This window comes from Dermacentor variabilis, chromosome 7 (genome assembly GCF_050947875.1).
Source record: "Dermacentor variabilis isolate Ectoservices chromosome 7, ASM5094787v1, whole genome shotgun sequence".
Classification (NCBI taxonomy): Eukaryota; Metazoa; Arthropoda; class Arachnida; order Ixodida; family Ixodidae; genus Dermacentor; species Dermacentor variabilis.
Window position 1 is genome coordinate 16,669,472 of NC_134574.1, and position 72,089 is coordinate 16,741,560.

Here is a 72,089-nt window from a genome sequence, read left to right on the forward strand (position 1 = left end):
ATCTAACTGCGATATTTTCAGCGACGTACTTATTGCGTACTAATTTTTATGATAGATAAATAAACCCTGCGAAATATGGAGAATACCACGTGACTGTGCTCCCACCCGCATCATAAAGCAGCGCCCTCGAACATGCTCCCTCTGAGTTATCCAGGACGAAATAAAGGAAATAAAGAGAAACATTGTGATCGACCTAATGCCTTATCTGCCGCACCCCTGCCGAAGTAACACGTCTTGTTTGGTGTTACCTGGAAAAAAGTTGTGATGGCTGTTGTCTTAGCGTAGATAAAGTGCACGGATGGTTTTTCTTTTGCTACAGAACCTGTCATCACAAAAGTGAATTGACGTCAGTGCAAAGATATAAAGGTTCGTTTTGTTCCATCCCACTTGCCATGTGTTTCTCTAATGAGCACCCGGTAGAAATGATCCTTGCCTTGGCATCTGCAAATGGCAACAAGAGCAAGACCGCAAATATGTATATCATTCGTGGAAGTGTGGCGGTAGACCAAATACATCGACTATCATCAGAAATTGTGAAAACCTGAGACAAACCGGCGGAGGACTCCATCTTTGAATCCTAGCCTACGCAGGGATGTTCTAGCATTTATGGCCTCAAACCCTCATGCTAGCATGCGGGACGTGGCCGCCCAGGTACCAATTTCCAAGTTTGGAGAATTCTAAATGACAGCCTTTCACCCGTCCCACCTTAACCAACAACAATGCTTGGAAGATAGGGACCCGTAGAATCGTTTAGATTTCTCACAAAAGCCCATGAGCCACCATACTTTTTGAGCAACATCATGTGCACAGATGAAGCCAATTTTCGCCGAAACGCCTAGTTACATTTGCATAATGCACACTAGTGGAGGGACTCCAATCCACGCTGTGTGAAGTGCAATAGGCACCAGTACCAGTAGTTGCCCAAATTGTGATTCAGAATTTATGCTGGTGCTATAATCGGTCCCATCTTCGATTACATACTCACTGGACAGTGTTACATCAACAAAAACCTTGAAGGAGTGGTGGATGAGTTTCTCTGTGAAGTCCCGCTGTCACCTCTTCCGCTTCTGTGGTGTCAGCAAGATAGGGCACCCGTACACAGCAGCAGCCAAGCACGAAACTGGCTGGATGCGACTTTCAGTGCGTAATAGATTGGAGGGCACCGGCCTGTGAATTGGCCTCCTAGGTCATCTGACCTCTCTCCACTCGATTTCTTTCTTTGGGGTTATTTATGTGAATGATCTTGCTTACGTAATTGAGATAGAGTCAGATTAGTTCAAGGCAGAGATAACGGATGTCTGCCGTAGAACTCCAGTGTCGGTCATCAAGAAAGCCACTGAAGATGTTTCATATTTAAAACAGCACCAAAAAACGCGGACAAGGAAGGACACAGAACGAGCGCTGACTGTCGACAACACCTTTATTGATGCGTGCACAAATATATACAATTCGCAATGGGCATAAAGAGAGTAAAAGAAGAAAGGGAAGGCGAGTCATCGTCGTTCAACTCCTGCTGCGCATGCGTCAATAACATTAAACTTGAGCAATGTTGGTGACATGTTAGTCGCACATTCAGCCACACAAACTATAAACAAAAATACTAGTGACCTATTTCACTAAGTGTCCCCTAATTCATTAAATAACGGTTCTCTCTTCTTTAACATGTCCAGCTTGCTCGATTGTTAGCGGCGGTGTGGTGTACAATCTTTACAACGAAGTGACCAATATTACGAACGATTTTTGGAGGTCCCAGGCACTTTCTTATGTCTTTGACTGTACATGTCCATGCCCATCTATCTGTCAACCTGAAGGTCCAAGCCAAGCAGGTACTCTTGCTAGTTTCTGTTACTGAGTAAGATGCATGCCAATCCCATTTTTTCTAAGACTTGCATGCCAAAGAACCAGCAATAAGTGCAACATTTTTTCTCAAAGTATAGATCAGAAGACACTTCTTGAAGCAAGCCAGCTTGGTGCCTTTATACAAATGCTGCTTAGTCACTAAAAGTTGTAGCATAACATGTTTGAGGAAAATCGATTAGAACATTGATGCTTTAATGCAGTGCTGCTGTCGTGCTTAACACTGCACTGTAAGTCAATTAGAACGCAGTATTTTCTCATTCCAGTTACAGTGGAATCTTGTTAATCCCAGTGGTTCTGAGGCACCACAATGCATTATTGCTGTAAGAATTTTGCAAAGCCTTTGCCAGTAGGCAGTGAGCTGTCATGCTCATTTCAAAATGCCTTTGTCTTCTTCACAACCTTGTGTTATACTGTGAGATGTGGATCCTTCAAATATTACAGGAACTTGCATAGCTTGTGTACAGGATACAACATTTCCTGGGAGTGTTCTCAGCCTAGGTTGTGAAAGACTGCTTTAAACTCATGGGGAAACTGAGAGTGACAAGAGGCATTATTTTGTTGAGGTAAGCAATCCTTAAGCTAAAACAAGAGGCAGTATGCATGATTGGAACTGAACTTTCATATTGAGTGGGTAATCCTCGAGCAGCACTAGCGCGATGCTTAGATCTCTGTGCTTCGTGCAGTTCCTTTTCTTTGCCTTGTTGTTGCCACATTGTTTCACTTCCCTGCATTCGTGTCATTGACTCCTGCTAAGCTTGTGCAATTTTTCCTCCATGCAAGCATGGACTGATTTATCATCTGTTTGGGAAACAGTCATAGTTTGTCCAGTGACCCACTGGGCTATGTGAATAATGTACACTATGATGCCATTTCAGACTTTTCAGTCATCATGATGTCGATGGCACTGTCTACAAAACTATCACCACTGGATTGCCCTTCTTCAGCGGGCAAGGCAGCAGCAGCACCAATAGGTGTGGTACCATGATAATGCTTACTGCATATGTTCTGACCGTCCCTTCATTGCTTCACAGCTTCATTGCCCACATAGTCGGTGCCTTAATTTTATTCCTACATATGCCCAGGTGGTGTCCCAATCCTGTAGCCCTCTGGTGAGTTGGGATATTGAGATGAACCATCGCCCTATTAGACCAACTAAAAGTCCACAGGATAAAAATTGTAATCTTGGTCCCCCACTTGATTAATGGCTAGCGTCATGACTATTGTAGTGTTGATAGCTCAGATATGTTGAAATAATTTTTGCTCTTCAAAATGAGAAAGCACATGGCATTGCTGAACTGTGGCTGTTCGTCAACTCTTGATATTAAACAATAGAAAATCTTCTTACCGCCCTCAAATAGTTTGTGCGCGGTTTACAAGCTGGAACATACATTCAACAAACTTTCTCCTCAAAACTTAATAACCGCTTCTCAGAATTACAATATTGAAAATTGTTCATGGCAGAACAGCTTTTTTTGCATCATTTTGTGGAGTCTTGATAATAGCAATCCCTTGCTATTGAAAGTTGTAACATTCTTTTCATTAACATTGAAGTTCGAATGCTTTCAAGTCCTCTTAAATAAAAAAAATAGGAGGCTTGGGACATTGTGATGTAGGGCCTATCCAGACATATTTAAACTGCTGGAATAAGAAGTTAACATTCACGAATGTTGGTACTGAGAAAAAGGTACCGAGTTCGATTTATTTAAGCAGTGGTTCATACACACCTCTAACACCACCCCAGGAGGAGCCAGACACTGCCAAATTTTTTCCAATATACCCCCCCCCCTCCTTACTTTCTCCCGCACGCAAGAGGTATTCGCCAAATGCCGTTAGGTCGGAAGAGACAAAATAGAAAGGTGTCTTTTTGCGCCTCTTGTTCATCGAGCAATGTTTAAGAAAAAATGAGGACATACAAGGCACTGTTTCCAACAAAATTTTTTATCCAAGAAAACCAATATACAGTAAACTACCACTTGAATGTCACTTAAACAAATTATTCAGCAGTACGAACTTTTTTATATCCCCCATCGAAAGCCCATTCAACCCAATGCAAAGGCCTTTCAGTTTAACAAAATTCAGTGCAGCGGCATTTCAGTTCTGTGACCATATTCTGCTACATCATCATCATCATCATCATCATGATTTTTATTTTCACCACTGGATACAAGGTGAAAAAGGGAGAGCCGGGAAAAAAGCCGAAATCTCTTCGGCTTTACAAAGTTCCGGTCTCCCAGAAAGGCACGGAAGCGGCTGGTGTAGCAATACAATTACGCATAAAGTGTGGATATAAGAGTTTTTTAAACGCAAATACATATAGAAATTTTCATGTTATTACATGGAAACTAGTTGTAATACAGTTGTGTCAAATGACTCCCAGTATACAATTATAATCTGTTATCTTGCATATTATTATTTAACACAGACTCAGTTGCATATATCATAGTGGACTTGGAAGCACCGAACGAGCACGGATGCTGATCAAATATTTTCTGATCGCACAGATCGTGCTGTCGAGGACCAGATTCGTCGACGCAGGGTCTGAGCATGCGCTGCATCAGGCCTATCTACTGCTACCTCCGGCTGTCTGACCTGCTGGCTTCATCGGACGAAACAAGTCGCAGGAAGCTGTACCACGTGCACTGCACTGGGACCACCTGACCAGCACGGGTACGTCGACGGAGACATCGTGGCACCCAGATAAAAGCAGCAGCCTTTTCGACGTTCCCTTCAGTGGACTTGGAAGCACCGAACGAGCACGGATGCTGATCAAATTTTTTCTGATCGCAGAGGTTAGTGACCAGCATTTAGTCTCTTCAATTACAGACAACGACGTAACGTCAACGGTGCTCCCAAGTCCACAATGCTGTGTTGCTATTTTGCGGGATTGTTTTAATGTTGTCCGCTTAATGTTACTAACATCCGGAGACGAACAAAATCCAGGCTCTGACTCTGATTCAGATGAATGTTCGCAGCGGGAACTAATGAAACGCATTCTAAGAGAACAAAAAGAAACGAACAAAACACCGAAACAACTGTCTTCAAATATCAAGCACGTGGAGAGAATAGTTGCAGATTTGCAAGAAAGAATGACAGTTATTGAGAATGAAAGGGGATTATGGAAAGAATGCGAAGACAAGATAGTACACTGCGAAGAATCTTGTAAATCTACCATGACGCAAGTAAAATTTCTGGCATCAAAGGTCAATGATTTAGAAAATAGGAGTAGACGGAATAACCTAGTAATTTATGGATTAAGAGAGAGCTCTGATGAAGATGTTAAAACACTTGAAGAAGTGCGAGACGGTATAATTAAGAAGATCCTAGGAATAGAAATTACCTCAATAGAACGAGTTCACAGAATCGGTACAAAGCAAAGCCAAAGGACACGCCCCGTTATTATCAGGCTATTCAACTTCGCTGAGAAAAACAAAATATTATCAAGCTGCTTCAAGCAGAAAAACACCCAGATTTCAATATTCGAAGATTTCTCAAAGAAAGTATGCGACACACGTGCTAAATTATGGTGTTCTGCAGTAAGTGACAAGGCGAAAGGGGCAAAGGTATCTCTGTCATTTGATAAACTAAAAATAAATGGCAAAACCTTTATATGGAATGAGTGTGAGGACAGAAGAATTGAACTATCTAAACCGATAACTTCTGCACACGCTGGCCCAGTAGCTTGAGATGGCACGTGACAACAACGTACGAAATGTATCAGAGTGTTATCACTGAATGCGCGCAGCGTAGTCAATAAGTTCAGCCTATTTGAAAGCATAGTTGCAGCCCATCAACCGCATGTTATAGTCATCACGGAAACCTGGCTTCACGAAAGCGTCCAGGATTCTAAAGTGTTTCCACCTTCTTATCGGCTCATACGGAAAGACAGAGAATCGCGGGGGGGGGGGGGTAGGTGTAGCTGTCGCAATTAAATCTAACATAAAATTCACAGTTTTAAACAGCATACCTGACCATGAAAGCCTATGGTGTAAACTTACATTTAATGGAAAAAGCATATTTCTGGGTGGCGTATACCGACCTCCGAATGCGCCCCCTGAATACCTAGACGTTATGCACGATTACATTGCACAACACACTAATTCACTTTCCAATATTATCATCACAGATGATTTCAATTTACCAGGAATCAATTGGTCTAATCTTTCGCACAACAGCTCTGATGCAAAAAGTGCTGAATCACTATTGTTCATGTCATCTACCTTCTCTCTAGACCAGCTAGTTTCCGAACCGACTAGAATAGCTGGTCCATCATGTTCTGTGCTTGATCTGATGTTCGTAAGCAGTCTATTTCAAAATAAGACGTTAAACGTTGAAAATAGCATTTCGGACCATAAAATGATTGTATTCTCCTGTCTGATTTTAGGAAACCGTGAACGCGTTAGGCCATCGATTGCTGTTATCAGGGATTACTCAAGAGCGGATGACAATGCTATCTCAGAATATTTAAACGCCTGCTTTCTGCAGTTTTCATTACTTCATGACGTAAATGACTTATGGTTACATTTTAAGCATATTGTACACTTTTGTGAAGAAAACTACATTCCCTCCAGAAAGAAAAGAGCGAACAGAGAACATCCTTGGGTATCGCACGAAATAATACATCTAAAACGAAAAATTAAAAGGAAGCGCAGAAAGAAAACCACACATGACCTTGAAGATCTCGTACGCTTATTACGAGATGAGATCCATATGGCCAAGGAGCGTTTTTTCACTGTTACTCTGCCTTCTTACATGACGAATAAACCACAAAAATTCTGGCGCTACCTATCGAGGGAGCGGCACACCGTATCGCAGATTACTGTTTCGAACGAGACGGTTGTTCAGCCTGACATCATAGCAAGCAAATTTAATGAATTTTTTTCAATGTGTATTTAACAGAACTACATTTAACGGCCCCTCTCAACAGTATCAGTTCGAGAATCCAATGCCTGAAATATATATCGACCAACAAGGAATTTTTCGACTCTTACAAAAACTGGATGTAAGGAAACCCTGTGGCCCTGATCTTATATCAGATGCATTTTTGCAAAAACATGCCGTTTGGACGTCAAAATACTTATACGTAATTTACAAGCGATCTTTGAAAACTTCAGTGATACCTGACGACTGGCGAAGGGCCAAAGTAATACCTGTGCACAAATCTGGCTCTAAACTCGACGTAAGCAACTATAGACCTGTTTCATTAACATGTGCATCCAGTAAATTATTCGAACATATTATTTATAAGGCCATAATATTGCACTTAGAGAATAATAACCTACTATACAGCCGGCAACATGGATTCCGTTCAGGTCTAAGTACTATTACTCGGTTAGCTGAGTTAACCCATGATGTAGCTATCGCAATAAATAACAGAAGCCAAATAGATGCCATTTTCTTTGATGTTGTTCCTCATCCATATCTTATTACTAAACTAATTGCCATTGGTGTACACGAGAAAACAGTATCATGGATCAAAAACTATCTCGAAAACAGAAAGCAATGCGTAGCTGTGAATGATATTACGTCTGATTACATCAACGTTTTTTCTCGTGTTCCACAAGGCTCGGTTCTTGCGCCCCTCCTATTTCTGATCTACATCAATGATATTCGTTCATCCGTTCAGCCGCCTATTCAAATGCGCTTATTCGCCGATGATTGCGTAGTGTACGCAACAGTGAATACCAGAGAGGATCAGGTAAAACTAGATGATTCATTAGCTGCTGTACAAAATTGGTGCAACATTTGGGGGATGAAACTTAATGCATCAAAAACTACCAGTATCTCCTTCACTTACAAGAAAAATTCGCTTCAGTTTACATACACAATGAACAATATATCACTAAGAAAATACGAGGAGGTCACATATCTCGGGGTCACTCCTACAACGAAATTAAATTGGGAAACTCATATAGATAACATATATGACAAGGCCCTAGGTAAACTACAATTCTTGAGAAGAAAACTTAGAAACACACCTCCTAGTGTTAAATTAAATGCATACAGAACCATCATTAGAGTATGCTGACATTATTTGGGCCCCGCACCAGAAGTATTTAACCGAGAAACTAGAATGCATACAGAACTTAGCATTGAGGTTTATATATTCACAATATTCATGTCAAACGAGCATTACGAACCTGCGCGTCAAGGCTAACGTTCAATCACTGGCTCCCCCCCCCCAACGTAGAATGATTTCTAGCTTAAAATTTCTATACTTACCATCGGCTCCTATGGAATACCACAAGCAACATACATTCAAGCGCCATTCCGACTTTCTGCCCGAACCAACCATAATAAATCGATACGACACCATCCCAGCCATAATAACACTCACAAGTACTCTTTATTCCCACACGCCATTTCCCATTGGAACATACTACCCTCTAGAGCCGTAAATTGCCCATCTGCCAACGCAATTATTGACAGTATTGAGAATCTGGAATTCGAATGGTGATATTACCTGTATTTCATATGCAGCCTCTGTAGATGCACTCTTATGGTAAACGCTGTTTCTCCTGCTTCCCGGACGGCTCATTTAAACACTGTATATATTTATTGAGTATGTTCTTTTTTGTGTGTGCTAATGCTCTTTGTTTTGGATACACTAGTTTCACTTTATTCTTTTTTTGTACGGTATTCCATGTTGTAACCACTCCTGCATGGGACCGACGATGGGCTGCAGTATTGTAAAATAAATCGATAAGAATGCAAAAACAATATATCTATACATATATATACATATATACATACACACACGTACATATATAAATATAACAAATTTCACAGAAGTTTACAATAAACACAAGTTACCATCAGGAAACGTTCTTTCATTTAGAAATTATTTTACATACTTGCAAATATATATGTGCATATATGTTAAAGAACATAAAAATAGAACATCTGCATATAGGCTGCTGCTTTCGCGACAGACATCTCGGCAACGTAGCCCAGGGCGTCGTCACATCCTTGAATTTTAACAAACGCGAAGACGCCCTTTGCAGCATCCAGTTTACAACACGAAACCCTGCCACGTGGTTCGGGCACAATCACTGCAGCGGAAACCCGGATTCTAGGAATAGTAGTTAGAAGTGCAAACATATAAACAAAATGAGAATATATGATAAGTTCTGCGGAACTGTTGGAGCAGTTAACAATACACATCTATAAGAACAAATCCAATATTTTAGTTTTGTTTAGAGATAACACATCAACATGTTGTTGGTTAAAATAGTCAAGTAGGGAAGGTAGTGTATCTTTAAGGCATTGGCAGCCATAAATAGTACGTGAGAAAGGGATCTGCCTTGGTGCCTGGTGACGATATGAATACGCACTTCTATTTTGTTGTAGAGTTGGCGGGGCTAGGAATGAATTGAGTTTTCCCAGTATAGCATTTCTATAGCTTAGTAATGTTTTCAATTTATATATGTCACGGGCTTTTATTATTCTGTTTTGTTGGAAAAGCTCTTGCGTATGCTCGAAAAAAGAAACGTTCGCTATCGCCCTAATTGCTTTCTTTTGAAGTGTTTCCAGCATTTGAATATTTTGCGCTGTAGTGTTACCCCATATAAGCGAACAGCAACTGAGGTGTGAATGGAGAAGAGCATGATAAATGAGACGCTTAACTTGAAAAGGCAATGTACTTCAACTGCAATTTAACACACCAACAACTTTTCGTACCTTTGAGCAAACATGACTAACGTGTTTACTCCAGGACATATGCTCTGTGAGTATTAAGCCTAGGGTTTTTATGGATGACGTAATGTTAATTTTATACAGACCCCACACAATATTATCTGGCAATGTAGTAGAACTTCCCAGAGCACGAAAAATAACACACTTTGTTTTGGTTTCATTGAGGATGAGGCCGTTTGCCTTAGACCATGCTCGAAGTCCATAACAAACGGAGCTTGCTATAGGTGTTATTTCTTTTAAATCTTTACCTGTAAAGAAAACAGAGCAATCATCTGCATACGTGACAAATTTACACATATCGCTCACTTCTACAATATCATTAATGTAATAAGGAAAAGTATCCGGCCAAGAATACTACCTTGGGGCACACCCGCTATCAAAGATTTTATCTGCGATCTGTTCTCATTAATTTCAGCAAACTGATATCGGCTTTCCAAATAAGATCAGATAATTTCAAGTTTTATTCCTCGAAAGCCATATTTTTCCAGCTTTGTCAGCAGCACTTTCTGGTTTACCCTATCAAATGCTTTGCTGAAGTCTAAGTATAACCCTAAGTCAGAAATTTGTTGTCAGTGTTCTCTAGAATAAGCTCCTTCTGTATACTTAAAGCAGTTTCCGTAGACCGCTTTTTCTTAAACCCGTGTTGACAGTCGGTTAGCAGGCTATGTTTTTGCGAAAAATCAATACGAAAGTTACCAATTTTTTCGAGTCCCTTTGATAGCACAGGAAGTATAGATACTGGCCGATAATTGCCCATATTATTTTTGTCACCTCCTTTGTGAACTATTACTCTCGCTACCTGCATATTACGCGGGAAAACTCCGGTTGACAGGAAAATATTAAAAATGTGCATTACTGCAGGTGCAAGTAAGTCTATGACGTACTTAATTGGCCTAATTTCTAAATCATCTACGCCTCGACTATGGCTATTTTTCAAGGATGAAAATGTTGTAATCACCTCAGGGATACTAGTAGGCTTTAGGAATAAAGATTCTCTTAATGAAGCGGCACGCATTGTATCTTGAATGTCGTGATCTATGCATCCTACTTTAACAAAAAAAATTGTTAAGACGGTCTGCAAGTTCTGTACCACCTAAAAAAGGGCAATCAATGTTCAACGTATCTGTTTGTGTATCGACTGACTTCCGATTTAGTGCTTCGTCTATTTTTTTACCATACTTTGTCACTTCTGCTATTACCTCCATGGAATTGTTAGTTGAGTTTTCTTCTCTATTAGTTGCAGGTGTGCCTAATACAGTGTTTTCATTTTAACCTACTTATTTGCCTTTCTTCACTCTTATTTCCACTTGAGAGTTTTGAACTTTGAGTGCCTATAACCTATATTAGGAAGTAGCCGCTAGCAACACTTGGGAAGCAGTGTTCTTTATTATTTGAAGCATGAATGACATTGTCATTCACTGAATTTTGTGTGTAGTGCAAAAAGCATCACATGGCAATAATTTCTTTGTTAAACGAACTATAAAAGACAGACTGGCAGAAATTACTGCATATTTCATTTGGGATAAGTAAGTTGAAAACCCTGTATTGTTTTTAGGATGCTTTTCTTCCCAATTAGATGTTTTACTGGAAAATATTTTGCAGCAGAAATTATGTTCCTGTGTCGTTCTTCCAAAAGACAGAGTGAAACTTGTGAGCCCTCTTAGTGTCTGCAAAACTGAATGAATTGGTTTTATGTGTAAGATTAAATTGCCCAAATTATACAGAATTTTTAATGTTAATTATTAAGCTCAAGGATGTAATTACTGCTTTGAAACATTTGTTCTATTCTTCCATATATGTATATGTAAGCTTTCACACAGTGAACACACTAAATTAGAAATATGCCTGCTATCCATGCTTTTTGAGCGTTAAAGGAACTTGCATGCTTTTGCATGTTTAGGAAATTGCCTTTCATTCTGTTTATACGGCATAATTTTCTCACCTATACGAGTAGCTACAGTGTACTGAGGTTGAGTGCCAAGGCAAGGAACCCGGAAGTTTTACGGGAATAACTACCCAAAATTACTGTGGATGGATCTGGCAGTGGGAGCGGTTCAGAAAGTGCACTGAAACTTGGAAATTAACGTTCAGTGTGACCTGCAGCATTCTGGAGTGAGGGTCTGCGGTGGAAGGAAACTATGAAATATGTTAGCAACTAGTCAAACATTGTTTTAACCCCAGTGAGTGCTTTTACTGTTGCATAATGGGAAAGGACAACCAGTGACATCGATGCGAGCCTTCTGACTCTAAAGTTTGCTCTATGCATTCTTCTGTGTCATTTCATCAATGGCAACAGAGCAGGCGCGTACGCAGTAATTTTTTTCGGGGGGGGGCAACCATAGATCTCCTTCCTATGCAAATTAGAGGAAGGGTACCTTTATTATACAAATATGAATAATGCCCACCATTCACCATAAAGACACATAAACCCGAAAAGAGAAATGAAATAAGGTGCATCTCACAGTAAGGCCTGTGAGATGCACCTCTCCTTTACATGGCAAACAAGGAACCACATCAAATGGACTCACGCTGGAAAGAACCGCAGGAAGAACACTGCCAAGAACAAGTAAACAAGTGAAAATGTAAATTAAGGATTTCTCTAGTAGAATACATAGCAACCATGGCACATGAACCGCGCGGGGTTGTGTTACTTAGCCAGTCAATCACAAAAGCAAATAAAATCATCGTCATGTGGCCTTTTCAACAATGCATCGTACTTGATAGATCCGGAGAGTCTGCTGTTCTTGAAGAGCCTTTTCATCGGCGGAAGCAATGAGGTGCGCAACAGACATGGACAAAGTGTATGGAGTCTGAGCATTTCACTCTTCAAAAGTCTGCGGTACAGTTCATTGCACTGCTGAACCCGTTTTACTCATGAAACTTCGCTGCCAACTGCACTGAAACTTGAAAACAAATAGTTGCAGCAAAGCAAGAATTTTATAATTTTCAGTTAAATAAGGAATTAGACTTTCGCCATTATACGTTAATAGGCGAGGGAAAATGTATAAAATTATGCACTAATAATTTTATTTTTGTAGTTACCGCCTTATTTGCCTAAAAGGAAAAGTTTGAAGTATGCATTATTTGTAGCCTCGCAGAGGAACAGTGGCTGGCGGTTATGAGGCCGTGGTCGGGGCTTCGCTGCATACTTAAGTTGCATCCGACTATAGTTTCGTTTTTTAAATTACCTCTAGAAGAATTATGGAGAAATATATAGTTGCGGAACAATCAAATTTCTTTTGGATCCCTCGTTTACTGCTCTACCAAATGCCAAAACTGACTCTTATTGTTATTTGGGAAGTTGTGTAACGATGCGTGGCCACCAGTCCCGTGCAACCGCATAGAGCGCAGGACGCTGCGGTTCTAGACATGCTGCACCCGCCGTGAAAGGTTAGAAAAAAGCCCACATAAGCACAGCAGAGAAGTGGCAACATTAGGCGGTTTGACTGATAACTGTACAAGCGTCATTGAAGACACACGGAATTGTTCTCCACTTCTGGCGGCGTTTACTCTACTTCCTTTTTAAATAAAAAGATGTTTATCCATAATTATTTTCATAAACAATGGTTAAATTTGTTAATGTTCGTTTATTTTCCTCTTTGGCTGTTGTCTTGGCTCTCTCCCTCAGTAGATTGTTTAATTTCTGAGCTCGTTGTGACTCTTGTTTCCAGTTGCCAATTTTGCACGAAAAGTGCTGTACAATTAGCGAAAAACCAGATGGCGTAACGCATGACAGTCACATTACTTATGGGTTTAAGGGTTATTGCAGGGTTTCATGATTGACGCTGTTTCGCATTATTTTATTTGCCACTTTATCTAACCCATATCGCGGGTGTATTGTTCCAGCTCGCCAGCGTTGCGGCGAGTCGCCATGCGAGGAAATAGTGAAGCGAAGGGAAAAGTTAAATGCAATTGGTGTTTTCTCTGACTGCATCTCGTTCCACGAGCATACAGACCAGCTGACTAAGAAATGAATCCCTTTCCTGGTCCATGTATCAGTCTAAACAAAGAAGGTTGAACTAACGAAGCAACAGCGATGCACGTGACTGTTGAATAGATGGTGAAAACTAAAGGTATCTCGAATTCATCGCGCCGGCACCGAGTCTATAAGAAAACTGGCCTTCACACCCCAAGAGATGCCGATAATTACCATCATCCAAAAGGAGTGAAAAAGGCAGCAAAATGACAGCTCAATAGCTGTCAAATCTCAAAATTCATTTGGCGGTGCTTTAGGACTGTGTGAGGAGTGGTGGCGGGGAGGGGGCGGGAAGGGCCCCCACAACCTGGGTTTGTGCCTGCAAGAGAGGAATACTTAATGTGCTGGAACAAGCTTAAATGGAACCTGGCCTTTACACAAGCAAAATAGTCTTGCAAATCACCAGATGGTAATTGCAAAGGCCTGCAGTTACCATGCTGATGGTGCAAAACAAGCTGACAAGAATTAAAATCAGAAGGAGACAAGGTAGCTATGAATCTTGAGAAGCTCTGCTTCCCTCTGTCATCTTTCTAACCCCTATCCCCCATCCCCAGTGTAGGGTAGCAAACCGGAGACTCATATCTGGTTAACCTCACTGCCTTTCCTCTTCATTCTCTCTCTCTCTAGCTCTGCTTATGTTTTTTGTAAGCACTGCAGGTATTTAAATTTTTTTCTCTGGACCTGTGTTATTGCATTTCCTTTATATACCAACAAGCATATGAGCAAATCTTCTTGCAATATTTTCGCTTAAACTTTCTACAATTATTCTTAACATAGTTGCAGTTGGTTATTCAATGAACTGCCAAGATTGTATGACTTTTTATAAGACTCCATTTTATAGAAAGGCATACCTATCGGAAGAGCACATCTTTATGATGGTGGATGGTGACATGCTTAACGGATGCAGGAGAACAGTTCATTACAAATGCGGTGGAGTATGGAATAGTTTTGACAGTCAAGCACTGTTATTGTACATGTCTATAAACTACATTTTACTATATTTCTTTTTCTTTCTTTTTTGCACAAAATGCCTAATGACAATTCACTATTTCAGTAGACTCTGTTTCTATACTGGAGCGCATGGAACTGCTACACTCTTAGATAAGTTTACACCCTTTGGGTTGTATTTTTACCCCAAACAATAATCATCTGTGTCGCCCGTATTTCCTTTCTTTAACACTGCGAGCCCGGTACTTCCTAGTCACGAACGACTTGCGCTTTATAAGCTTGACAAAGCATTCTCGACAGGAAACCGCAGAGTTTTCAAGGGAGTAAATGCAAGCAAGGCAGACGACGATTATCGTTATGGGACAAGATAAGCCGCAAAGGATGTAAACCTTTTTAAGAGAGTAGACCTGTGTCACACGGCCACTTTCGATCTCGATCAAGTCCAATCCGCATCGAAATTCACTACCCCGATGGCTTCGTTCCCGCAAATACCGCAAAGGAGTCATTCACAACCGAGAAATTCTATCCCAATCGAAAGTGTGTCGTACACTCTAAAGGGTGTAACTTTGCCTGAGAGTTTACACTCTAAGAACAGTTTACACCCTTTGGAGTGTATATTTGCCACACAACAGTAATCGTCATCTGTCTTGCCCGCATTTCCTTGAAAACGCTGCGCTCGTTACTTTCCTGTTGGGAATGCTATGTCATGCTGATAACGTGCATGCCGTTCGTTAATGGAAAGTACCGGACTCGCCGCGTTAAAGAAAGGAAATGCGTACAAGACAGATGACGATTATCGTTGTGTGGCAAATATACACCCCAAAGGGTGCAACTGTTTTTAGAGTGTAAGAGTGACGATTATTCACTCTAAGAAAAGTTTACACCCTTTGGAGTGCCCCTACTGCCACACAAAGATAACAGGGTGTCTACCAACCGGGAAAACCGTGAATTCTCAGGGGTTTTGAGTAGTCTTGAAAAAGTCAGGCAAAACTCAGGAAATTTGGGCCTCTATCAGGGAAAATTAGCGCCAATCTTATTTAAAGGGTCGAAAGTCGCGGTAATGCTGGCTCGAGCAACAGACAGGAATCGTAATGAATCGTCTTTGATGCGCTGTCGTCGGCTGGAGGAGTTGCCAGTGTGCAGTCAACGACCGACTTTCCGGATTCCCGATAATTCGGACGGCTTCGCGGCACCGCCACATAACCCATAGAGTCAACGTATCAGAACGTGTGAAATTTCGGACGCAAGAACTCTTCGCCGTCCGATTTTTCGGACGTTTTCCGATGACCGCGGGTCCGAAACGGCAATAATCAAAGGTACCACCGCTGCCATTTTGATTACTTCGCCACCTCGAACCGGCACCCTTGCACATAGATCCGCTGGCAGCCGTTGCCACCACTGCGGCAACGCTAGGCCTAGCTTCTTCGACGTTCGCTATGAAGCTTCTTGCCGTCGGATGCCGAGTTTTTTATTGAAATAATTAGCTGCTGTCAGCAATGGCACTGACTCCGAATTTGTGGTCCTCGTGATTGGCTTAGGAACTTAGAAAATACGGTGCGTTGCATAATGCCGGTTCCAGAAAGTCAGCTTCGCCTCTGTACAGAAATGTTACATGCTGAAGCATACGCAGAAGTATTGCAGTGAAGCATAACAAGCGTGGGAAGGGGCTATTGGCACGGAACACAGTATGCATTCCATAATTATACACGCGTGCACCCTGTATTTCCTGTCACAGTACGAGCGCCGATATGCCTAATATGTGTAGCGACAGGCCTTCAGAGCGTTTTCGAACGTGCCTGTCGCGGTTTGTGCCCCTAAGGACAGTAAATGACACGCATTTATTTTTTTCCAACTGGCCGATTTTTCGAACGTTTTCCCAACCCCTAGGGAGTTCTAAAAATCGGTCGTGTACTGTGCAACTGGCCAAGATGCTTCAAATGGCCCTTGGGGGGAACGAGTGGCAAGAACAGAAATGATGTATGCATTAAGGAATAAACGGGAAAGGAAGCTTGCTGCCGCCGTTTTGAAGAAGTTTGAGCTCAAAAAACAAAATTTTGGCTGATGCCGAGATGCAGGTGTCCCTCATCCAAACCGAAATAAACTCTTTAAAGCAGTGAAACACAACACTCAGGTGTCGTGCGCGGGCTGAGAGTATGTCAGGACAGTTGAGGTTGACTTACGTGCGGTTGAGACAGAATCTCAATTCTGACAGAGTTCGGGCCTCATACCACTGCATGAGCTTGCTATCAGTTGATAGAAATAGCTCATATTCGAATATATTTGCTTCTATGTGCATCTCCTTTTTATTCGTATTTGTGAATGTCCGACTTCGTTTGCAATTTTTTTCGAAGACACTTTATTTGCTGTGCATTTTACTAACCCCTGCCTTCTATTCTCTTTTTGAATAACATAAACACTACTCCTTAGTATTCAAATTGGATTAAGCCGTTTTTTTTTTCATGTGCTTACTAGAGAGTGAATGCATCAAGCGATATGGTTTCAGCCCGTCTTGACATAAAACATAGTTCTGCATCACTCAGGGAAGTGTGCAACGGCACTCAGGGAAAACCTGGAAAACTCAGGGAATTTAGAAATGTCAACTTGGTAGACACCTTGAATAATCATCATCTGCCTTGATGCGCTTTTTTTTCTTTAACGCTGCGAGCCCGGTAACGAACGGCACGCGCGTTATCAGCATGATAGCATTGCCTGTTACTTTCCTGTCGGGAATGCTATGCCATTCTGATAACGCGCATGCCGTTCGTTACTGGAAAGTACCGGGCTCGCCGCGTTAAAGAAAGGAAATGCGGACAAGCAGATGACGATTATCGTTGTGTGGCAAAAGGGTGTAATTATGCTTAAGAGTGTATGCTAGCCACCATACCATTAGTATAAACATATCTTCTCTATAAAAAAAAGTTTAACACAGCGATTTTCGTCTGGCGACAACAACAACAAAAAAAGTCGCTTCCAAAGATTGTGCGCATGTATAGCCAAGCCGATCCATGCCTAAAGCTTCCCAAAATGGCCGACTGCATCGTCGACATCGTTAATACACTCTAATCGTTCACTTGATTTTTCGCTGCATTGGAAATGCAAGCGGTTAATTTCGCCGAATGAAATGTCTCGACGCTTTTCAGCGCCCGTCTCGTGCTTCTGAATAGAGCTTGCGGTATTGGCGTGAACAGACAGGCAATTGGACGTATTTATTCTACAGGTATTGAACATTTACTTATCGATACATCTTGAAGTTAGCCTACAAGCTGTCGTTAAAAGTTCCGTCTTTCAGTAGACCTTGTGCAGCGTACTCTCAGCTCAATGCGAAATTCTTGACTGCGTTCTCGAGTTTTGTTTAACGATAATGAGGAGTTAGATAATGCACAGAGGCAAGGTTTTGTCTCGTCTTGCAGGAGTCCCAGGTGATTCTTCCGCCGCGTACAGTGTCGCAATCGTTACACATCTGAGGAACCAGACTGACGGCGCATAGGTAAAGCCGGCTGCCAGTGCAAGCCACAGTCCCCTACCTTGTCGCTATAAAGAGGAAATTTGTACGTGTACAAAGTGTACGCAACGTTTCTTTGTTTAGTATAATTTGGCAGTGCCTCCAGCAGACAAAATGTGGATCCCGGACTGCTCTTTCGGTTTCGGCTCGGCAATGCCTCCGCGTGGCCGGCGCGTTTAAGAGGAAGCTTTAGCTCGGATGTTCCAATCTAAATACATGTAAACGGAGTCTTCGTTTTTCTCGGCAACCACTGCACCAAATTTGACGAGGTTCGTTACATTTAAAACAAAAGCTTAGAATCTAGAATTTCTGCTGCGTACACAAAAGATTTACGCGAAACAAGCAAAGCGGGGCATGGTGCTTTCAGTGCCCAATTTTTTATTCAACATGTAGTTTTCCATTATAAAGGGGACTGTAATGCGATGTCTTTAAGTAGGGGTTGTCTTCTATTCAGAGTCGACTTATGTTTCAATATGAACGGGAATGAAGTGTTACGCAATTCTTTTAAAGAAATTTACCTCTGCTGTTTAGTTTCCATATTGTGCGTAGAAGCAACAGTGCGTGCACTTTCAGCTGCTCAGTTTATCTTCAATGCTGCTCTCATTTTGTAGAGTTCATCACATGTGCATGAGCAACACATCGGCGGAGGCAATACGAACTGCATTTCTCGCTAGCTGGACAAGTCGGAATGGCAATGCACCTTGGAGAACAAGACTCGAATTGTGAAAGTCTGGTGGTAAGTCTGAAGTAATATATTTTCATTTATATTTCGTGTTAACTTTCCAGCGCAATCTTTCTATCCTATTGAAGAAACATTTAGCCGCCTGTTTGGCCTGCTTTTTGAGGGCCTTACATCAGGCCCCCTAGCAAGTTTTAGTTTACACTGCAATTTAAAGCTTCTTGAGACCCGAATACAGCCATGGGACATAATTACTTTTCAAGCTGGTTATTATTGCCTCCAGGCATGTTACGAACATGAAAGATGTTTTTTAATAACATAATTTTAAATAACTGGCATCTTTTTTAAATATCACAGTCATACGTAGACAGGCTAAGAGCTGCATCTCCAACAAGTGAACATCTTATGTTCGCTATGGTGAAAACTTCATTTCATTGCCTGAACGCAGAGGTGAAGATGGAGTTATGTATAGTAGATTGTTACTTGGCTGCTGCATCCTGGATTTTCATGCATTAACGAGGAATTCAAAACAGACTTCAAGGTTGCTTCCTGCTGTTTGTGCCAATGCAGAGGTCTAGATCAATTTAGTGTGAAATTTCTTGAAAGTAGATGAGAAGAATATGAGTGAACCGCTTTCGACAGTTCCACATGCATTGGACTTCATATCCACCATGAATGTTTGGAGTAATGACTTCGGACTTCTGGCATTGCTTTACCGAAATAATCTTTTAAACTGCCTCATTATTAGAGGAGACAGAAGAAATTGAATGCCCTCTTACCACACCACCATGAGGTGAGTGTGACTGCCAACAGAGACACACTCTCCCTCTGCCTCGAGTAGCATCCGCAAGCAACCGCATCCGCAAGCTTTTTTTTCCTCGCCTTGTCACATACTTGAGCCGAAGAACCACGTCGGGTTCACGTGACTAGCACCACCCGCTTTTTTTTCTTATTCAGTTTTGTTGCGTGGCACATTTTCCACCGTGGCATTGCGCATTTTGAATTGGGCGATTTACCGAAGTAATGCATCATGGCGAGCGACACTTTTAAGACTGTGTTTTGCGTCGCACTGTTTGTTTGTGTACACCCGCCGTGGTTGCTCAGTGGCTATGGTGTTGGGCTGCTGAGCACGAGGTCGCGGGATTGAATCCCGGCCACGGCGGCCGCATTTCGATGGGGGCGAAATGCGAAAACACCCGTGTGCTTAGATTTAGGTGCACGTTAAAGAACCCCAGGTGGTCAAAATTTCCGGAGTCCTCCACTACGACGTGCCTCATAATCAGGAAGTGGTTTTGGCACGTAAAACCCCAAATATTATTATTATTTGTTTGTGTTGCCTTGACTCTGGCTGGGTGTGGCGCTTTCTCGAGAGGGAGGAAAGTGGTGTTTCATTTGAAATTTCAGCTGTCTGTATGACATGCACAGATTTGTCATGAATACCTGTGTCATGTGCTGTAATGCTGTAAACTTAAGAACAGCATTAAATACATTCTCTTAGTGGTGAATGCAATGCATACTTATCTTTCGCGCACAAAGAAAATGTCAACAGTGTACAGTGCTCCCACTTCTGCGTCAGTCTGATAAAAAGGCCACAAAGAGTGATACTGCACTAAATCAACTATCTTGAAATTTGGAGACATACTAGGGATGCTTCTGCAGCAGACATGATTGACCAGAGAGGTTAACAATGTACAGCTGCTTGCGTTGACCAAATGCAGAGCACCATCAGTTTTGTGCCATGCTGTAATTCTATCAAAACCGCCTAAAATTATTGCAGCTCTTTAGGAAAGGATTAGTGGCACATAACAGTGTGCCTTTCTTTCTTGCTTTTTGAATGTATATTTTGCTCCCACGTAGCTGATGTGACTCAAAGGTTTATAGTCCTGAAAGCTTGTTTGCTTTGTTATGAATTTTACCAAAACCTTACGTGTGCAAGCTTACCCCTGCCCACACTGAACGCAGACCCAGTGAGTTTATTTAGTATGGAAAGCTAAAACAATGTAGTGGCTGCACTGTTGTTATGAATCTGTCGTAATGATAGATGTTGCCGATTTGATGTAGTGCTTCTTTTCATCACTCAGGATATCACCCAAAATGCTAAGAGGCAAAAAAAGATGGATATAATGTTCACAAGATATGGTTATGTGATGAGCAGAGACTGGGTGGTGGCAGCCGATTGAGGGAACGAGCTCGCCTGCGGATCTTGCAACCAGAAGAGGTTCAAGTAGATTTTATCGCATTAAAGTGCAACAAGTGACTAGAAAAAAAAAAGCCTGGGCATGTCATCAAAATATACCGTCGGGAACAAAAGTCTATGGATCTACACGCACCATGAAATACCCAAATTTTTTTTCAGACTTGCCATGTTGGCATACACTGGTCCACAGTAAAGTTGCAGAATGGGGCAGGCCCTCCATTTCATTCCTACTTGACAAAGTTGAGATCTCTTAATTCCACTCTTTTTAACTCCCCAGAATGCGAAGAGTTGTACCATTCCTCCAACTTTAAATGAAATTCTTACTATAGTTGTTTACTAGTTGTGACTTTCAACAAAAAACTTATTTTTGAAGTTCTAACAACATTGCAGATAATGTTATGCTTCTTTAACGAGAACAAATTCGCTTTGTGACCTTTTATTTTTGCAGTGCGTTGCTAGCTGTATAATCTTTCTCAAATCTACTCTTTTCGACAGTACATACATGTTACCTGCGCAAGTTTATTTCATGAATAAATAATGTGATTGCAGAATATATTCAGTAATGTTAATCTATAATGGCATCAGTTGGGCAGATGTAGTTGGAATGGAACTGGCACACACTCCTGTAGCGCTAAACCTTCACTTAGAATAAGACTGCAAAAACAGGTATCTTTTCCAATTACTCTAAACTAGACTAGGCCAATTTTTTTTACATTTATAAGTTTTTACTGAATACTGGCTCTTTCAGTATCTACCTATAGGTCACTATCTCTGCCGTGGTATCTGCCAACAAAATGGTATTCTACTTATTGTGAAACTCTGAAGTACTGGAGACTGTTCCAATGACGAGCTTTAATTGCACTTAAACACTAACCTTTAGTTGCCAAGAATGATTATATTTAGCAAGAGCATGCTTGGACTATGACACAAGGATGGAGACCGAAAAAGTTATTGCCCTTCCACTGCTGTGAAGCGGGGTGCAAGCGAAGCTTGGGATCTTCGAGTCTTTGTAACGCCTCACGGTGAGGGCGGCACGTCAACGTCGACCCCTTTCTCGAACGAGTTCCTGGTGGCATCAAACACTGCCTGTTCTTTGGCCAAAGGCACAACACGTGGTCTGCTCCCACTGCCATTCCTTCAACGCAGCCTGCTCTTCGGCAGAACAGACCAAACGCGGCCTCCCCATCTGACTGCTGGGCCTGAACTGGTGTGGGAAACTGCGGGTGTCAGGCGAGCGAACACGCGAACACACCCTTTCCCTTCTCTGGAGCAAGGGGACGCCCGTGATTGGCTCATGCCTTGCGCTGCTTCTACTTACCCACCTTAAAGGCAGCGTTCGATGGACTGACAGTGGCTGAATCGGTTAGCGTGGTGGTCTCGCAACCCAGAGGTCGGTGGTTCGAATCCGCAGCCTGATAAGCAATTTCTATTTTTGCGCAGCTTGGGTTTTTTCGCGCGGTAACACCGACACCAGTGAGGCAATACAAGCTTCTTTTAAAACGATCTCAAATGGTTGCATCTTATGCCAGTTCCTGTTGATGTGGACATTCACAGTGTTATTTTTCACTGTCAGAAGTATCCTTGAAGAAAAAAGGGGAGGGGGGTCAACAAAGTATCAACACTAAAGAAGCAATGTCGACACGTACATGGTAGTTGAAATAAATCGTTGATTAAATGTTTATTATGCTGTCATGTACGACGCACAAATTGTGAGATGGATCTGGCGAGCTTCAAGCTCACGTGTCAGCACTCTCGTTGGCCTGTTGAGCATGTGCAGCGTCGGTAAGATTAGCATTTCCTCTCTTCAGCGTTGACTGCTGCATTGTGGCGTGGTGGAGCCCTGCCATTACGAATCCCCTCACAAACTATGAGCTACCAAGCTGCACTAAGACCAGTGCACCAATTTCACGTCTGTGCGCACTCAAGGATGACAGCACGCATGCATGCGCACTCAGATGTGCATACATACAAATTCTTGATTACGTCTCTCATTGTACTGTTACACTAAGGTACGTTTTAATACTGCATAAGATTACTGCTTAATTTGCACATCACATAGCATTAATTATAAAAAATCAGCATGTGCATATTATAGCCGGCTATAATGAAAAGAAAGTTACAGGGCTCCTTCCAACACATCATGCTATGTTTCGCAAGCTGTTCCAACAATGAAATAGATGATTACACAATGGTGGCCGCTTTTCATAAGTTAGCTTCGCTGGAATACATCCGTGTTAGTGACAAAGCATACGAATTTGGTTTCGTGTCTTGGTGAACTGTGCAAGCTATTTCCGGCCCAAATTTCTTTTTAAAGAGTTGCACGCATTCATCATCATCATCATCATCATCATCATCATCATCATCATCATCATCATCATCATCATATCTTAATGTTCAATGCAGAACGAAGGCGCCTGCCTGCAATCTCCAATTATCATTGTCTTGCACTAGCTGATACGAACTTGTGCTTTCAAATTTCATCATCCCACCTAGTTTTCTGTCATCCTTGACGGAACTTCCCTTCCATTGGCACCCATTCTGCAACTCTAATGGTCCACTGGTTATCTACCCTATGCATTACATGGCCTGCCCAGCTTCATTTTTTCCTCTTAATGTCAACTAGAACATCGACCATCCACACCGCTCTCTTCCTGTCTCTTAACATTCCTCATTGCATTGCTCTTTGTACTGTCCTTAACGTGTTCTCGAGATTCTTCATTAACCTCCAGGCTCATGTGCCATACATGCTTAGAAGAACGTGTCTACCAAGTTGACATTTTCAAATTCCCTGTTTTTTTTCAGGTTTTCACCAAGTATCACAGAACTTTGTTTTATGTCAAGATGGGCTGACACCATGTCACCTGATGCTGTCACTCTCTGGTAAGCATGCTAAAGAAAATAAAAACAATCCAGCTTGAACAGTAAGGAGTAGTGTTTATTTTATTGAAAATAGAAAATTGAAAAGAGGGGTTTGTAAAATGCACAGCTACTAAAATATATTCGAAAGAAACTCGGTGCCCTTTTACTCTGTGAAGGATGACCAGCGAAGCTGCGTATGTGGGCCCCTTAATGGTGAACTGCACCTCTACCGCGGGTCGGCCTGGTATTGCACTACCCATGGGATTGGTCCATGTGTGGGGAGTGCTTAAAGCCGGCTTCATCTCCGCCGCAGCTAGGACTGGCATTTCACGACCTTCAGGATCAGCCCACATATGGGGAGCGCTTAATGCTTGCTTCACTTCTGCCTCGGGTTGGCCTGGTATTTCACTTTCTTCGGGATCGGCCCACCGTATAAAAAATTGTTGGTCTATGCGCGGATTCGATCCGCCAGATCCTAGCCATAGACAGCTTCACTGTAAAAAAGTGGTTTAGCTCACGGCAAATAGAGTCGAACATTTTAAAATGCGAATAAAAAGAGATGCATACAAAAGCAAATAGAGCTATTTATATGAAGTGATAGCAAGCTCATTGGTATTATGCCCGAACTTTGTCACATATGAGATTCTCCAAGCAACTGGAAAGTCAACCTCAACTGTACTGACATACTCTCAGCCTGCGCATAATGCCTCAGTGTTGCATTTCACTGCTTTAAGAGATTTATTTTGGTTTGAATGTGGGTAACCTGCATCTTAGCGTCAGCCAACACTTTGCTTTTTGAGCTCAAGCTCCTTCAAAGAGGCGGCGGCACAGTTCCTTTCCTGATCATTCCTCAATGCAATAGTCCTTCCTGTTCTTGTCCTCGTTCCGCTGCGTGTTCGCCCCATGGACCATTTGAAGCATCCTTTTTGGTCAATTGTACAGTCCGATTTTTCAGACTCCCTAAGGGCCGCTACAATGTCCGAAAAAAATGAATGCATGTCTTTTACTGCTCTTAAGGGCCCAAATCGCCACAGGCACGTCTGAAAAAGCTCTGAAGGTCTGCCAGTACACCTATTAGGCGTATAGGTGCTTGCACTGTGACAGGAGACGGCAAGTGCACATGCGTATAACAATATATGTGCTGCGCCCCATACACTTCACAGCGTAGTATCACTGTGCTGAGGCAAAGCTGCCTTTCGAGGACTAACAATATGCAACGCGCCGTGCTTTACGAGGATTGCAGAGGCAGAGTGGGTACCATTGCTGACAGCGGTGAATTCTTTCAATGAAAAAGACAGCACCGAATGTCAAGAACCGTAACAGCTTACCTAGGCCTAGCGTTCACGCCATAGTGATTACAGTGACCAGTGGATCTGCGTGTGAGAGTGTCCGTTCAAGGTGGTGAGATAACACGGCGGTGTTGGCTTTGATTAATTCCATTTCAAATCTGCAGTTGCAGCACATTCGGAGTGCGGATCAATGGTGAATATCTCGGCAACAGTGGGGACAAATTACTAGTGATTGAGGACCTTAACCAAAAAGTGTTAGAGTGGGTTTGAAGATTAATATGCAGAAGACAATGTTCAAGAATTTACATCGCCAGTCAGCCTCTAGAGTCCGTACAGGAATAATTTTACCTAGGTCAGTTGCTCGCAAGGGACCCTGATCATAAAAAGGCATTTTACTTAAAAATAAAAATGGGTTGGAATACACATGTCAGGCATTACCAAATCATGGCTGGGAGCTTACCACTGTCATTGAAAGAAAAAAAAATTAAATTATGGGGTTTTACGTGCCAAAACCACTTTCTGATTATGAGGCACACCGTAGTGAAGGACTCTGGAAATTTCAACTACCTGGGGTTCTTTAACGTGCACCTAAATCTAAGTACACGGGTGTTTTCGCATTTCGCCCCCGTCGAAATGCGGCCGCCGTGGCCGGGATTCGATCCCCATCCTCGTGCTTAGCAGCCCAACACCATAGTCACTGAGCAACCACGGCGGGTGTCATTGGAAAGAAAAGTGTACAACTATTGCATTCTACTAGTGCTAACATATGAGGCACACATTAGAATCGGGTAAATACCGTAATTAAACTAGTGATATATGGTTCTTGCTTGAAAAGTTTCCTAGGGCAAGCATAAATGGGAGTTGTCGACACGCGATCACACGTGTTGAATGCATACATTGTTTCCTAAGCATCGCTGAGGTAGACGTGCTGCCACTAAAGGGGTCGCTATTGGGTTCACCATAGGGGTCAACAGCGAGTCACTGTTCCAAGTTCAAATTATCCTGGGAAGGCCAATTTTACAATCAAAATAAGAGATTCGGGACTGTAGAAATGTATGACTGCCGGCCAAGACCCTTGGCCAGGATTGAATTACCCGGAGTCGAATTAACAGAAGTCGACTGTAATATATGGCAGTGGACTTTGCAGCAAGAATGTATCTCCTACTACACACAGCAGAATATTGGCATGCTACAGTGCTCAGTGGCTGCAGAACAGTAGACTCCTATAAATTTGATCCCGGCTGAAAGTCCCAGCCGACACACGTTCATTTCTATAGGTCCAAACTTTAGTTATTTTGATACTAAAATATGCCTTCACCCAATAATTCCAACTTGAGCAGTCAGCATGCATGCTGACCCCTACAGTGAACCCAATAAGCGACCCCTTTGGCGACATACCTTAGAGGACAGTAGATGTGTTAAACAGACTTTATCTCCTGCAGGAAATGCCTATTTTCTGACTGCCCAGGAGGAGCTCCAAGCAATAATCACAGATCAAAATGTCTGATTGTGGTATTTACCCATTTCTAATGTGCCATCTTTAACAAAACTTCCTTGGCGATTTTTGTATGCTTTACCGCATAACACGGGTGTATTGCGGCAAAGCTCACTTTGGAAAATTGGTTGCAATGTGCAACACATTGGACCCTTTTCCACTTTTTTAAAAATAAAAATTGTGTGCGCATTTGATTTCTCTTTCATTTTAGGGGCTTTTGTCCTTTCTATGCTAGTTTACACTTTGGACACACAGACAGCGGGCGTGTGTTTCACTCTGGGGCATGTTAGAATCTGTACGTAAACCATGGCAAATGAATCAGTCATGTGTGTTGGCATTTCTTCTGCATCTTCTTAAATTTGACCCACCAGATGATTCAATCTGTTTCGTCAGTCCCGTCAGAGTCGAATCAACGGAATGAAGTCAACTGCATTTTGCTTGCTGCTCAGAAGTATGAGCTTGAATAAAAAAACATAACATTACAACACATAGGACTTAAAGGAGACAAATGAAGTGCTGCAACATGTGCCAACTTGCCTAAGTTAGCACTATATAAGCTTGAACCCAGATGTTTCAGCTGCATTAAGATTGTGACAAAAAGTAAAATCGCATGTGTTGGAGACTCATTAGGTTGGCTTTCCTTCTTGAAAAAGTGTTGCAGAGTGCCTGTTAAGGATTTACTGATTGATGCTGTCAAACTGTCAACAAGGCTGCAAAGAAATTATTCTTAGTACAACCCTTTCATGGACACAACAAGGTAACAAATTGTTTTGTGTGTGAAGCATTAAGAGTATATTCGTGATCAAATATTGTTCTTAAAAAGTGACCTCAACGAGACAGCACACGAGACCGCACAAGATCTAACTCACCGTGTGAGCCCGGGCTCACTCTCGGCAGGATGGGCGAGCGAGCGCGATCCCCTCGTCACTTACAACGATCTCACCCAGCATTACAAGTTAGTCAAGAGAACCATGCCGCTACCGCACAAAGCACCCTATAAAGCACAAGAAGTCACGTACAGGTGGCTTCAGACGGGCACCTACCCATGCCCGGCCTTCCTGCACAAGATCTTTACGGACACGCACCCTCACAATGCGTGTCACTACTGTAAGGATATAGCTAGCCTTGATCACATGCTCTGGGCTTGCCCCCTGGTGCCGGGACCACCAAGGGAGAGTGGGACCGAGCTCCACACAGCTCGGACCTTGAAGCACAGCTCTGGGCTGTCCATCGGGCCCGCGACGCGGCGGAGGGGCATGGCCTCTCTGTCCCGACGTGGGAGTGGCCCGCTGCGCACTAATCGCATGTACCGACGGACCTCAAGAAATTTATTCATCCATCCATCCATCCATCCATCCATCATCAAAGCAGTTGTCAGAAAACATTCTGCAGGGAACAGCTAAAACACTATGCATTTCTCATTATAGTGATATTATGTATGCGTGAGTTTAATAAATAGGTAATTTGCAGGCATGTGTATGGCAAATTCAGATGCTAACTTCACCAAAGTCATAAAAGCACACAGCACTCTACTTAAAAGGAATCTGAGCATTTGGCCACTGTTGTGTCACTAATGTGCACTGTCGTAGCCGTCTTCATTACCAAGCAGAAATACACCCAACAAACTATTTTTCGGACATGCATGAGAATTCGGGTATCTTTGCAACACCGCCACGTACCTCATAGAGGCAATTAATTATAAGGACAGCTGAAATTTCGAATGCTGAAATGCTTTGCCTTCAAAGTGCGGAAGGCACAACCATTGTCGAAAGTGTTGTATAATGCCGGTTTTCAAGCGTCAACTTTGCTGCAATATAGCTTGCTACGGGAAGAGGCTTATCCAATGTATCGTGGTGAAGCATACCAGCAGTGAAAAGGGGCCATTGTAAGATGGCATGATTTACATTTATTTACACACATACATACTCTCTTCTGTTACAGCACAAGCACCAAGAAGCCTAATAAGTGTTGTGGTTGGTTTACAAAATTAAGAAAAATTCAATTATAGGTTCTTACATGCCAAAACCACTTTCTTATTATGGGGCATGCCATAGTGTGGGACTCCGGAAATTTCTACCAACGGGGGTGCTTTAACGTGCACCTACAGTAAATCTACGTGCACGGGTGTTTTCGCCTTTTGCCCCCATTGAAATGCGGCGGATCTGGCCGAGATTGGATCCTGCGAGCTCGTGCTTAGCAGCCCAACACCACAGCCACTAAGCTACTAGGGCGGGTACAAAATTAAGTTCCTTGCCTACCCAAACAAAAATGTTTCAACATGATGTGCGTGGTATACCGTCCTTGGGAAGGCGAGCTTAATTGGTTGCTGTTGGCTTTGTGTCTTGCTTCACTCTTGAGCAGCACTTACTGACTGCACAGTAATAAAAAGCTCCACCAAATGGCTAGATTACTTCTGTACTACTCCAAGTGTTCCAAAAAGACTTTTGGAACACGAAGTAGAAAAAGAAATTTCTGCTCCTAAACTGCTCCAGAATGACAACTTCGTGCTTGAAATCCTAAACTGTCTTGACCACCACTGAGGAGTTGATCTTCAACATCACTTATATACTTAAGATAAAATCTTGAGTAACACTTACTGGTTGTCTAAACATCTTGAAATGGTTTCACAGGTTCTAATTTAACTCTTCTTATATGCACTTTTTAAAACATAACAGTGAATAACGATTTCGGTATCAATTTTGGTAACATATTTCAGTATTCTACGGTTGGTTTGGAGGATTATGCGCCATCACTGGTCTGCAATTATGAAAGTTTAGAGATAAAAAATTGCGGGCAAGAATGCCTACGTTTTACACATTGTCGTTGTACAGAACACAACCTATGCAACTTGCTATAAAACTGATTTATATAATATTTGAAATTACCATAAGAGAGTATGTAAACAGCTGGGGTTTCATAGTTCTAGGTTCTTATGTTTTCGACTAGCCTCTCCCTTTAAATGGCAGTAAATGGCACGCAATAATTTTTGGACTGCCTGATTTTCTAAATGTTTTGTTTTCGCAGTCCTCAGGGAACCACCCCCCACCGCCAAGAAAAAGCACCTTTGACTGTAACAGTAATCAGTGATTCGCCTAATTGGCAAACAGTTCAGGATGCCAAACAGCCTCGAGACAGCTGTACCTCTGACAGAAGGCACTAATACACAGTGCAATGCGCTGTTTCTGCACTCTAGACTGTGGGATTCTCATCCCGTACTCTTGGGTCAAAGGAACGACAGTACAGTAGTGCAAACAATCACAAGGGTATTTATTGCACCTTTCATAGATCAATGCCTGCTAACCGAGTTGCTATCCACAAAACATGCCGATGGGCGCGAGACAAATCGCGGAAGTCCGACTCACCGCGACCGGATAGCGAGCGAATATGTTCGCCCCTTGCTGGATAACAACGCCTGGTCGTTCACGCGTACGGTCACGCGAACGGTGGCTCTTTCGTACAAGGCCTCACGAGACGGTCTCGCAGAAGCATGGATCGGCGCACGCGCGGCACGTCCGCGCTGCTTGCCGTCCCGAACCAAAGAGGAAGTATGTTCTCCTTTGCGCCCCCAAGTAACCCTGCCATGAGGCGGAGTTAGCAGCGCAACACTCGTGCCATCTCTCGCCTGGCCTGGGGCCCGCGGCGAAGCCGCAATGCAGGAGACGAAAGCTATGCGGGAAAAACAACTTATCAGGGGACCTGCGACAGTCGCGCATCCCCACAAGACAAATGTGATAAGAGCTGTATTATGTGAGCTATTATAAACCCGTGGTGACAATACAGACAGGATATACAGGACATGTAGCGATGAGGACAGTAGCAATGGAATGATATCACCAGTGTACAGAGCGCTGAATTCATTCTTGCTCTGTTACTGATAATCGAGAACTGCATCAAATAAAAAATGCGAGAAAAATTAAGAGAAAAATCATGTGTGAAGAAATACTACTCATCATATCTATTGCAATTATTCTCAGACAGCATTCCCTCTTTTTTGCTTTTATTATTAATGCATTTATATAGTACTGCTCACCTGCTGTTCCATGTGTTCCATCGACACATACACGATCAGTTCCAAGCCTCTTGCAAAGCTCCTGTTGTGGTGTGGTCATGATGACTAGCATAAAATCTCTGTCATCCAAAAGGTCCTCATTTTTTCTCTAAAAGAATGTCACTTTTTGTCAGGTTGTCCTTGGTGTTTAAAGAAGAGCAATGGGTTCTCCTTTTCACTATGCATCCTCTCAACCCGGAGTTGCACGCTCACATAGTCATCATCATGCAGCCGCTCGGTCTTTGAGACTCTGGCATCCCTCATTATGTTGCGGAGATCCTGCTTGCTTAACAGGTTAATGCAGTGGAATGTCTCATCCACGTTGGACCGCACATTATCCAGTACTGCATCCATGGACACGCCTTCTCGCAGCTTGTCTTGAGAGAGTAGAGAAAAAGTGTATATTAGTTAAGCATAAGTAAAAATTACCCAGCACGCAAGGAAGTGAAATGGGCACTGATGAACATTTTTAATATCATTATTTAGAATTCCTTTAATTGAATAATGAGTTACATTGACTTACAAAAACCTTTTGCAATGGTGTGTGTTAAATAGTTCAAGCTGTCGCAACTTTTGTTCTTTTCAGGTCAGCTCTTTGCAAGGACATGGTTCTATGCAGCCTTCAGCTGCTGAAGAGGCAAGATTACATTTCTGAATTACACTACACGATTACATTACATTTGAAGAGGCAAGATTACATATTTAAGTGTTTAAATGTTTGGTGTAATTGACAAACCGTCATAGGGATTATCTGCACCAGTGTTATCAGGTACGTAAGTGAAGAAATTTATTGTGTGTACCAAGTTTACAGCTAGGCTGCCAATTTCATCCTTCACTGTTGGTAACCTTGTTCGCACAAAAGACATTACTGAACCATTGTGAAAGCATTGCACTGGACTGGACAAGTGAAGATTGTGGTTCAGATCCTACCCAGGGCAAAAATGTCTTCTACTTTTAGTTACTTTACTAAATATTGACATTGTTTACAATTTTTATCCTTCAGTTAGAACTTCATTTTCCAATTACATTCCATAGCATAAGTTATTGCCACTTCCATAGTGGCATGCCACCATAGAAGGGCAAAACAGAGTCGGCAATCGAAAACATGTGCAGCATTTCCAGATTAACTTAAATATAAACATCACTGTTACTGACTGCATTGATGCACATAATTTGATTAATGTCAATATAAAAATTGACAATTAAAGCTTTCAGCAATTATTTATATAGTTGATTTTTCAGTCATTCATCTATATTTACGGAGCAGACACACCTGTGAATGTATGCTTTGAAGGCTATGCAGTCATGTGGGTTTTTGAGTTGAAGGTATTTCAGTCAAGTAGAGTACTGACTGGACACTTGAAGCTGTTTTACGAGTTTATGTCTACTACCCCTGTCACACGGCAAATCTAATGTCATTTACAACGAATGACATTCGCTGATAATGCCATTTCTTTGGTGTCACACGGTAAAACGTAAGGACATTTTTGAAAATGACATTTACCAACAAATGATTTCGCCAAATTCATTCGCATTCGTTTGGAACTGAATGTGTATCCTCGACACCACGAGTTTACCAGTGTTTCGCAAACAGTACATGCTTCTTTCTTGTTTTAACAAGAATCACTATTATTCTATCCATTTCATTCCCTAATTACTGCTTTAACGACATTGAAGTCCATCACATGCGTAAATACAGAAAACTACTCTTAGTCCAGTGACAAGACAGCCGTCTTTAGCTTTCGCTGCAGGTGTCGTGTTGGTTCTCACCGGAGCATCGGCTGCGGCCGCTTCAATTGACTTGGCGTAAAAGCGTGCGCGTGTTTTTCTGTGGCACGGGGGAAGAATGAGCATATTAGAAGCTCGCATGCACATGAGAACGCCGATGACCTGCAACTGCCCTTCTCGTACCACATTAGCAGATGTAGCGGACGCGCCTATCCTTCTCTTCGCCCTGTTGCTTGCCTTAGCTCGACTCGACTTCGTTGGCAATGTCGACAAGTTAGTGATCGAACGCTACGGTTTGAAAGCAACGATCACATATTCTAGTGGAATTTAGCATATTGTAAAATAATTATTGGACAAAAGTGGGTTTGAGGCGTCTTTTCTTTTACTATCGTCATTGTCGTCATTCTCAAATGACATTAGTTTTCGCCGTGTGACAGCGTGCTGTGATAATGACATTAATCGCAACAAATGTCATTTGTTGGAAATAACATTAGATTTGCCGTGTGAGAGGGGTATAAGCCTAATTATCTTGATCGTTCCAATCATGTTTCATTCACATAGCTGATTCATGAGCATTCAAAATACTTAGGTACCATATTTTCCAAACCATAGGTGCAACCATTTTCTTTTCATTTTCGTCCAAGCGTATTGTACAACAGTGTAACTTATATATGCAAGACCAACATAAGACATTCTTTTTCTCCAGCAATGTACTTGCAGTTTATTTTGTCTGCTAGAATGTGCGGCTCATAAAATTTTTTTACTGAAGTTTAGTGCCCTGAAATGGGTAAGTACGACATTTTAGGATAAGTGTATAAACATGCACAATCGCATTTCACGATGCTGACCCAAGTTAAGATAGATGCATCTTATACAATGAGTTATATACACATATTTTTTCTTTGAAAGTTGTGAAAAAAGGGGGAAAGGGGGTGACTTGTACAACAGTTCAAATTATAGTCCAGAAAATATGGCACATGGTTTGTGAGCTCTACATATAGTAGACTAAAATACAACTTGAGCTGATGAAAGTTTCACCTGGAAAGCACATCTGCTGTGGATGACCTACAGTAGTGACGAGAGGTCGCAGTTTCATCGATGTCTGTAATACTTGCACTTCAGTTTAGTCAAAATGGCAGACATAATTATGTACAATGCACCTTAAGTAATCCCAAGTGGAAATTATTCCAGCTTACTGCTATTTTGAGATATTGAATCCCACTAGGATCATAAGTCATACCAATCCAGTTAACTGCAAGCCTGAAAAATAAAGCAGAAAGAGAAAAAGCCACAGCATGCTGCGTGGCCTACAGTGCACCAAGAGGCACTACCCCTTCCTGCTTGGTACATGAAGTGATGCAAACAAGTCTAAAATAACTAAAGTCGTTGCCTGCAATAAGAATAGCCATATAGGTCAAATATAGGCCACTGGCTGTGCCAAGGTAGTTGTTACCGCTGTGAAATTGGAGGACGGTTCCCTTTTTTCTCTCTCTCTCTGAACCCTTCAGGCATTGATACAATGTAGCAAAATGATAAACATGTTTATGATGTCATTAACTACAATGCCCTGCAGTCAGTAAAGGTGGCCTCGAATTATGTGGAAATTATGAATTTCAAATGAACTAACATGTGCTCCAAGTTCATTGCATGGTCTGGCATGAGTATTGCCTTGTATTTGGGATGTTGAAAACTCAACAACCACTCTTTATGTATTATGAGGCAGAGCAAAAGTGGTTTCTTACCAGCAATAGCAGCTCTTTCCGATTTAAACAGAAAAACACGACCCACAGATACGCGACATACACACTTGTGTTGTCTTCAGTCACAGTCATTGCTGCAAAACATCTTTTTTCACACTTAACACTTGAAGGCCGCTTCAGCTTTTGTTTACTTGTAGCTGTGGAAAAAGATAACCGGGTGGTTTATTCTAACTTAAGCACTGGACTTCCAACACATGCTTAGTGGTGGTTCTACAACACCATTTAGCTACAATTCAACTTGCCTGAAACCTGGCTACGCGAACTGCGCAAAGGTGCGGTATTTTCACGCTTTCAGGTCAACGCAGCGTTTCCAGCAGGGGTATGAGAAGACTTAAATATAAGAAACAAATAGTGAACAGTAATATTGGCAGTAATGCAATGGATTGCCCGAGGTCAATGCATTGCATGCAGCATTTCAAGGGCACTTGGTTTGTCTGGAAACAAGAACACAAATAAAACAAATCTGGGTTTTATGCCAATACCACGATCTGATTATCAGGCATGCCTCTTTCAGTAAAAGTTTCGTCCTGGCTGTCAACACCAATCGAAGCAATTACTATATGCAATGCTAACAGGGTACGGTGACAAAAGCTGCATTCATAGCAAGCACAATGGCATGCGCTAAGACCCATTGACCACTGGAAGGCACGCAGTTTGCATTGCATACATGTGTTCTTGCATGTGGTTCAGAACTGTATGGCAATTTGTGATCTTTTAAGTACAGGAACTAACTTCTGTGCACACTTGTGATAGTTGCTGACTTGTGAAAAGAGGGGGAGGTTACTTGTGCCAGGTTCAAATTATTGTCCGGAAAATATCGTATATGGTTTGTGAGCCTTGCATATAGTAGAATAATATACAAGTTAAAGTGATGAAAGCTTCACATGGAAAGCAGATGTGCTGTGATCTTGTGGACTCATACAGCAGTGCTTCATCAGTTATCAAAAACCCGTACGAATGATCTCAGAAACAATCGCCAATCGTACCAATATATTAACACCAAGCTTCCTGCAACTGCTTGCAGCCCATATCACAATCGCCAAAAGCTAATTTCATGGCACACTACCTTGACCATTGGCCCTAATCAGCACTGCTTCATCAGGTCGGTTGGGTGTCAGCAACTAAAGCTACACTTAACTGATGAATCGACTCATATCTATTTGCAGAGGCCAGCAAACCACCTTGTAACAAAATTGAGTGCATGGAATGGTAGCAATGTTGTTTGTGTCCACCACTGCCATCTTTGCATCCATTTGTGCTATGGCACCTCCTTCTGGACGCCGTTCATAGCCTCGCGGCAGTCTCTTGTCGAGCTTCTTGCATTGTTATCGGGTGTGATACACTTGTGCATATGTCATAGTGCATATGAAAGCAATTTGTCTTATGTGTCATTAGCAATGCACGTAAGACATTCACCTTCACTTCTTTTGTGATGTGTGACAGAGAAAATTGTTCTAGTGCAGTTGTAATTTCTTGACTCTCCGACGCCTAGGCACACAGCTGCTTTCATTAGTCCACAAAATTTCTATTTAATTATTTACAAAGTCTTTCTACCTACTCAAATAAAAGTACTTGCAACATACTGGCATGGTACCAATTGGCTGGTTCTGGGTGTTAAAATTTTCTTAAATGTGTAAGCATTTCTATGCTTGCCTAACGTCCATCACGCACGATAACAATGTGGGCCGATCCTAGAGATAGTGCAATACTGGGCCGACCCACGGCGGAGGTGAACAGCCTTCAAGCACTCAACAAAGTGAAAAGTGCATACAATATAGATAGAGCATGCAGCAGCGAGTGGCTTTACCTTTGTTCTTCCTGTCGCTACCACGAGATCGAAGCAGCGCTCGCAAATCTCTCGGCACACACCGCACCCTGCCCCTTTCGCAGATCGCTTTCAAGATATGGGCCCGCTCTTCAAGGCAAAGCGACGAGAACACGGCGTTCAAGATATGGTCCACGCAGCGCATAATGGTTTGACGTGGATGGATAAGGCACTAAAGAGTAGTATCAGCTTATAATGATCAGAACGTCATCAGCACACCTGGCGCCGCCGTCTGCAGCAGTCCGTGTTGCTGCGACGCTGCTGTTTATACCGGTCATATTAACTTCCATAACACTCTTTTTTGTTCAAGTACCCTAAGGGCCCAGGAGGCATAGGGGTGGGGGATGTTACGATTGGCCAGCGGCGATAGTGACCTTTATTTATTTATTTATTTACAGATACTGCAGGCCCTTCTCGGGCCCATGCAGGAGCGGATACTAAGAATACAAACAAGAGAAGTAAATTTAAACTAATTACTTGACATAATTGCAAAGACATAATACATACAAAAGTGAGAAAAACAAAAATATATGGCAATACACTGGACATAGATGACAAATGAATACTCGAACAAGGCAATATTATCAACTGAGTGTGTACACCACTTGGACTCGAATTTCAACAATAGTTGACATTACTTATACATTCAACAAATGATTCCAGCGAAGCGGAGTTCACTGCCTCCTCAGATAACGTATTCCAATAATAAATTGCGCGAGGAAATAAAGAGAACTTGTGGACATTGATGTGGCTGACTGGCTGTCTAATAGTTTTACTGTGGTGCGTTCGCTCTGATCGTTTGAAAGGATCCTGAAGATATCGCTCCCGTGATAGCTTTAAGTTTTCATGATAAAGTTGGTAAATAAATGTTAATCTAGATATTATCCCGCGCTGCTCAAGTTTTTCTAGGTTGGCCCTATTACGTAAGTTGCTGACACTAGAGTGACGGGATTAAACAGAAGAAATAAAACGCAAAGCTAAATTCTGTACTCTTTCGATTTTGTTAATCAAGTATTGTTGGCAAGGGCTCCAAATAACCGATGCATACTCCAATTTTGGTCGTATTAGCGCTTTGTATGCATTTAGTTTTACTGCAGGAGGGGTATTTCGCAGTTTCCTTTTGAAAAACGACAATTTCTGTAGTGCACCCCGACAGACATTTTCAACATGCGGCTCCCAATTGAAATTACTGGTAAGTGTGATGCCTAAATATTTAACTTTGTCAGTTCTTGTGATGGTAACGTTACCTAAAGAGTAATGTTACGTTTCGCCTACGACGCGCGGTAAAGCCGGCGCGGATGCAACGGACGCCGGGGCTTCGTTCAAAGCGGCAGACATTTTGGCCCGTTCGGCGCCGCCGCTACGCCTCCCCGCCAAGCGCGTCCAGGCCTGTTCTAATGCCACGTGTCTTCATGTGCGTGTGTGTGTGTATGTGCATGTTGGTGCCCACGCTTGTCGAAGCGCGGCAGCCGGGGAGAGGAGCTCCCCCCAACTGTGAAGCGAGGGGTCTGACCGGCGCCGACACGACGTATGAGCCACCTTCTCTTCCCATTGTGCCCCAGCGGCGCCGGCACGACGGCTGCGCCACCTTCTCATCCCATTGTGCCCGAGCGGCACAGTCACGTGCTCGTCTATAGAGGGGTTCCTTCTTGCCCTCAACTGCGAGAGTATAAAAGCAGCTGCCCCCGGACGCCAAGGGAGGCTCCGATTTCTTCTGTTGAGTAACGTGCACTCCCGTCTGTCTACTTCGGTCAACCTGACCGCCAACTCTTTGCGATGTTAGAATAAACAAGTTGTTTTGTTGTTACCAGTCGACTCATGCTTTGCCGGGACCTTCGGATGCTTCCAGTTGTACCCCAGGCCGCCAGGCCAACGCTACCCTTGGGGCTTGCGACCCAGGTGCAACAACGGGCGTCAGCGCCGAGTTCCCAACAACTCGTGCCAGCGGTGCGATTACAACAGTAAGTAAAGTCAAGGGGCTTCTTTTTGTTGCTAAACGTAATGGATGCTGTTTTGGAAGTGTTTATTCTTAAGCCCCACCTTGCGCACCATGCATCAATGGAGCGTAAAGAATTGTTAAATTTAATTTGGTCATCTCGGTTATTTATGGCTGTGTATACAACACAGTCGTTTAATCTGGATTAACGACATAGTTTAATCTGGATTGGTGGTTCGACGCAGAGATGAATATCGTTAATGTATACCAAGAAAAGGAGAGGCCCGAGGACCGAGCCCTGCGGAACACCAGAGTACACATGCAAATCTTCGGAGACACTCCCATTTATGGCAACACACTGCTTTCTATCTCTTAAGTAAGATTCAATCCATGCCACTACTTTCTGTTCAATGCCAATTGCATTTAGTTTTGTTAATAAAGCTTTATGAAGAACAACATCAAACGCCTTTGAAAAATGCAAGAAAATAGCGTCCGTTTGGCCTTTTATATTGAGTGTACCAATTAATTCATCAGTTATTTCAGCAAGTTGGGTTACAGTAGATAAACCAGATCTAAAGCCATGCTGTTGCGGATAACGCAAATTATTATTTTCTAAGTAATTAACAGTGGCCTTAAAGATAATGTGTTCGAACATTTTACAACAGGTGCTAGTTAAAGAGACGGGCCTGTAGTTGTTAATTTCAAGAGTAGAGCCAGATTTATGCACCGGAATGATTTTTGCCGAGCGCCGATCATCAGGAGTTACTGCAGTGCTCAAAGATATAACGAAAATAGGATGTAAATATTTGGCCACCCATACAGCATATCTACTCAAAAAGGTATTGGAGAGTTGGTCAAGACCAGGTGATTTCTTCACATCTAGCCTATGCAAGAGGCCCAGAACACCGTCCTCTGTTATCTCTACCTCAAGCATAGGACAATCATAGCCATATGATGGTAACAGTGCATGCGAAACTGTACGCGTGAACACGGATTAGAAAAATGCATTAAATTTGTTAGAAATGACAGTCGAGTTAACAATACTTTCACCTGAAACTTTTATCTCCGATATACACCGTTTATCCTTTGATAGATAGCGCCAGAACTTCCGGGGCTCTTTGTTCATAAATGACAGCAAAGTGACTGAAAAAAAAACGTTCTTTCGCCAACCTGGTTTGCTCCCGCAGATTAAAAATAAGGCTTGAAAGGTCATTTGTATTACCGCGTTTACGTCGTCGCTTAATTTTACGTTTTAAATGAATCATTTCTCGCGTGAACCAAGGGTATTCCCTATTGGTGCGTTCCTTTTTTAACGGGACATATTCTTGCTCGCAAAAAAGAAGAGTTTCTCCAAAGTATGACCACATTTTATTACCATCACTGATTTTCTTGAATTTAGCAAAGCTTGATTCCAAATAGTTTAAAACAGCGATATCGTCGGTGTGTGTGTAATCTCTGACGAAAGTATCTGAAGGCTTAGTGAAAGAACGCCTTCCCACAACCGACAAAGGACCTTCTCGCTTCGCTGCAATGAATCGCTTCTTGAAGCCAACAACATGCCCCCTTCGTATAGCCCTTCGGAGCCAGTAAGGCTAGACACGTTTGGCGGACAGGATTGTTAGCTGGTTCGCTGTCACCTTCAGGGACCAATTGGAGCAAGAAAACTCCTGGAAATGTTTGTTCTATGGCGTTCCCTCATGTACTCTGGTAATAGTCACGGTCATGACAGATTCAACAGCTAACTGCAGAGTCAGCTCAAAAACCAAGACGTCCCAGCTTGAGTCAAGCGTGACAACACCTGGCTATGAGGCCTCACTCGTTTTGGTGCGTTCAGTAAAACAAAAGTGCAAGAGAGTGTGTGAACCTTTGCCCTCAAAGGCGGGTACTTCGACGACATTAGACGCTTTGATTGGATGAAGGTTGGATGGCAGCTTTCCCTGGCCTGGGGATCTAGTAAGGACAGAGAGTGTTTAAGCAGACATTTTCGGCTGTTCAGTGTGCATTTCAGTCGTGCTAGACTGATCAGATGTAATGTTCTCCACCCTTTATGTAGATATGGTAAATATATCCCCTACTCCTCGTTCCTCCCTTTAACAACTTCCTTAGCATGAATGAGTTGGACGATGGTGTGGGCCAGGTACCCTTTTCATGGCAGACACCAACTCTTACAGGGATTACAATGAAAGGAGCAAAAAATACCAAAAGTACACAACTAAACAAGAAATATGAATTGGAACAACATGAATTAGTGCAAAAAGAACGACTTATTACAGGGTATATACAATGTGTGAAGAAACATAGTAATGACAAGATTCAAGGTTCCTAAATTCCTTGACTTGTCACAATGAGCTGTTTTACATTACAAAACAATGGAAAAAAATTTAAGTATACATTACTAAACAGGAAAGCAAAATTGCATATTAAATAAGAACATCAAGAAATGCAACTGGAAGGGAACAGCAAGGTAAGAGGTAGTTCAGATTTCTAGGAACAACTTCAAATTGTGTACAAATCATTCGTGACAAATAGCAAGGAGGAGAGGTGAGTGGAAAAACGGATTAGTGTGGGTGAAGATGGGTGCGATTTTAAGTTGGTGATCAAGCCGTCAAGACACATGTCACAAGCTAGTCTGATATTTAGAGTCACAAGGGACAACCGATTGGAGTAAAGTTTATGAAAGAAGGACAGTAGTGTCAGAAGCCTGCGTATATGAGAGGAGCTAAATTAATTTAATATTTGATTTCCTAACTCTAGATGTATGCGAGTAGTTTCTTGTAATGAAGCGAGCAACATTATTTTACCAAGACTCTAGTTTGTGTTCGAGGTAGGCCTCATGTGTGGATTCCAAATTAAGAAGGCATATTCGATTTTAGAGCATACTAAGGTGGTGTAAGCGAGAAATTTGGTCTCGGAGTTAGCCGAGTGCAAATAGTGCCTTATGAATCCAAGTGATCTGGTTGCTTTAGTAGAGTGTTCTAGTTTGCCGTTTTTACACTCCGCTAAGCAGCTGAGCGGAGCGGAAGCGCGAATGCACATGCGCCCTCCGCTTAGCTGCAAGCGGGCTGGCAGAGTCACAAACACGGTCCGCTTACAAGCTGCCTGAGCAGAAGGTTGCTGCCATTTTTTCCTAGCAAGGGTGGTCGATGCACACATCCATTCTGGCATGTGCATCGAGGCACCTTGCCTGCCTTGCTCTTCACAAGATAGATTTGCACATACGAAGACTTATGCCTGCTAGAAGGTGCGCATACTGACCCATTTGAAAACCTCGCAGCACGTTAGCATCAGAAAGGATCAGATTGGATGCAAAATGCAAGCTCGCTAGCTATCGCGTGGCATTCTCCAAGATGGGGCTTTATTTTCCACTGGATAAAATGGACCGGTAACGCATTAAAAGTTCACGTTTAGATGCTTTGTGAACAAATAAGCTATATGTATTCGTTTTACTTATAGGTGCTTTTATTTTGTTCATTACCCTGAATTCGGCCAGAAGGCACTGCAAATACGAAAGGAACGTCAAGCGGAAAGCCAGAGAGGCCGAGATAATCTCGTGGGTGGCGGCAATGGAAAATAAACCTGCTATGAGTAACTACTGAAGAGGAAATAACGATATCGGGAAAGAAACAATCTATTATAACTCAAAGGGAAGCTTATTACTTTCTGAAACGAGCTCAGGATGCCTTATAACACGCACTTATACAGCAAGATATAAGAAGGAAGAAGCATTTGCTTGCTGCGGTAAAGCTAGGGAAACAATAGAGCATGCTTTACTAGAATGTGAAATATCTCCCCAGCAGTAGATTTAAGCACCACTGGCCTATACACCATTAATAAAAAATATCCAGAGAGGGAGATTTAGATGGACTGCAATGATTGTAATGGCATCATTGGAATCAGACATATGCTGGCGGGGTGTCCCGCGACTCTCCTCAACCTCGTTGAAGAATGGACACGGTGGGAGAAAAGGATTCAAAGCCCATTGTTTCAGGACCAACTAAGGGCAGTCCAGGGGGCCCATGATGTCGCTGAAAGGCTTGGCCTGACAGTGCCAACGTGGGGCCCTTGGCTTGAGAAGTCGAGCCTCCGGACCTCATTACAATAAAAGTTTTCACACACACACACATCACTGGCCTGCTTGAAGCCCGTGGGTTCAGCAAGAGCAGGGAGAAAGTAAAAATGTATGCAGTAAAGATTGGTAAGCAGCGAATGGAAGATTGGTGGACAAAAAATAGGGAAACGACAAACAACAGAGGCTTGCAAAGACAAAGTTCAGAAAGTTTGGTTATGGGAAGTCATCGTGGGTTTTTTTTTCTTTGTTAACATAGGTAGAACATTAGGAAATACAAGAGCTTCATGGCGCAACCTACACATCTTTCCAAAGGGGACACTCGTAGCACCTGTCCATCCATCCCTCTGCTCCGCTAGGCTAGACATACAACTAAAACGTGCAATCACCCACCACTCCACCATGTGGCTTAGCGGGGCAACATGGAGTGGGGAGGACCGTAAAGACGCTAAACTAAAACACTCTAGTGAAAATCACATCTACGCAAATGTTCCATGACAGATCGGATGACAAATGAACACCCAGATATTGTGAATACCGAGGCTACGGGCATGTTCTATAATTATGTAATTGCATATCTGCGGAGGGCGCATGTGCATTCGCGCTCCCGATCCGCTCACGACCACGGCTACAGTGGGTATCGGCAAGATACGAAGCGACAAGTTCGAAATGCCCAACAAAGGAACTCCACAAGGGTCAGTCATTTCACCTTTGCTGTTCAATCTCGCCATGATTAAGCTCCCACGACTCGAAGGAATCGAAGATTTAAGCCATGCAATATACGCCGACGATATAACGTTATGGACAAAAGCGTCCACAACCGGCCAAACAGCAAACTACCCTCCAAGAGGCAATCGATCAGATAGAACAGTACCTCTCAAGATGCGGGCACCAGTGTGCCCCGGAAAAATCAGAGTTACTTATACTCATGGCAAGGACCCGGGGAAGACCACCAGCCTACGTCGCTCCAGATCCCAACGTCAGACTCAATGGAATCAATATCCCTCAAGTTGGATCACTCCGCGTCCTTGACCTCACAATACATAAAGACGGTTCTGGCGCAGCTACACTTCCGACGCTTCAGAGGACCGCAACACAAGTAACCCATCTCATTCGGCATGTAACCACCCAAAGAAGAGGACTCAAAGAGCAAGAAACCGTCAAATTAATCCAAGCACTCCTTATAAGCCGGATCACATATGGCACCCCGTATCTACTCCTCAAGAAAGCTGAAATTGAAAAACTCAACATCATCACCAGAAAAGCAATCAAGAGCGCACTAGGACTACCCAGTACGACCTCAACCACGACACTCCGAAAGCTTGGCCTTCATAATACCTGGGAAGAAATTAGTGAAGCGCACAGAACCAGCCAGCTGGAACACCTTAGGCTGACTCAAACAGGCAGAGCAGTACTTCGCAAACTCGCATGCAGCGAAAACTTCATAGCAGACTCAGACGCGAAAGCCCGATTGCCGCCACTTCTTCGTGACTCTATCTCAGTCGCTCCAATATTTCGCAACATGCATGCAACATACCACAAAGACAGAAGACAAGCAAGAGTCAGAGCGCTGAGCAAGAAATACTCAAAGAACCCCAACACGAGATATACAGATGCGGCAAAATACCCAGCTAGAAGAGCATAGGCAATTACCGTGACCAACAACCAAGGGAAGGAGCTAATCGCTGCCACCATACCGGCCAGAAATCCAGAAACGGCGGAGGAAGTGGCCATCGTCCTCGGCATCGCCACATACAAAGACAGCAATCATCTTGAGCGACTCGCAAACGGCATGTAGAAACCTACGAAAAGGCCGAATTTCTGTCGCAGCAGTGAAGATTCTGAAAGAAATAACAAGACGCCAAAAACTACCCGAAACCTACGTCGCATGGACCCCAGGCTACGAACATCTGGCAGGAAACGAAACAGTACATGCTGTCGCCCGAGAGCATACCAGCCGGGATTTCCTGCCGCACGGTCTCCGGAAAGCGACGAGGGTGGAGGACGTTCCCATCAACTACGCCGCAATATTGCAACATTACCGACTGGAAAGAAGACAATATCCTCTACCACATCCAAAATTAAGCAAGGAAGAAGCCACCGCCCTCCGCAGACTACCAACGATTACTTATGTCCATGGAATTATCATGAACCGCATGCACCCCACCGAATTCTCATACCTATGCCGATATTGTGAGGTACCAGACACCCTCCAACACAAGGTGTCGGTGTGCCCGCACCGCGAAAACAACAGTCAAGATGATGCCCCAGAACCGCTACAAGCGATCGAAGAAACGTGGGAGGCAATGTTAAAGGCACAGAGCCTGGAAGATCAGCGAAGTCTGGTGGACCGGGCCCGGGATGCGGCATTAGCCAACGGCTTTCTGGACTAAGAGAGCCGCCCACCTAGGGCGAAGAAAGAACACTTTCTCGCTGTTTCACACAACAAACGTTCATTCCTCCTCCTCCTGCATAACACGGGTTTAGCTGTAGTCGCGAATCTGATAGCTTTTGTTATATTAATGTTGATTTCCGCTTGCTTACTGCCCCACTTAAGGAGATTGTCTAGGTAAGATAGAAGGTAGCAGGTATCCTCAGGGTTAGTAGATCACGCAATCATCAGCAAATAGTCTATGAAACGCCTACCATTACTAATATCGTTAATATAATCTAAAAACAAAATAGGCCTGAGCATGGAACCTTCCGGTACTCCAGATTCGACGTGATTTAATGGAGACAAATGGTCATTCATGAAAACTGATTGCTACCGGTTAGTTAAAAGTTGGTAGTCCACCTAGTTATTCTCACATGTATGTTAAGATCTGTCAGTTTATGAATAGGCCAGAATTGAGGAACCTTGTCAAAAGCCTTCGCGAAGTCTAGAGATATTACATCGATTCGATAAAAAGAATGAGTGGAGTTATGCAAGTTATTAATTCAAATCAATCGTGTAAAAGTCCATGCCGATTGATAAAGAAAAAGTTATGTTCTGTAAGAAACTTCATTAGAGCAGATGAAATGATGTGTTCGAGAAGTTTGCAGCACATGCTGGTTAAAGAAATTGGTCTGTAATTTGATGGGTTAGACGAATCACCAGATTTAAATATGAGAATTATGCAAGCTGCTTTCCAATCATTTGGGACGCATCCCGCGTCAATACATTGCTGAAAAAGCTTGGCTAAAATGCGACATATTGCAGGTTTGGATATCTTAAGAAGATTAGGGCAGGTGCCATCACGACCAGGAGCAGAGTTAATTGGAAGACAATCGATACAGGACTGTACTACTTCAGAAGCGATATTAATGTTGTGCATGCTTGCATGCAAAATAGGGGCCTGAAAGCTACTAGGTACAGGAGTCTCATCCATGAGAACGGATGAAAAAAACTTGTTGAATTCAATAGCAACACGTGCCGGAGAAAGAATGTTACCATCCTTAGATAACGGTACCGTCAAGTTCGATAATTTGGGTTTTCTAAATTTTTGTGTCATTGCTAAGCATGTCTGAAATGTCATGGTTGAAAAATTTATCTTTGGATGTTGTTGTTACCGTCCTGCATAAGTGTGCGTGCTCACGATAGGGCCTCCAATCTTCCACTGATGCTCATAGTTTAGCTCTGCAATATAAAGGTTTCACATGCGTCGCAAACCAAGTGCTTTCTGTGCAGGCTGTTATTTTGAATTTTGGAATATGCTTTTCTTTTAAGTGTGATGAGCCCATCGTGCAGAAGTACCCAGTTTGTTTTTATGTTGCAATGAGGGAATGACTGCAAAAAGCCGACAGAAAGGTGGAAAGGTCACTAACAAGCCCGCTGACATTCACGCGGGTGTAATCAAATATTAATTTCTTTCTATTTTCACGTTTTTCAGGGCACCTATGAATTCACAATGCAAGATATTGTGGCCACTGATACCATCCAATACATTTTCCGTAACATTATTTGGTTCTGTAGCTAGTACGAGGTCAGAGTGAATCACCATGAGTGGGAAGAGAAACAATTTGATGCAAATTGAAAGTTGAGAGCATGTCAGGAAAATATTGGCATTGATTTTTTTCTTGTGCCATACAGGGGTCGGCATCAATGCCATTCAATATTGGGATAGTTGAAATCGCCGACAAGAAATATTGGTGATGTCGGTTACTGGACAAAACTTAAAGACATGTTCAGATAATCCGGAAAGTAGTGGGATGAATCAAGTGGACGATAGCAGACTCCAATGACAGAGGTAGAATGTGTGGGCAGACAGAGAGCAACCCTTAAAATTTTGAGGCAGAAATTAGTTTGAATAACGCAAGCTTCCAAACTAGATTTTACTGCGATTAACACACCGCCACCTCTCTATTCAGTTTTATGTTTTCTAAATAATGAAAACTGACGAGACAAGGACGATCCAAAATGTCGAATGACAACCATGTTTCGGTGCCTAGAACGTCTACTGAACAGGATTCAAGATAAGAACAGACGTGATGTTGCTTACGAAATAAGCTGCGGAAGTTTGACACAACAATTGACACATATGCATCACAGCGTTCATTTTTACATCACTGGGTTTTCGCGAGGACGTGACGTTTCGGGAGGGCACTTACTTCATTAGCGGTATGGTCAAAGACAAATCGTGTTGTCTAGTAGAAGCTTGTCAAACAGAAGTTTGAACCTTTCAGCGGGCTTCTATTTGGAACGTCCGAAATCTCAGAGTTTCTTCCTAATGAACTGCATCCTCATTGAAAAATTCTTATCAATCCACATGAGACAATTCAAACTTTCTTTAGTTTAAATGCATTTGTCAGTATGTGTCTTTTTAAGTTTAGGAATTTCACAATTATCAGCCAATATGGCCTTGTCTTTTCTGTCCTATTCTATGGGCGCGTTCAATTTCACCAGCTGCAATGCCTAAATATCTAGAAACTAACTCAGTTACAAGCCCTTCCTTTTCCTGCCACGTCTCTGAGTCTTGCTCAATGATTGCTTTAAAGATAAGGTTGTTCTGACGCAATCTGTTACTGAGGTCGTCTACCACCGAACTTCTGTTGCAATTGTTCTGATTTTATGCTTTCCAGTTTGTCCTGGGTATCCTTAAGCATGTGAATTACCTCGTGACGCCAGAGGTTCCTTCCATTTTGGAAAGAAGTTCAGTAACATTCGTTTGGACGTCTTTTACTTTCCCTAGGATGTCTTTCTGAAATTTTCCATTACAGGCTGCCGTATCCTTGAAAATGGGTTGATAATGACATTGGGCTGCGTGGAGATGAGCAAGTGGTACAATGCTTAAGCGTACTTAAGTCCCAGAGGAGTTTCTGCATGAATTTTTCAATTGTTTATGAAGGTTTCTTACCTATTCAAAGAAAAGTGTTTACAACATACTGACGTGGTACTAATTGGCTGCTGCTGGCTGTTGGCCTTGGTGTCTTCCTTTGCTGTTGAGCAGCATTTACTGAGTGCACAGTAATAATGAGCTGCACCAAATGCTACACATCACTGCTGTACTACTCCAACTATGCCAAAAGGGCCAATTTTTCTGCTCCAAAATGCACCACGACTACTAATTTCCTAGTCCAAATCCTTAACTGGCTAGGCCACCACTGCATGCTGACACACCACCCACTGTGGGTGTGGGCTGTATTAGCGAAGTCTCAGTAAGACAAAAATAACTGTGGCACTGTTCTTTTTTGAGCTTTGTTATTTAATGAAAAGGCTTTGAATTCAGGCCACCAGTGCCGCAATAAAGTATTCCTATTCCAGCTGCCCCACTTTTAGAGCTGCATGCCACCTGCATTACTAGCTGGGCCAGTCACTTGAAATCGGTGGACTATAAGGTTAGAGTAGAATCAAACAGAAGAATTTTTTTTGATATACTGGCTTTGGACGTCCCCAGGTTTTTGGGATGGGCCTGCTATAAATTTTTTGTATTGATAACATGGGAAGGTTATTACGACATGTAACCCAGGCAGGCAATGCTTTTGGAAACGAACTTTAAACTTTGCCACTCCGACAGTAGTGAATAGAGTGATATGTTGTCATGTTGAGCAGTACTACTTGCATCTGACCGCTGGATGTATTGTGTCACTGTTCATTATTTATTACATGTGCTTTTATAACATGTGCTCCAAAAAGATGTTCCAATCATTGGTACAATCTACTAATACCAGCTACTTTCGCAATGTCTCTGTAGGCACCTCTTTAAATCATTTTATGTCTAATACGATACACAAGGACTCCCCTGCAATCACTGACACAGAAATAGTACAGTGTAGCTCTAAAACATATGTGCTTAACTCATGTTGGTGACAACAAATAGTTTAACATTGCTGCTGTCATAGGTCTGGTTTGCGATTACAGCCGATGTCTTGTGGTTGACTAAAGGAGTTCTTTAACAGCAAGGTCCAGCATTACCAGAGCTTTGTTTAAAGGGCAGACACTTGGACAGTTGTACGCTTGGACTTGGGTGTAAGTAGTTTAATATTGATGCATAGGCTTTGAGGTGACCAGGGTCAGGCTAGTGTATACAATTTTTATCCTGTTCTATTGTCTTTCGCATCACTCACACTTCATTCAGTGTTACTGCCTAGATGGTGCGTTGAATGATAGGAAGGAAATAGAATCATATGTATAATCTTGGCCAAGAAGTCCTTGGAGTATGTTTAAGCCCAACTTTAGGCATACATGATTCCCAGCTTGGGTGAGCATACCGAGATAACTGTCCAGGTTGAGGTTCATTCTGATATGCTGTTAACGCTTCTTTGAGTAATCGTATAAACATGACTGAACAAAAATCTCTGTGGTTTTTAAAAACCCATCAAAGCCAGAGACTCAGACTGGTCGTCGTGATACGGGCATTTCACGATACCTTCTGAAGCATAACTTCCAGACCGGTGACAGACGAAGTAGAAATGCTTCTTTTTCAGGTGGCCGCATGTCTTTGTACCTGTCCTTGTAATGAAGTGATTGCGAGTGTCGTTCTCCACCATTTCCTTCTATGACTTGAAAGCTGATTAGAAGAATAAAATAAAGCAAATGTTACATGTATGCAGTGTGTCAAGGGGAATCAGTTTATTGTAAGCCCACGTTGGCTCTGCAGAATATCTTATGGGGTAATTTAGAAGAAAAAAGAAGATTAAGGGCCCTGGACACTTGTATGTGCAGTCTGCATTTCAGGGTGTGTAATGCACAGAACTAGCGTTACAAGGTTGAATCGTAGACCTGTTGTGGAACTCAGTAGTTGTGAAGATGTTCAGTGACATCTTTTCTCTTTTCCTGATGAGGATTAAGCATTTGTTTTTCTAAGGGCAAAATTTTAGAGCGAAGCATAATGGAATCAAAGAAAAAGAAGATATAAAAAGTGACAAGAATGATGTTGCTTCTTGTACATTTTTAAACTATGCTTTCTTTGAGTACATTTTCCAGCTTTCATACAGAGATCAAACTCCTGCGAAGGCAGTATGTATAGAAACTGTAAGCTAATTTGCTTTATTAATTTGAGGTTGACACTGTGACATGGCATCTAATTATAGCAGCACAAAGTGACTGCATCAAAATTTTTTTCATGAGCAACGCCAAGAACTGCATGAAATGACAACTGAAAATGACAACTATACATCTTACAGTCAAATTTCCGTTCTGAACGAGAAACAAAATACAGAGAATCATACCTTATCCATAAGCTCAAGGCATTGCAACAAATAGGCATAAACGTTTCACAAGGAGCTTTATAATCTATCCGCTATGCTAAATTTTAAGCTATAGGCAACGACACTTAGTTTGGTTTCTTGGCGTATCCTTCTTTTTTTCTTTCTTCCTCTTCTTTTTCTCAGCCGGCGTGTCAGACGCCGTTGACATGCCGGCTAACACGCGTGCGTTGGCACGTGGTTGACACCCTGTTTTCCCCGTGTTTTAACTAAACAATTAGTAGATTTAAATTTTTTGCACACTGGGGATTCAGGAAATATAAAACTTCGACAGGAGCTATCATTAGAACTAGTGTACAGTACTTCTAGCACTTCTTTAATCAAACAATGCAAAATTTGCGCTTTTGTTGACTCAGCTTTTACTTATTGTGTTAAGATTGATATGAAATGCTACTTTGTTTTTTCTGCTGTGTACATGTTTTTCGACGCAATCCTTTCCGTTGTATGGAGTTCTCGCTCACACAAAGCCATGCACTCGATTGCAGATCGACTTTAAGCAGAAGTGCAATCTCATACCTGTGCACTTGCCTCTATTCATTACTGTGCAATACTGCGCAAGCCTGTGCATAACCATACGATGACTGTAAAGCATATGAAAGCTCGAGTACCAGTTTAAGGCACAAGATTAGACCAGATTTCTTGAACTGAAAAGCTGATTTAACACATTATTAATGTACAAGGAGGCTTGTCCATGCTACCTAAGCTGACAACTATTGCTTCTAGAACCTAAAGAATGCAGTAAAAAAAGTAGGTGCTTGCCACAATGGGGAGAAACAAATATTTCTGTACCGTACTATAGGTGCTTACCCATTTTCAAGTTTGCAAAGCGAGTGCTTTCCTGCATGGCATGGCCACCACTATGGCTAATGTTCATGCTACCAAATCTGCTTATATTGTATTGCATGGTTTACCTTACAGAAGTTGGGAACTAGAAGCAGGGTTCATACTTTGTATATTTGTTTTCTTTCTTTCATTAGTTAAAGTAAAAATAGCAAACCATTAACTTCATTCATGCTCCTCCAGTCACTTTTCTTTTATAGAAGGTATTCTAGGGTTTTATGCACTAAAACCACGATTTGATTATGAGGCATGCCATTGTAGCGCAGTCCGGATTAATTTTGACCACGAGGGGATCTTTAAAGCGACACTAAAGCGAAACAATAAATCAGTTTAGACTAATGAAGCATTGTTTGAAAACCCTGCAGGCAGTCATTTAAAAAAATAGTTTGATTATTAGAAGAGAAGATGAAGGTCCAAGTATCAGTATTTGAATTTCGCGCCGAAACCCCAGCGCCGGTACGTTAGCGTGACGTCAGGGATTTCAAAGTATGTTTTCGCGTTTGGGCCGCGTTGTCTGAATAAAGGTTCCTGAAACTTGCCATGTTTAATATTTGGTTCCTTTAGAACTCAATATAGTCAATCTGTACCGCTATATATAATTAGTAGGCCCTAGAAGATGCCATCAAAATCCACGACGTCACAGCCCCCAGGTGCGGGAACTCAAGTAGGCGTCGCCACCCGTATTTCGTTCTTGCGATTTTTCTGGCTTACCAAACGTCTTATCATTGTAACAGTGGGGTTTTTGGCGTTGTAGAACGGTAATTTACTGATGCAGAAAAAGATCATTTTTTACTTTAGTGTCCCTTTAACGTGCCACACAGGCGTTTCTTGCACTTCGCTCCCATCTAAATGCGGCCGCCGCAGCGGGTACATTTTTTAAAAACTTAAATATGCGATTCCTAAAAAAGATCCATCAGCAATTATTCTGCGTTGCTTTGAATCAAAACAGCAATGATCAGCATGCAATTTAATGTATGACGGTATAAGTTGCAGCTAGTGCATGGTCATATAAAATGTTAAAGCATGAAAGCACCATAAATGAGCACATTTCAAGCAATAAGTGAACCAGTGAATTGTTCACTCTGCAAGCCCGTAATGCAAAAATAACAGGTGCAGCGGTAATCACGCGTTGCTTTGAGAGAATAAGCAAGTGTCTTACCTGGCATTGTCAGAAAGTGATACCTCTCATATTCCGGCTCGAAGAAATGCACGCTGACTCCAGTTCTTTCAAAGTCAGGGCTACTTCACACTCGTCGTAGTTGTACTTCGGGTGAGTGATTTTGTGCACAAGTTTTATGTGCCTCTGCAGATTGCGATTGTTCGCTAACCGCCGGTCGCAGTACTGACATTCAAAGGAAGCAACTTTCGCCATTGCGAGACCGCGAAGAGAAGCATGGGGATTTCCTAAACACCGATTATGTAACTACGCTCAGTGCGTGCAAGCGGGCCTTTTATATCTGCGGGTGCTCTGACCATGGAGGAAAGAAGAAGCTGAGAGATGCTGACGTCACTCTTTGCGAAGCATGAGTGACGTCGGAAGGCGTGGCAGATATCCTCTCTTGTGCATATCTCTCTCCACCGGCCCGCAACCACGCACGAACCGCGTGGGCTGCAGAGGCTCGCGCACGCCTGTAGCAATCCGAAAGCATCTACTATTCTGACAAAAAATGCAATCGCGATGTAATGTTGGCGAAGTCTGAGTATTCTCCCCTGGCATTGAAACAAGTTCAACATAAACTCCTCACATTAGACCATCACGTTGGACTCCGCATCTTTTGCGGGATTTTGTGAAAAGCAATATGGTTCATTGGTCCAGCCAACTGCAACTGTCCTGATGGCTTCTAGACCCACCATGTTGTATTAGTGGTTCTGGCGTTGCGCTGCGAAAGTGAAGTTGTGGGATCACATCTCGGTCGTGGAGGCCGCATTTCGACGGGGTTCGACGAGGTAAAAATGCAATGCCCGTGTACCGTACGTTGAACGCATGTTAACGAATCCCACGCGGTGAAAATTAATCCGCAGTTCACCGCTACGGCGGGCCTCATTATCAGTTCTCAGCTTTGGCACATGAAGTGTCAAAATTTGAATGTTTGATTAACCGCAGGTACGGTGGCTGCCTAGTTCCTGCATCATTTTAGATTACCTTTATCGTTCATTTCTACCTTCGTTTCCTCTGTTTGGGCTCCCTGGGGCTAGACCATAGTGGTTATGGCTAGACGCGGTGATGAAAAAATCGAGGAGTCTAGAAGCGTTGCAAATTTTGGTTCCTTAAAGTTAACTTTGCCATAATACACTGCGATGAAGTATACCACGAATGCAAAGGGGCCAGTGTGAGGGGACACAGCACGAGTTCCTTCATTATACACGTACATTCCAGCTTTCTGTCACAGTATGAGCACGGAGACAACTAATAATCAGAACTTTATTTCTAAGAAGTCGTTACAATTTCTTGGGGTCCTTCAAGCTGTTGCAAATAGCTTGAAAGTGCTTGACAGCACAGCAGTCAGTGTAGAAGAAAATAAAGCACGCATATAATCATATATTATATATAGTGATATACTACATACTATATTAGCTCGTGCTTAACAATGGTAATTGCACAGTTATAAAATAGTAAAGAGGGGTGGACAGTGCACCTCTATGTCTCAACCGAAACTAACATGAACACTGTATATATATATATATATATATATATATATATATATATATATATATATATATATATATATATATATATATATACAGTGTTCATGTTAGTTTCGGTTGAGAAACATGAACACTGTATATATATATATATATATATATATATATATATATATATATATATATATATATATATATATAGAGAGAGAGAGAGAGAGAGAGAGAGAGAGAGAGAGAGAAAGAACAGCGCATTAGTAACGCCCAATTAGGGATATCCATACATTTGTTCCCGCGCGCAGGCATCATGTAATGAATGATTGTAGACCAAAAATTATTTCGCGTTTCTTTCCGGAACATGAACATTAATAATGTCTTGGTTTTCATACTTATTAAGAAGTTAAGGAACATTACAGGTTAGCGATTGCATTAGATAAATTGTTAGCCGTTTTGGCACGAGCCATCTATCCTGGCTGTAGTCCCGACAGTGATTTTTCAAGTGAAGAGACTTTGTTAGAGGAAAAAAATATGAATACAGTAAAGGAAAGCCATACACATTTGGCAGTTTGAAATCGCGTTAAATTTGGTGAGAAGTGGTGAGGTTGTGTGGAGGTATGGAACGTTAGCAATAATTCCGACGTGCACGTTTCTGAAGAAAAAGCTTGTGTTAGTGTTCGCAGTGGTGCTCCATACACGCATGCAGTAGTTAATATGAGACGCAAATAGTGCCTGGTAAATTTGTAATTTCAACTGTTCTGAAAAGAAATAATATTTTTAAGGCCGTTGTGGCTGGACCATCCCAATGAAGTGGAAAGGAGCATGTTCGCTTTAGGAATGACATCGCAAGCCTCCAGACCAGAGACAAACAGGCTGGTATCAACCACATATAGATTTGTTGTTGCCTCGCTTTCTGCGAGGGTTCATCGAGCAATAAGGTTCCCAAAGAGCTCCAGCCGCACGGGAAGGTGCGAGGTGAAATCCGGCAACACTCATGCACGCGGCTGTTCCCCCACTCTCCGTTCCCCCCAGCCGCGCTTTGCTTCGCTGCAACGCACATTCTTGGCATGCAGCCGTCCGATATGGAGGTTTTCATTGTTGATCCCGCCAAGTACGAGATTCGTTCGGTAATTCGCTTTTTGCACGCCAAAGTGACTCCACCCGTGGATATTCATCATCAGTTGACAGAGGTGTATGGCGACAAGTGCATGTCCGTTCAACACGTCCGAAAGTGGTTCAGGGAGTTTAGTGCCGGTTGAAAGAAAGTCCACGATGAAGAACGGAGTGGAAGACCGTCAGTTTCGAAGGTGGAAGACGGCCCAACGCAATGTGCTTCAAAAGAGGAGGATCAACATCCGTGAATTTATTGCTTATTATTGGAAGTTCTTACGGTACAGTGGAAAGAGCTTTGACTAAAGTATTGGGGTATCAGAAGTGTTGTGCTCAATGGATACCGCGGCTATTGACATCAGACTACAAGGAGAAACGCCTTGACTGTGCTCGCCAGTTTCTTCAAAATTGTCAAGAAGATGAGAAAAGATTGTTGGACTCCATTTTTATGGGAGACAAAAAGTGGGTGCTTCATTTCACTCCTGATATGAAATAAAGATCCAAAGAGTGGCATCACCCAGAGTCACCAATTGCAAAGAAGTTCAAGCTCCTGCTGGCAAAGTCATGGCCACTGTTTTCTGGGATCATAAGGGGCTACTGCTGATCGATATAATGGAACGTGGGACAACAATCAACTCTGAGAGTTATTGTGCAACACTATGAAAACTGAGGCAAGCTATCCAGAACTGCCGGCGAGGACGACTGGCAGCCAGTGTAACACTGCTTCATGACAACGCCCGACCTGACGCCTCCTGTCAAACCCAGGAACTTTTGACAAACTTTGGGTCGACTGTCATGCCCCACCCGCCGTACAGTCCGGACCTTGCACCTAGTGATTATCACTTGTTCCCCAAGCTAAAGGAACATTTGAGTAGCCAACGCTTCCGGAACAATGAAGAAGTCGAAGAGGTGAAATGCTTCCTCAACGGGTCGGCGGCAGACTTCGAATCCAAACTAAATCGTTCCCCAGCCCACATTGGCTAGCCATAATTACCAACGCGCAATGGAACCCCCAATATGTCAAAACTGCACAAATCAAACATTGCCTACCCAAAATCACATTCTTTGGGGGTGCGAGGGCTTACCCCCTCCCAGGTCGCCCCTGCCAGCTCTTTCACAACAGACGTGGGAAGAGCTGCTCAGAACGCCGGAAGAAAAAGTACAAAAAGCCCTCGTTGCCTGGGCCGAAAGGGTCACTCCTCGTGAGGGGCCATTCTAGGACTCGGGCCTGCCAGATCATAACTGAGCAGAGTCTCAATAAAGTTGTTACCACCACCTACTACACTGGGATACAGAAATTGCAGCACTGTATATAAAAATGCGTAGAAAAAGATGGCGATTATGTAAGTTTAATCTTTCCAATAATTTGAATTTCTATGAGAATAAACAATGTTGTCGATTTCTAAAATTCATGGGAACCTTATTTCTGGATCAACCCTCGTATGTCTATCATGTCATTAATGTAAATGTCGAAGGGGACCAAAAATTCTGCCCTGTGGGACACCGAACAATATTGCCCTGTCGGAGGAAATACTATTTCCAATGACAATGCATTGCCTGCAATCAAGCAGATATGAACACAACAAAATATGTCATTCCATGTACACCGTTGGCAGTCAACTCTGTTAATAAAATCTTGTGTTGCAGACTGTCAAAAGCCTTGCTGTAGTCAATAAATATCCGGACTACTAGGTTTCATTTTTCTAGCTTCTTGATAAACACCTGCTGAACAAGCAGTGCAGTTTCGGTAGAGCAGGTCATCAAAGCTGTTTCTCCATTGCCAGGGTTCGTGTCATGCTCTCCAACCATGATTCCTCGCTCCCTTGTGCCCTCCAGAGGGGCACGGTCATGGCCCCCCAAACAAGGAGCTTAAATCACGACAGCAATGAAATTGCAATTTTTCGCTTTTAATATGCTTCAATGCAATACATTGCATAAGCTTTCCTGCTTAACTCAACTGTAATGCGGCAGAGGTGACTTTAGGAACACTTTCTAGACACGCCAAATAATATGTGCATTCTGGTCGGAACTACACCTGACTTAACATTCCGACACATTGGCATGTGGATGGCCCCTGTGCAGTTTAAGAGCACGAATACGCATGCTGGTTGTGGCTAGAGGAAATGTGATTTCTTAAACAAGCTTCAATGCCAATGCCCTAGACTGAGCTTCACCGCAATGCAATTGTGTTATGCACTGGAGCTTCCGTAATTTATTGTGGTCCATCACTGCAGCAACGTCAGAACCAGCTTTGAATGGGTGTCATGTGAGTTATTAGATGTCTCGGTGGTCATACTGTGACAGATGACAGCACATGTGCGCTTGTATAGTCGGGAACATGTGCAAGGCTGTGTTGCAGTCTCGTATATGGAGCTTGCAAGATCGGCAAAGCAAGGGCCCATATCACCACAACCCTGCCGGAAATAGCTTTAAATCCCTGCCTGTACACTTCTTAAGGGTCTCGGTGCTTTTACCGTAACCGGAGATTGCACATATAAAACTATATTTTCAAAACTGAGCTCATTGGAACATCTTCCTGTTCATGCTACGCACACAAGAATGAAGAATAAGAGAAAAATTATGCGGATCCCACATCCTGTGGGAATTGATGTAAGTGAAGCTCCCCATGCTGGATGCTCTGATTGACGATAATTAGCAGTGTTGACGGCTAAAGCTTCATTTCTTCAACGTTTAGGCTAACACGAGAATGGCGAATTGATGTTAAATGTTACCTTGTGGGTACCACTGCTGTTTGTCTGCATAATAGGCAGAACACACAGGGAGAGGTCTTTGTATGAGGCATTGTTGTGGGCCATATCTTATAACCTCTGAGGGGGTTGAGTGTTGTCATTTCCTCATGTGCCACATCGCGTTATGGCAGAAGTATTAAACTTGAATTGGATTATGGGGCTGTACGTGCCAAAACGACACTCAGATTATGAAGCACGGCATAGTGGCAGACTCCAGATTAATTTTGATACCGTGATGTTCTTTAATGTGTCCCAAAATGTAAGTGCAGATGGGTTTTCTATTTCGCCCCCGTCGAAATGTGGCTCCCGCGAGTGGGATCAAATCTATGACCTCTCGCAATGCCATAGCAGCAGAGCTAATGCGGCGGGCACAGAAGTGTTGATTTGACGGTCAACCACTTCTGTAGTGTTTCCTGGACGCTGCAGTGTGCTTTAATTAATGCGGCTCTGCTTCTGCACGCCCTGTGGGAGTTGCCTATATTTGCATATTTGCATGGTGTTTATTTTTTCAGAAATAGCAGCAACGTATTGTATTGTGCCTTGAACATAAGCACGCCACAACCGCTGATGTATGTTAGTGGAGTTTCCTTGCCTTCTCACGTCACTTCCCCCATCTTATATGCGAACTGCCTCTTCTCCTCCCTCTTTTTCTCTCTACAGTTCTATCTGTGTCCCCTCTCACCTCGCACGTAAGCGCTGCAGTTTCTTCAGTGCTTCTGAGGGGAGTCACGGATAATTGCAGCTGTCAGGGGGCTAATGTGACAACGGCCAGGGAGCTCCAGAGGGTGTTGTGCACATTCGATGCGGTGGGGTGAAAAGAAGCTTCTCATATCTCCTTTTCTCTCTTACTTGTGCCTGTCATGTATATACACACTCTGAACACCCCCCTCCCCCCGACGTGGTGTGTGTGACATCAGCAGCAGTCCACAGCAGCAGCTGGAGTGGGAAAGTCAAAGGAAGAGACAAAGAAAGCTTCACTTTAAAACAAAATGCGTAAAGGTTTCTATGCTTACCCAATGAGGAAACCCGTCCGTCACGTAAGATGAATGCTTTCAAGATAAGGCCCGCATGAGCAAGCGAATTGTAAGATCGGGCCTGTGCAGCCGCGCCATAAGCAGCGGCCGCTGATGTACAGTTGATAATGGTTTGCATCGAGAGGAGGCAGCATCATTGACCACATCTACGTATGACGTCTACCTAACGTGTCACTGTTCAATTGTGTCACGTATAACAGCACGCATTGCCCAATGCTCATCTTCCATGAAGCAGCAACATCATCCAAATGCACCATGATATAAAAGGAGTGAACAGTGCTACTACTGGCCTCTGCTTCATACTCATGCTGGTCTCAGTTTAACATTTTGGTGTTGCAACTGCGCTTCTCCATTTCATGATTTTTTTCGTGGCATTTCTCGCAATTATATAAAACGCAGCAGCATATGACGACAAAACAGTAGGTAATCAGTAGCAAATGGTTATGCATCATTTAGATAACTCCCACAGGATACTCTCCATGTAATTTTATCTTTTTCCACTTTCAGTATGCTTCAGCGCTATGGTATGCTTGACCACGTAACCTTGCTATATCCAGTGTTTGTGACCCCTTCCCACTGTTGGTATACTTCATCACAATGCTAAGTGCATGGTTGAATGCGTAACACCACTGTATTGGGACGAAGCTAACTTATGGGTCTGACATTAAACAGTTTTAATTTAGCGTACGCAACTATAGCGTATGCTATACGCTATATTATATATAGCGTATGCTATGCAGCACACATTTTTTTAGTTTTAATTGGCCTGTGAGATGTTCAGATCTCAGAGGCCATGTGCCGTCATTGCGGCTATCTCCCGACTGTAGCTATAGGTGGTGCTAACATGTCGGATGTTTCCTTCGTTAGGCTTCGACTCACTCGAAACGAGAAGCGATCTCGAAAACACCACAAGGTTATCCATAATACTCTGTCGTCGAAGAAGCCTGAGACTAAGCGAAAGCTATTTACACAGTCAGTTGCAAAGAACGAAGTCCATTTTACAAAAGCAACACCAAATTCAATTCGAAGCTGGCAGCCGGGGCCACCGCCATGTTTCATGCAAATTCTGCAAACCATGCAAAGACGTTAATGCTAAATCTGAGAAATAGTGTGCGTACGCTATACGCAATGGGTCGTTTACCGTTCTGCGCATGCGCAGTGATGACCCGCTAATTTATAGCGTACGCTAAACTAAAACTGTCTATTATGCAACACATTTTAGATGCTTGCTGGTTTTAAAGTCTGAAAGCTGAGATACAACAGTGTCACACACTATCACGTGAGGAAAACGAACCGCTGCATGCAGCAAGTGGCGTCAGCATAAGCACTAGATTACAGTCGAACAGCTCTACAATGAAGACCACAATTAATTTGCCTGTAAAACAAAGAAACTTATGCGTCCCTGGCGGCTGATTTACGTTTATAAAACGAATGCCGCACCAGTGCCGCCACTGCCCCACGAAGATGTCACCAGGGTAAGCTGTGCGCTAGCGCTAGCAGCAGTGTATTTGAAGAGTGTGCTGATATTACTAGTCCTGTCAGGATTCACCCACCTCGTATGCTACTTGTTGTAACGGATCAACGGCTGACGAATGCATGGATAGGCGGTGAATGTCTGTGAAGGCGACCAAAAATTTTGCAGCAAGGGAGGCTTAGGGGCACTAGACAATCGGGGGCTTTGCTTTGCATGGTTCCTGCATTTGGTTGGAGAGCAAGCTGGGAACCTCAATGGAGCATAGGGTGGCTACAGTAGAACATGCTGTCAGGGATATTTTGCGGAGAAAAATTAGCGGTCTATTTCATTAAGTCTCTCTTGAATTCTTGTTAAAGATTTTCTTTTGTTGAAAGTGCTTAGCTATTGTGAGCAGTGAGCTGCGCAACCTTTAAAACAAGGTGACCTGCATAGCGAAGGATTTTGAAGGTGCGAGCACTTTGTTAAAAAGGCGTTTGACTACATAGATACATTCAGAGCAGCGCTTTCTACCCTTTAGCCCATGCAGAATTCGTAGGTCCTATTTGCGCCACCAGGATCTGCCGATGTACTGCAGTGAAGCCTTTAATATGTGTCCCAATGTCCAATGCTGCGGAGTTCAATATATCCATTTAATGTCGGAGCAAGTTTGATGTATGAAGTTTCATATACATGTAATTCTCTTGGTGATTCACCACCTGTTATTTAACCAATAATTCTATTTATAATTGTTTCATATAAGAAGGTTCAATTGTAATGACTTATTGCTATATGACATTCTTTTCATTATTATAACTAATACTGTCAAGCTTGGAACCTCCCAGCTTCGTCATACAGTTGGCCAATGTGACAGTACACCTGACACAACAAGCCATGTCGTACACTTACTCTGTGCATATTCACAGCTCATGCAAGCTTGTGCTAAAAGCTTGTTGCTGCTTGCAGAGGTAAACATTTCACTAGACTGTTGTAATGATCTCGCTGACTATGTGATGGAATAAACAGTTACTCCACAATAAAACATAGTATGAGGGCATTTTGTAAACATGAGTTTGAAGTAAAACTGTGCCATGCATCGTCGAAAAAGGAAAACAACATTACAGGGATGAGCATAGTTATCGTGGGTTTGTCTCTATAGCTTTTATGTTTTGCTTTGTCCACATTATGCTGCACAGTTTTAGTTGAAGCGGTTATTGGCTGGCAGACGTCTTTCCATCATGTTACTACGAGTTTTGATGAAAGCAGTCTTGGCCAGCCTCTCTACCCCAGGTTCTCTGGCTTAGGTTCTGGTGCCTCCAGTAGATCAGATTTGAATGGGTGCAAATTAATTTTCCCTCTCAGTGAAATCATACCAACTTTCCCAGGTTACCGGGCTTCTCCAATTCCTCCTAAGTTGGACTTGTTCAACAGCTTTACCGAGTACTTTAAGTAGGCATTGTATTCTACGTCGTAGGGCAAACAGAAAATTAGCATAAGCACTCTTGCTTTCAGGCTGCCATAGACTTCGAGTTAAAAGTGCAGTCGAGATCAACATATCCGACCTTGATCCCTCCAGCCTATGTGCCAGCCTTCCCTATGAGCCACTACTTGTGCAGGTGAACATACCTTCTTTGTTCCATGCAAAACATTTTATTAACTGTTTCCAGGAAAAAGTAGTTCAAGCATAAATGGCTAACACATGCTCTTCATACCAGGTTGCCATGGATAATGGAGACGATAGGAAAGTACAGGCCAGCGTCGCTGTCCCAGATCCATCCGGCAGCTTCTCTGTCACAGGTCCATGTGTCCTAACTGCTGGTCTTCAGTGGGATTTGACACTGTCTCCTTCTATAGGGGGCATTTTCTGACATGCTCTTCTGTGGGAGAATGCCCCATTCATAAAAAGAAACAACAAAGATTGGACACGAAATGGTGCAGCTCATTAAAAAAATTACTTGCTGTGTTCGCCACCGGGCCGTATGCGTCGGCGCTCGTGACTCACAAAAAGCAGCGGCACGCGCAAGCTCAGGCTTCACATAGTTTCGCGCCCATCGCAAGAGGGGCACCTCACGGCTACATTCGGATATCGCCGGCGCACAAGGAGGAAGTGCAGAAACATGCACGCTTGCAGTCTCGGAGGGACGCGCATGCCTGCAAACTCGATACCATGGGTGCACAGCTAGAAGGGGAGAAGGGTCGTTTTGCCACACGTTCGCGCACCCTCTAATATCTTGTGGGTGAGTGTACATGCTAGACATGTTGTCTGTAGTGCTTGTTTTGGAAATGTGATCTTTTGGGATGTATAATACCTATAATATGCATCTTAGCTTTGTTGCGCATTAAGAAGAATTTATTTTATAAATACTATATAATTATCTGAAAAGATGAATGTTTCTTTAGATTTCACACATTTCTTTTGCTACATTGTAAATGTATATCCTAATAGATTAGTGTTTCGTATGTTATACGTTTGCCGATAGGAGACTTACTGCTGCTATGCGAGGGCCTTCAGGCACATTAAAGGTGTATGTTGCAGCTTTTCGCCTGGAGGACACCCAACAAAGTTTGTTGGAAATAAAACCATTTCTGGTATGGTAAGTCGAAAATTCTATTTCAAGTCGCTGCCTCTAGGCCCTTCGTGCCAACCGCCATTTTGGCAAGGCTGTGTGATGTCTGGGAATAAGGCTACTTCGATGGATTTCAAGACCAGATAGCAGCCTTCCTTCATACACACTGGCACCAAAAAGGGCGGCACAGGTGTCAGTGTTACTTGTACTACAATTCCTTCAGTTGTGCTATAAATAGCAGCAGCAAACTGCCATGATGCAAAAGCAAAACAATGAATGAGGGCCATAACGTATTTCCCAGCTCCTGAAATCAGTTCCAGTTTTTGCAGTAGACAAAAGCATGGCCTTCAAGATCAGCATTGATTACCCGTGGGAACAGTTAACGAGGGTGCCAATTCATTTCATCAAGACTCAGTGTTGCCACACTGCTTTTGATTCAAGTGTGAGAAAAAAAATTGAAGTGAACATTTTCTAACACATTGAATGCAGTCAAATTTTCTTTCTGTTATGCTTTCCTTTTATTTCAAAACAAAAAAAAAAACCAAAAATCTAAGAAAACAAGAAGCAAAACAGAAAGAAAAATATGTCAGTATAGGGCATCATTGCACAGTGTTGTGAAACCAGATGTGCACGCCTGTGAGGGTGATGATTGGCCAAGTGTCTGCACTATACATTCAGTGATGCTACAGGCACGCACCGTGCTGTTTGCGTTTCATTTGACGCTGATAGTACATCCACACAATGGGACAAGTTGCAGCCACAGGGACAAGTGAGCAGTCAAGTGAAGCTTTTTGAGATCATTTTTAGTTGGATCATGCAAATAAAATGCATTAATTAATCATATGCCATGAAAGATACAAGCACAAGTACACAAATCACTGTGCATGACAGGAGTGGCTGCGAAGATGTATAAGGCTCACACAAAGGCCGGGCAGCAGACAAGGGACGATGATATTTAACTAATTTCGACAGGAAAAATGACTTCGAAGTTTGTGCATTAAGTACGAAGAAAATCCGAGGACACCTAAGCACTTCTTATGAGTTGTGAATACTTTAATGTCCAACTGAACGCCACTGAGCAGTCCGAGTTATGAACTCCTCGCGGGCAAGCGGGCACGTTAAGACGCTTGGCACATATTGATTTAGCCTTACCGAGGCGCAGTTAGAACACACACAAGAGCTTGAGTAGACAAGGAACAGGTGGTAACACAGGCTTTCGAGAGGGAAGGTGATGTGTTGTCGTAGCGATGCACTCTCCCCTCGCGATGTAGCGCAGCAGAGAGAGAGAGAGAGAGAGAGAAAAAACTTTTATTCGGACCATCGAGGTGGTTGCTCTTGAGGTCGAGTGGGTGGTGTCCTCATTCCAGGACTCCACTGGCCATGGCTGCTCGACATACTTGCTGGACGAGAGCTTCTTGTCCCGCCAGGGTATCGCCGGTCAGCTGTACCTCCCACCGCTCAAATGACGTGCTAGGAGTCTTTAAGTGTTGAGGTTTGCCCTCGCACCCCCACGAGATGTGAAAGAGTGTAGGGCGTGTGTCGCCGCACCAGGGGCAGATGCCGCGATATGTATGTGGGAACATTTTACTGTATCTGTGTAGGTTTGGAAATGTGTTAGTCTGTATAAGTCGGAGAGGTGCGGCACCTTCAGTGCCGAGCTTTTTGTGAGGCGGAAGATAAATCGTGCGGTTGAGTCGCTGGATCTCGAGTCGGTCGCAGTAATTGGATGGCAGGGGCATGAAAGTAAAGGGTGGGGATTGATGAGACGATTGGTCTTGCCCCGCTCGGTTGATGAGCGCTCGAGCTAGGGCGTTCGCCCTTTCGTTCCCCTCCAGACCCGCGTGACCCGGCGTCCACGTGATTTGATGGTATTCTTGCAGCCTCGGGCCTAGAATCTGAGCCGCCAGCAGCGGTGTTCGTCCGTTCGTAAAGTTACGGCAGGCCTGTTGCGAGTCGGTAACGACATGGACTTCCCTGCCTACCCTATCTTCTTGCTTTATTACCAGCGCCGCGGCTATGGTCTCAGCCGCAGCTGGGGTCTCTGCCCTTACGGAGGCCGCGAGGGTCAAGGAGTTGTCTCTCCCATTCACGGCGGCTACCGCGACGAGGCCCCCTACAGGGTACGCCGCCACGTCCGCGTACGTTACGTACGGTCACCCTTGAATTGTCGGCGCTGTCTGTCGACGCGAGCCTTGCGTCGTCCTTCATGGAGTTCATGACTCATGTGCTTCGGTATCGGGTTCGCTTTGATCTTGCCTCTGACCTCTGGCGGGAGTGATCGTTGCCCATCGAGGGCACGGAGCTCCGTTGCCGTTCCGGTCCGGTGGAGGATGGCTCTGCCCGCCGCCGTGTTCTGTAGTCTGGCCTTTTGCGAAGCCATAACCACGTCCGAAAGCTCAGCGAAGGTGTTGTGGATCCCGAGGGCCGCTAACTTCTCGTTTGAGGTGGTGACAGGGAGACCCAGGACCGTTTTGTACGCGCCTCTGATGATGGCATCGACTTGTTCTTGGTCGCGTTTGTTTAGCGAGTGATAGTGATAGGGCATGCTATACGTTATTCTGCTGATCACCAGAGCCTGGACGAGGCGAATCGTGTCCTCTTCTCGCATGCCCTTGCGGCTTCTTGTAATTCGTTTTATAATCCGCGAGATCTGGTTGGTGGCAGATCTTAGGGTTTGGATGGTGTGGGAGGCTTTCAGGTTGCTCTGGATCCAAAAACCCAGAATCCTAGTCTTATTGCCTTCCGTTATCTTCTGGCCCTCAAGATAGAGGTCGATAGGGCCGGGGCACTTGTAGATTCCTCCTCCGTGCACCCGGATCACTTCGGACTTTTTGGGCGCACAGCGCATCCCGCTCGCTGCCGCAAATCTCTCCACGGCCGTCGCGGCCTCTTGAAGGGTCGCCTCCTTTCGCGCTAGGGAGCCCTTGGTGGCCCAGAGCGTGATGTCGTTTGCGTACAGGGCGTAACCTAGGTCGGGGATCTTCCGCAACTCTTTGGTCAGCGCTAGCATCGCGACATTGAATAGAATCGGGGAGATTATCGCCCCTGGCGGTGTTCCTTTGTTCGGCACGTCGATCGTATCCGATCGAGTCTTGCCTATTCTGATGGTTGTCGTCCGGCCCGTCAGGAACGATTTTACGTAATTAAAGATGGGCTCCCCGCAGCTGATGTCGTTCAGTCCCTTGAGAATGGCCTCGTGGGAGATCTTATCGAAGGCCCCTTTTAGGTCGAGTGCGAGCAGGAGGTGTTCTCCTCCCTTCGGGATGCCCTTGAGAACTACTTCTTCCCTTAGGATTAGGAACGCATCTTGAGTAGAAATTCCCGGCCTGAAGCCGAGCATGGTGTGCGGGAAGCGGTCACCGTCCTCTATGTAATGTTGGAGGCGGGTTTCGATGACCCTCTCGTACAGCTTGCCGAGGCACGAAGTCAGCGAGATGGGACGCGGGGCGTCGATCGCGGGCTTCTTGCCGGGTTTGGGAATGGTCGCGATTTCCGCGTGTTTCCACTCGTTCGGTACGTGGCCCTTGCTCCAGGGTTCCCCGTTTAGGTATTCGGTCAAGTCCTGGATGTGCATCGGGCTCAGGTTTCTAATCATGGCATTGGTGATTTTGTCAACTCCGGGAGCAGTGCTGCGCTGTGAGGCTCGTGCCGCGGCATACACCTCTTCCTCCGTGATGGGAGCGTCCAGTTCTGGTCTTGGTTCTCCTTCATATTTTAGGAGGCAGGGTTGTATGGGGTCGCTACCCAGGTATCTGGTTTTTAGGGTGTCAATCAGATCCTGGTCGTTTCCGGGGAACTTGTGGGCGATTTCTAGAAGCGTCCGACTGGTTGTCGATTTCGCCTTGTCGGGCTCGATCAGGCAACGTAGGATGGCCCACGTCTGCGCCGTACTCAGGGTACCCTTGAGCGAGGTGCAAAACTGTACCCAATTTTGCTGCGTCAACTCGTTTGCGTAATTTCTGGCTTCGTCTGTTATTTTCTCGATTCGTAGACGTAGTTTCCGGTTTAACCGCTGTTGCTTCCACCGTTTGAGGAGGCCCTTACGGGCTTCCCACAGGTGTAAGAGCCGGAGGTCGACTTCGGGCGTATCGACCGTGCGCCGGATGGTTTTAGTGGTTTGAATGTGGGCGTCCCGGAGGTGCCGCATCCATTCCGCTGTGTCCGTTATACCATTCTCGGGCGGGGGGTACTGCCTGAATGCCTCCCAGTCCATAAGCCTAATTTCGCCAATTGTTCTCTTGAGTTTCGGCGTGGATACCGAGATGCTGAGGATATAGTGATCGCTGCCCAATGTTTCGCCCAGGTGCGCCCATGAGTATTCCCTTACGTTTTTGACAAATGACAGGTCCGGAAACGTGTATCGACTTACACTGTTGCCTACTCGGGTTGGTTGGAGGAGCTTGGTTATCAATTCTAGGCCCATTTGGTCAACCGCATCGAGGAGCGACCTTCCCTTTTGCGTGTCTTGTTGGTAGCCCCAAGTCGTGTGTCTAGCGTTCATGTCTCCAACCACAACCAGCTGGTTGCAGCCAGCGGCTCTCACGCTGTCGTAAATTATGTTGCGGAAGTCGTCTTTCTGAGCCCTCGGCGGACTGTACAAATTTAGGATGAAAGTGCTACGTCTACCCCTCTTCTGCGGGAGGACTTCCACTAGCACGTGATTAATGTCATGATGTTGATAATGTTGTCCCACGGCCGTCACCGTTTTGTGAACTAAAACCGCGACCTTCGGTGATCCCGCGTGTTTAATTACGTAGTAACCCCGTAGCCTGATCGGCTGGTTCCCGACCTCCTGAAGGCAGATGACGTCGGGGGGGGGGGGTATAGGTGATTTTGGATGAAGAGTTGGAGTGAACTTGCCTTCTTGTTGAAAGAGCGACAATTCCACTGCCAAATCTCGAGGTGTCCGGGCGCGCTGTGTGTGGTGTTAGCCATTGCTGACGTTCATGCCACCGCCGTCGCAGTTGTCGGCGTCCCTGACGTCACCCGTGTTGTTTATGCGCCTGTACGCCTTGACGCGTGGGTTGCTGATCTCGTCGTCGACCCGCTTGCGCGAGCCAAACTCAACCTTGCGTATTCTTCTTTCAAGGTCTTCATGGCTTAGTGTGTTCTCCTTGACTTTATTGTTTAATTCGCCCATCTGGTAAAGCATCTGTTGTATCGTAGCATAAATACCTTCGAGGGTGACTACACTTGACTGGACTGCCGCTGCCGAGGCCGCACCGGGGAGCGATGAGGGCGTGGTGGTTCTTGAGGGGGGAGGAATGGAGATGGCGGGCTCGTGGCCTATCGTTCCGCTTTGCGACCATGCCTGTGTGTTGTTGCTGGTTTTGCTTAGCAACGCTTCTAAGCGTTGCATGCGTTGGTTTAGGTCGTTAACCTGAGCCTTGAGTTTTTTGTTTTCTTCCCTGATGCGCGTACATTCTGGGGAGCATTTACTATTTTCAATGGTATTTTGAGCGGAGGAGGTACTAGACTGATTCCGGCTCACCTTGTTGTTGTTGGCTTGGTTCTTCTTGCCCGATTGGTTCTTTTGTTTAGACGTGGATGTCGAGGTAGAAGGCTGCCGCTGCCCTTGCTTCTCTCCTAGCTTTGGCCACTCCGAGCGGAACCGGGACCTGGACCTGGACTGGGACCGGGATCGGGATCGGGACTGGGACCGGGATCGGGATCGGGACCGGGACCGGGACATTGACCTGGACTGGGCCCGGGACCTTGAGCGGCTCACCGAGGATTCCGAGCTGAACCACCGTAGGCGGCTTCGCCTTGGCCTTCCTCCATTATTGTCGTCGTCTTCCTTCCTCCTTCTGGGTGGAGGATGCTTCTTGGTGGTAGTGCTGTTGTTCTTTAGCTTTTGCTTGCACTCGCGAGACCCCGTGGCGTGGGCTTCGCCGCAGACGGCGCACTTGAGCGAGCACTCGTGGTCGTCCGTCGGGTCGTGCGTCCCGCAAGCGAGACAGATTTTGATTTTCGAGGTAGGACAAACGTCCGATCGGTGTCCCATGCGCTGGCAAACATAGCAGATTTGTTTTGTGGGCTTGTAGGGGTGGCACTCGGTCTCCCCTCCGTAGTAGTAGACGTATCGTGGAACTACGTGAGAGCTGAACGTGATCAAGGCCGTCTTGGTCTTTCCCAGCATGCGGGCCTGCACGATTTCCACGCCTTGGGTCCTAACCCTTAGGTGAGTCATAAGCTCCTCGGGCGGGGTATCCGGGTCGATTCCATGAATGACGCCCCGGGCCACTCCGTCTGGTGCCGCAACGTAAGAGTTGACTTCGTAAAGGTTGCCGCCCAGCACAATCCGCGTGATCTTGCGCGCAATATCCGCGACCTCCTGATCTGGGGTACTGACAATAATTATGTTGGAACCGGGTCTCAAGCGCACGATGAAATGCGAATCGTCAACTTTCCCTCCGCAGGCGGCCGAGACGGCTTTCGATATTTGGTAGTTGCTGAAACTCTTCACCTGAAGGCCTTTCTTGGGTCGAATGATGATTTTGAAGTCGCTACGTGGCAGTGGGGGGAGTCGTCGCCTCTTCTTAAAAGAAGGCTTCTTTGATGCCCCAGCGCCTGCAGCTGCGTAGGATGATGATGATAACGCGGTGGCAGAAGAGGGTGATAGCGGAGAGATCACCCTGCCTGCCACGCACACTTGCTCGCCTCTGGCGAGCTTCTTCTTCGTTCTTCGCTTGAGGTGTAATGACCAATTGGAATAAGGACATTCCGATGGCGTCCCTTGCGAAAGGTCCTCTTCCATAGTGGCAGGGTCGTCGTGGCGATCATCCGAAATGTCTTGGAAGTCCATGGCTGTAGTTTCTTGCGACGAAGGCCCGGCGGCAGCTCGAACAATAGCACCGGGGGCCGGTGGGGCTGTAGCAACAGCTCCACCTCCACTCCCTCCGGTAGAAGTACAAGCGGCCGGCTGGGATCCAGCAATGTGCGCCATAGTGAGTGTCGAGTAATCGTAGCAAGCGAGCGGCGGCAAAGGCGGCGGAGCGCCTCGCCTACCTCCGCGCTGCTACGTACGGCGGCGTCAGGCTTAATACGGCAGCGCCACCCCGGAGAACTTCAAAGTCCAAAAGCGCAAAATAATATGCACTCACGGTCTTCAAACTTCCCAAGGGGGTTCTGGATGACTTCACAAAGGTCGTCCGACAAAGACTTCGGTCCTCCGATGTGAATTTCTCAAAAGAAGAATGAAAGTCGACAGAGCCCATGCGAAGCACGTCTACGCCGCTCGGCTCTTCTTTTTTTTTTCAGCGCAGCAGCAGATGTTCCCCTTCGCTCGCTTTCCTCTGCTGAGACACGAGCCAGTAAGTGCAAGCTAGTGTCAAGAGCGCGCCTCGTGTGCTCACATGGCGTCAAAGTCAACGGGAAATTGGGCACCGTTTTGCTGCTACAGATGCTGCCGGATTTTTCACTGAAGGAACCATTTAACACTCTTGCATAAAAAATCCTGTCACTGACCACATAATAAACAGCAATAAAGAAATTCCATTAAAAGTATTGCATCAAACCAGCTCAGAGCACGAAACATTGACCAAAACTGTCAGGCTTGGCTGCTGAAAATTAATGTCTTGTAGCAAAGTTTAGCGAGCACAAATTATATGCAAGAATGCTCAGAATGATGCGAATGCTCAGCTGCTAAGCTCTGCTCTTGTGCAGGAGCTTGGCAATGCAGCTGGCATAAATGCCAGTCTTCTGACTACTACTCTGGTTTCATGAAAAGTAGGTTATTCTGGCAAGAGTATCCCTGCAACATCACTGCAGTACATTTTTACTTCACAGTGAGTAAGTACACTTTTACTTCACTGTGTCAGATAAACAAGTCAACAGACATCTGAAGTGGTTCAACCACAATTCACAGCTGGAGAACAGGATAGCAACCATAGAATTTGGCGAGAACATTAGACAACACACAAAGGAGAGTGGACAAAAGTTGGAGGTTAAAGCTGTTCTGTTTGACTGTGACGAGGTGTATTGGAGTCGTCAAGCAACAGGCAAGGGCGGTGCTGCTTCCTAGCGTGCTGATATTGTTCTGGCTGCAAGGCACATAATGATGATTACTGCATTTTATAGTGTCTCATTTGATGACAAAGTATTTAAATTTGCGTATTGGTTACATTTGCAGTGACATCCAAAATCTAGATTTGTACGGGCAAAGACAATACTTAAAAATTAGGTTCAGTGGTTTTACATGCCGAAATCACTAAATGATGATAAGGGATGCAATAATGAGAAACTCTGGATTAATTCTGACCACCTGGGTTTAACATGCACCCAATGCATGGCGCACAGCATATTTTGCATTTTGCCCTGATTGAAATGTGGCCGCAGGGGCTTGGATTTGATCCCACGGCCTTGGACTTAGCATCCAACACCAAAGCCACAGCACCAGTAACATTAAAACAAAGCAGTAATTCGATAAAGCGTGTAAGAGCACTACGGTTTTTAAGCATTGCTTCATGCTAAGGTCTAAGTTCGGTACTGTCACACAACAGTCACAATAATGAGATGAACAACAGGGGTAAAATGCCAAATTAAGCTGCAAAATTATGAAGCAAAAGCCTTTGAAGCTGTGAAGTTCTTTAGGAACTTGGAAGGTGTGGAGATTTGGACATGCAAAGGATGTAGTCTTTGGAAACAACTTGCCAAGTTAATTAGTTGTTTTTTTACTAAAGCAATACTTCATCACAAAGCAAATAGCTATAATTTCAGTATGCTCCAAGACTGAATGCCCTATGATGAAAATTTCTATTCCATTTCTAGCAAGTTATATGGAGCAACCAAAGGTAGGAGACATTTGATGCTAGTGTTCAATAAATTTAAGTTATCAGACAGCACTCGACCGGTGCCCTTCCGTGTGTCTTCCATTGTTTCCACACTGATTAGTAAGTATGATGCTAGTGACTGCAATAGAATACGCGAAGGCCGAGAAAATAGCAATGGCAATGAAGAGCTATTGCTTGAACAAAAAAAAGCATAGGTGTAGTGCCAAAGCAGAAAGGAAAACATGAACGAAAAGTATGTGCAAAGTCATGCATGACAAGAGAAAGCAGTAGGCAAGGAGATGTGGTGAGCAGGGGGGGGGTAGGGTATTCTCTAAGAGCCCACCTAGTGGACTGTCCATTTCAGCCGCTACTGATTGGCTAGGGCTGCTCGTCTCCTCCTCTCTCACACAGCTGCATTCAATCAGCCGTGACCGAAATGGACAGTCCCCTAGGTGTACTCTTACAGAATATCCCCCCCCCCCAGGAGAAAATGATGAGATGAATGCTTGCCTTGTGAAGTGCAGGAACTGTTTTTTTTCTGTTCAGAGCGAACGTGAGTGAGACTGGAAATGTAATGGTGATATGAGGTTTTGATGTGGAGATAAGCTGTGGTCTGGGATGAAGCACAATTTTGGTTTCCAGCTGTAGATGAATTGAGACGCTGCATATACAAGTTTTCTTTAGGAATTAATAATTCATGTATCTGGCGAAGGAAATCATTACAGTGAACATGCGGCATAAGCAATAAACAGCCAGGCACATATAGCAAAAGACAGTGCCAATGTATAGGAAAGGCGGCAGGGAAGAGCAACAAAAAGGTGATCAAGCATGTGCAGGGAGAAGGGCACAGAAAAAGTACAATGGATCACACAAAGGAGATCAGTGTGACAGTGACGACAAGAGCAGCACTTAAGAGCACAAATTGCAGAGGAAAGTAGCAAATTAATTGGTTCATCAGTTGCCAAAGAGCAAGCATTTTCTGTCACAAATGTTACTGATGCCAAGCATCAGTCCTGGCGGTGTTAAGGAAGTGAAGGCGCAGTTGTGGCAAGGGACAGAAGCAGCAGGTCTCTCATAAAAATGGCAGTACCGGGCAGCACCGGGCTACAGTGAGCCAAGTGTACCAGCCTGTGCTTCTGGAAATCTGTCACCTATGTCGAGTTGAAATGTACTACTAAAGTGGGTGTACGTCGGAAAGACATTCTCGCCCGTGCGTCGCTCGTGCGGAGTGGGTGATGGCGGATTATTGATTTAATGAGCCACCTTTCGTCTCATTAAAGATGTTTTGTGTCTCTTCCCGGGGGAGGAGTAGGGGGCGTAGTGTAGACCAGGCTGGTGCAGTACCTTCGCTCGTGCAAGGCTTTTTGTGTGCTGCTCTCCGGGACTT

At 43.9% G+C, this 72,089-nt stretch overlaps 1 long non-coding RNA gene across 1 annotated transcript; it reads left to right on the forward strand.

Annotated features, from left to right (window-relative positions):
- Positions 1-18,592: 18,592 nt before the first annotated feature.
- Positions 18,593-36,187, forward strand: LOC142588959 (uncharacterized). The gene is made up of 3 exons (XR_012829761.1): positions 18,593-18,714; positions 23,657-23,734; positions 35,924-36,187. It is a non-coding gene; the product is annotated as an uncharacterized LOC142588959 (long non-coding RNA).
- The last annotated feature ends 35,902 nt before the right edge of the window (positions 36,188-72,089 follow it).